Source organism: Camellia sinensis, chromosome 12, assembly GCF_055761805.1.
Source record: "Camellia sinensis isolate YWXY chromosome 12, ASM5576180v1, whole genome shotgun sequence".
NCBI lineage: Eukaryota > Viridiplantae > Streptophyta > Magnoliopsida > Ericales > Theaceae > Camellia > Camellia sinensis.
The window spans coordinates 26,393,074-26,454,021 of record NC_138972.1 but is presented as its reverse complement, the minus strand read 5'-3'; the positions used below and the strand labels follow the sequence as shown (position 1 = coordinate 26,454,021).

Here is a 60,948-nt window from a genome sequence, read left to right as displayed (position 1 = left end):
CCAGTTCCAAAAAATTTAGGCCTAGGCCCAAGTCCAATCCTAGGGTTAATCAGACCTCGGGCCAGGGTTTGGACCTGGTCTTGGGCTTAGCTTGCAAGTGATGTTGGGCGTCAGACAGTTTGGGCCTCAAGTTGGGCTGTTCAGGCTAGGTCAAGCCCAAAAAAGCATGGACCAAGCCCTAGACTGGGGGGTCGGGTTGTGTCGAATATCGGGCCGGCAGACCATTTTTACACTCATTCCCTTCCCCCCTCTCCTTATTTATTTTACTTTTGCTTTAATTTTAATTTTTAATTGTTTTTTTTTGCTTTTATTTATTTATTTGCAAAAGTTAGTGATTAATTGTTAGATTAACACCATGGAGAACTCACACCCTCTCCTTGATTAGATTAATGGTTTAACCAATGACTTGGTATAAATACAACCAAATACCATTAATCTTATCTTCCCATCTTTCAATTTTCTTTTGTCAAGTGATTTTTTAAGTTAAAATATGATGTGAAAAACTTAAAGTATTTGGAAAATTAAAGCACTTCAATTTTTTTTTTTTTAGAATAAATGTGTAAAAGAAATGAAAAAGAATTTTAAATTTTTTTATATGATTTTTTAACTTTTTTATTTTTTTAAATATGTTTTTAACTATTTTAACACAAAACAATTTGTTTTCAATCACAAAAGCATTGCAAACATTACTTGGCTGATTTATAGTTAAAAGGTATGCACAATAAAATTACAAGAAAATTTATAGTTGTGGGCCCTGCTAGAGTAAAGAAAATTCTACATTATTAAATGTACAGATTTGGTTTTTCCCAAATCAGTAATGATACATCCCTTTAATTTGGGAGTTCTAAAAGAGCACTAATAATGTGAGAAATAAAAAAAAAAGAAAAAAAAAAAGCAAAATCAAATCATCACATCACATGAGACCTACACACCAATTAAAACTATTAAAACTCTTAATTTAGAGTTCCCAATCTTTTTTTCTTCCCCAAATACATAAGAATGTTTTGTTAATGATTTATAGTGGTGTTTGATTATCACGTGTATTGGTTGCCTTTTTTTTATTTTATTTTTTTATTTGAGTGTAGTGGTCGTCTTTGTTTTTAAATTTAGTGATGCTAGATTATGATATAGTGGTGATAGTTGTGAAACACATAAATGGACACATTAATTTTCAAATATTTAAGGGTTAGAATTAGAGATTCTTATGGTGTGATTATTTTTTTTTAAAGGGTGTGTACACTAGTCATTTCTTGAATTTTTAGATGTTTAGGTCCAAATTAACATAATGTTTTTACAAGAAAAATGATATGTCGCCATAATTTTTATATAAAATTTACTCTCAAAATGATGTAACAATGATAAAAATTACACCCATATAGCATTACTTATTTTGTTTTTATTGCAATATTTGAGTACAATTTTTTATTTTTATTTTTTATATAGCACTACTTGTTCTATAATATGAAAAAAGTATCTATATAATATTATTTTCTTTTCTATTTTTTGTTTTGCAAATATACATCTATTTTAATATTGATTGGGAAAATTATTGCATATTTAATGATATTCTTTTTTTAATTTTTTTTATAATTATAAAAACGTATATTTTAATATATTTACGTACAATATTTTCGCTATTTCCTTCCCCTCTCTTCTCATTTATTTTACTTTTTCTTCCATCTTCAACCCTTCTTTTTTCATTGTTTTTCTGCTTTTATTTTTTATTTTCTTATTAGCAAAAATTAGTAATTAGTTATTAGATTAACATCTAAGGGAGTTGAACTCACACCTTTTACTTTTTCTTCCATCTTCAACCCTTCTTTTTTCATCGTTTTTCTGCTTTTATTTTTTATTTTCTAATTAGCAAAAATTAGTAATTAGTTATTAGATTAACATCTAAGGGAGTTGAACTCACACCTTCTCCTAACAAACACTAAAGTCTTGCCTCCTATTATACTCCTAAGAGTGTAACTCAAAATTTCTCCTTAAGAGAGACATAGTGACCAAAGGACTAGCCACGCAAGTGGTTTAACATAGTGACTACATTGGTACAAATACAATCAAATACCATTACTCGTCTTCCCATCTTTTAATTTTCTTTTGGGAAGTGATTTATTTTTAGTAAATTTTTTATTAAAATATGAAGTGAAAAATGAAAGTGTTTTTAAATGACTCTAATTTTTATTTTATTTTTTATGGAAAATATGCAAAAAAATAAAAAATGAGTTTTTGTTTTTTATATGAGTTTTAAGCTTTTTGATTTTTGAATAAGTTTTTAACTATTTTAATACCAAACTTCTCCCCGATCACAAAGCATTGCAAATATCATTTCGTTCGTTTATAGTTTAAAGCTATGCACAATAAAATTACAAGAAAATCTATAGCCGTGCCCCTGGTTAGAGTAAAGAAAAATCTTGCCGTCCTTGTTTGTCATCCTCTAAAAAAATTAAAAAGTCAAAAAGTTACTATCTTATTTAAGTCATATCATCTTATTTAAGTCATATCACCTCTCTATCACATCACTCCAAACCCAACCCATACCCAACTCGTATTTTATAAAAAGTCAAAAAGTACATTTATTTAGAATATCCCAAAAGTGTACTGTTTTGATTTCCCCCAAATATTTAGGTTGTATTCGGTTGATAAATTTTAGTAAGGATTTGAAAAGAAAAAGAAAAAGTTGTGTGAAATGTCGATAAAATGTAACTATATTTTATTCGTATTTTACATACTTTTTCCCTTTCATTTGCTAAATCTCCAACCAAATTTATTAACCAAAATAATATTAGGAATGTTTGGTTAATGATTTATAGTTGTGTTTGATTATCACGAATAGTGGTGGTTGTTATTTTTTGTTTTTTTTTGTTTTTAGAATTGTGTATAGTAGTTGTCTTGGTTTAGAAATTTTGTGATCCTAGATTATGATATAGTAGTTATGGTTATGAAACAAATAAATGGCGAACATTAATTTTTACAGCTAGAGGGTGGGTCTAGCAGAAAGCTGAGGAGTTCGCAACAACTAAATCACGATCTTCGGACGAGCTCATGTTGACATAAGGCTGCCTATTTTCAATGCTGGGAGTGAAGCAAGAAAAATCTCTCATTTGAGGCCTTTCACGGCCATAATAATATCAACAAGCCTGAAACTCTAGTTAATAAATCAAAAGAGGGATGAACCGGATTTGGGTTAGTACAAATGTTTCAGGGTCAATACTAAGATAATAAGAAGAGAAAATCTCTTTACGCTTTACTAATATAGTTATATAGGTTTTCTTGCTTTCTTCGCATGCTTTCGGGGTCGTGTTCGTGTCGTGATATTTTGAATGTGTCAAAATTATCTTAATAATAACCTAACTCATGTATTATTTCGTGTTATTGTGTTATGTCATTTCTAATTTGTATCTGATTTGCATAGTATTAATGTGTCATGTAAAAATATTTTACCATAAGCTAAAAATATCGAGTGTACAAAAAATATAAAAAAAAAATTCTTCACAACTTAATTTTTATGAAACTAGATATATTGAATGAAATTATTCATAAGAATATTTGATTTCAATTCAATTTGATTTTCTTAATTTACAAAAACAATATCTTATTATTATATCTATATATATATATATATATTTACTAAATTAACTCAAACAGTAGACAAATAAATTTTCAATTGAAAACAAAAACAAAACCTTTATTAGCTTTCAAATCCTATTTTACATGTTTTTTTCTTAATTAGATGGGAGTTATATAAGAGATTAAAAAATGTCATAACACCCTTTAATTGAAATAATATTAAATATGTAACTAATTTTTCATTATAGCAATTATTCGTGTCAGCTTTGTTCTATACAAATTTGACAGTAATCCAACCTATTTAATATTCGTGCTAACGAGTTGTGCCATATACATATTCATGTAGATTTGAATTGTATTATCATATCAAAAATTCCTGCCTTAATCATGTAGTGCAGCTTAATTTTAATGAAGTGTTCATGCCTTTTTGGGGAGAGAGAGAGTGTGTGCGCACGCGCGCGCACTGTGAACACATTAAACATCTATTAGCAATATTATTCCATATATGCACATTGAAATCCAATAATACAAGCATATGCTTTGTGTAGTTTCCCACTAAAAATAAATGTACGCATACAATTTCCACAAGACGAGGAGGTAAACCTTTTCCTACCACCTCTAGTTCATTTCCATGTCTCACTAAAATTAATTTCATACATACAAAACAATTTGTATAAGAATACCATCAAACCTAGTAAATCCTCTCTGCAGTAGATACAGGATGCAGGAAAACGACAATAACAGTTATATTATCTTTGCTTCCACGTTCAGCAGCCTCGGTTGCCAATCTCTTTGAGCACATCCCCGGCTCTTTCACTGTGTCCTTTATTATGCAAACAATCTCTGCGTTGCTCATAACATCCCAGAGCCATCGCTAGCCATAACCTGACAGTCGAACACATATTGTTACTCTGTCTATAAAAATGTGATATGCTAACAAGTCACAACCATCCGTCATAAATAAAGCAAAATTTTGAAAATGGTCTGATTACAAATGAAACATACATCATAAGCATTTGAATTAAATAAGAATTATTGGGAAAAGCATAAAGGTCGCAAAATTATCTAGGGTTTTACTTCCCACCCCCCTTTTCAGCCACTGTAATTTTTTTCAAAAGATCATTTTTTAGAGATCACTAAACTAAATAATATAACTCCAAGTTCAGAAATATGAGAAGCATGTGAAGGGAGGTGTTAACAGTTGATATTGGTAATATGACAAGAAGGTTGAATATGAAGAGATAATAAAAATAGAAAAGAGAGAAGAAAGAACACAAAAAGTTAATGTGGTTCAGTCAATCTTGGCCTACGTCCACACATACAAAGCCCTATGGGCTACATCTTTTATTCACACTAGTTAATCCTCTTGATTACATGGTACACCATATATATAGTGGGAGATACAATCAAATCCCTTCAATTATGGATCTTCATATATTCTGATATCTTTAACACTATAATATTATCTCAAACTTAACCAGTCCCAAATATACTAGAGAGGTTATCTTCCTAATATTAGGTATGGACTGTATCACTTTACATGTAGTTCTATGGAAGTTCAATCGTCAGAACACTCTCTCATTCTAGGCTTACTCCACACCCTCCTTGTTCTGTCTTATTTCAATGCTTTGAAACCATGAGGTGTGAATGGGGAGGGAAGAGATAGGGCAAGGTCGCTAGAATTTTTTTATTTTTAGAACCGAAAAACAAAGGCATAAACCATAATCGTTCAAATTGTGGTATACGATCTCTTTTGAATAAGTTTGATCTGAGTGCCTACCTGTGTTATGCACTAACAAACGAAAAGCATAATACAAATTAGAATAATTACAAGTCTGCCAAGATAATTTTTTTTTTTTTTTTGATAACTCAGCATCTGGCCCACTAGACCAACTACTCCAGAAGACCAATCCCACCATCCACTAGTGGGGGGTCGGGCAAAGTCCCATATGAACTGGTCTCGAGAAATTGTTTGCACTTAGTAGATTTTGAAGGGAGCACACCCTAGGCTCAGGTCTTGACCACTAGGCCAACCCCTTGGGGTTAGTCTGCCAAGATACTTGTATTCTATTTTTAACTGTAAACATAACAAAAGAATAAAGGTTGAATTCAAGAAGCTTCAAAATGCTTCAAATGAAAGAGAAATTAGACCTATAGTTTAGTTTTGATATTGTCTATGATGCTTTTGTTGGTTGTGTTTTACAATGATATATGTTTGATATTTCACAATACAAAATTAGTGAGTGGCTAGCAAATGATAAACTTGTACTTTGAATTGTCAATATCCTTTGGTGTTAGGTATTGGATAGCTTAATGAAATATGAGAATGTAACATGATTTTGTCATTAGTATTTGATGAATAATTCATTACAAAAGGAGTACAAGTGTTTTAAAAGTTTTACATTTTTCCTGCTGTAATGATTGAGATTAAAAAGCTCCAAAATAAGTCTTTGATATTTGTTTTATGATTAAATGTTCATTCTCTAAATTATTTTGGAGTTAGAAAGGGTTTTGGATGAGTTTGAGATGCTTAACACGTGAAAATCTTAAAAACATTGAAGGTCTTGAGTCGACCCTGAACTCCAATTGTCGTGCAGATAAAAGGATCAGTCAACTCCTTGACAAAATAAATCGAATCCCTTAAGAAAAGTTCTGAGAGCTTCAGATTTCACCTAGATTCAAAATAAGTTGACTCCTTCTTCGCAAAATTTAAATTCTAAAATATGCAACAGCTACTTCGTTTCAACTGCTAGAGACGCATTTACTGCACTGGAACGACCAAAATGAGATGAAGGGCAATAAAAACAAGATTTTTACATGTCTACAAACATGGGATGAAGGATTAAATGTAATACCCATCAAGATCTTCCAAGTTTTGAGCTTCAACTTCCATATTCTTTTGCATTTGAGCTCTGTTGTTTAAATTCAACTCCTTAAGAGTTTATTGTTCTAAAACCTTGTGTTACTTCTTTTCCACATCATTCGTAAAAAGGTTTTTAAACTATTGGTATTAATGGAGTGTTTGTGGGAAACACTTGGAGAAAATCTTGTTCTGTAAGGCTACAGATTTCAAACTTCAATAATATATCTCAGGATTATTCTATTGTCTTGCTAATAACATTTCCAAGTACGGGACCTCCTAAATTGGGGGCCTACAAATTTCAAATTGCAAGAACATGAATTGTGCTATGATCATCCAGGCACTACAGAAAATTGTGTTTGGTAATGGCATATAGAACAAATGCTTTTAAAGTGATTAAAGCAGATGCAACTGCAGTTATTGAAAATTTTTGATTTCCCTAGAAACTGTACATAAAAGTCTATTTAGAAGCCACAAATCCATTTATTAGTTTGTCGTAGCACACAAATAACAAACCCTAGATAACAGAAGATTATCAGATCAAAGGATCTTACCAAGTATTCATCTTCTACATACAGTATGGTCTCAGTTATCTCAGGTTCTGTAGTCACAACAGGCTTCATATCATCGTCACCAATAGACCACGTAACCTGTAAAAAATATGTGATTAATAAACTTCAAATTCAACCACAAATTAGTGATTATTGCTTTCACATCATGTTGAATACTGGAAGCACGGGCAAAGAGTGGGGCCGGGCAGGGACCATGTGTTCCTGTTTACCCACCCTCTTCTTGTTTCTTTATTTTTTAAATCTAGTTTACAGAAACCTCATTAAATAGAAACCAACCTTTTGTTTCCAATTCATTATTTAGAATTTAAAAAATAAAATAAATAAAATATCAGCTATTAGCTCAGTGCTATCTCTTAATACCCAAAAAGATAAGGTGCAAGGTTCAGGCCCTCCCAAGACATGAAGGAAAAATAAAAATAAAGGAATATATAACTTTAACAAATTAAAGAAAAAATGTTTGCCTACTGTAGGTGTGCTTTGTTGATGGACATGCTAGCAAGTTTGGTTGAGAACTATGAATCTTCCTATACTCAACCTATTGTTGTATTTAATTTTAGCTACACCACACAGAGAACCAAAATCAATGTTTTAGGGTAAATCATATTAATATACATACATACATATATATACACATATGTAGGTTTAGAGAAAAGAAACAGTTAGGGAATGAGTTAGACTTCATTCCCTTTTATATTGATAATTCTGATCAATTTCCTATTCTATCAATTTCCTATTCTAACAACATATATATTTTTAGGGTAAATTACAGTAAACCCCCCTCAACTATGACCCATTGTCAAGTTAAAAATCAATGTTTAAAAATTCAACACTCAACCCGCTTATAGTTTTGTTTTGTAACTCTAAACCTCTTCTGTCATCACACCTCTTCTGTCATCACACCGGTAGTCATTTGGCATAAATGTATCATACTGTAATTAAAAATTTATGACTAAAAAAGCCTTATTATATATACATACATCGTATATATATACACAACCAGCAACTCTACATGGCCAGAAATGCCAAGCCATAACCAGAAACTCTCATGGCTAATACCAACTAGAGAACCCTTATTAGCCAAGCCATTATGATTTGATAAAAAAGTTCCACAGCAAAAGAATTGAGGGTTTTGATGGTGATACGTTGATTAGGTGGGGGGATTTTAGTGGACATATGTTGAATTAATATAGGGCTTTTAGTGTATTGGGGTGTTTGATCAGTGGGAGGGAGGCTGTGGGGAAGGGGTTTCGGCTTGGTGGGAATCGAAAGGGGAGGTGGTGAGTGGTGGGGGAAATAAGGTGGTGGTGCAGAGATGGGAGGAGGGAGGAACAATGAAGGAGATGCCATTGGTTAAAGAAAGAAAAAAAAAGGAGTTGGTGTAGGCTGGAAGAGGGGTTGCATGTGGCAAGTGAGATGAAGAGAGGTGGGCCATTGTCTTCAACCACCGTTGTTGCCATTGCCATTGCCATTGCCGTAAGCTGTTGTAGCCATTGCCAACCCCTCATCTCTCTCTCTCTCTCTCTCTCTCCCTCTCTTCAATGAGTTCAAAACCCCAAGCCCTTAAACAACACCCCCATCTCCATTGCCACCCCCAAACTTCACTCCCTTTGTTGATCATTAGGTCCTGCAAAAATATGGGATTGTTGTGGTGATTCACAGTGGCTGACTTTACTCCCTTTGTCAAATGAATTTGTTGTGTTTGTTAATCGGAATTGTGGAGACACTGTGGAATTAAGGGTTTGGGATTGAATTGATTTGATTAGGGTTTGGAAGAAATTAGGTAGTGGTTGAAGAAGATAATGGTAGTCTGGTAGCAATACAATTGAAGGGTAAAAGGGTAACTTAATAATTTCTGTTAACAGTGTTAATGACTTTTGCAATTCATATACTTCAAGGGGGGTAAGTGTTGCCTTTAAAACATTAAGGGGGCAACTCAAAAATAGGTCATAGTTGAGGGGGGTTTAATGTAATTTACCCTATTTTTTTACTGTACTGTTGTGAGCTGATTGTAAAGTGTAATGTATATACCTGAAAGTTGTACCTGTACTATTTCTTTTGTGTAATGTAATGGGATTTGAGTAGGGAGGAAAGAGAGTTCGGTGTGTGCTACTTTTATACACTAGGATTATAAACACACACAATATGAAGCAAGTCTGGTTATTGAAATCTAAATCATTTGCTTTGCTATTCGTTTCCATTTTTGTTGTTGAACCCTTGAACACTAAATTAGGCTTTAAAACATACATCAATCACCCTACTCTTTTGAATCAGTCCACATCTAATATGAACTTTTTTTTTTGGGTGAATAATCTAATATGAACTTACAATAGAAGATCTCACTATTTTAACTTAATAATCTTAACTAGCCTTTAACCCTTAACCACCATGCCTTAGATTTCTAATATGAAATTGGGGTGGGGTGTGACAACCTGCCACTGATTTGCCCCAAAAATCCTAACCTCAAGGAGCAACCACTCCTATTCACCAGTCTCTAGACCTCCAAAAGCCTATGCGCCCTCTGAGAGGTTGAGACTGCCCAAAAGACCTCTCTTCAGGAATTAAGAAGCTTCTTTTGAGCCAACAAAGGAACTTCAAATCCCAACATCAGGGATCCTTGCAGAGATCTAACCTTTTTCGCGACCCACATCTTCTTGCGATCAACCTCGTCAACAACCACATCGAATGCTTTCAGCCCAACTTGCATAATGTTCCTCTTCATGGTGACAACTGATGAACCCTCCATACAACTACCAGCCGATGCAGGACACAATGAGCTTCCTCGCTACGCTCAGAAGTTGGAGTAGGATGCGAAGACCAACTCCTTACCTTTTATATTTTCTCTCATGTTTTAGTGATCATAAGTATTTTTGGTAATCATAATGCTCAAGATATCCCTAGATATAGGTTGTAGTGGTGGTCCATGTGTCTTAACACTTGGTGCAAAAAGAATTTGACGAAACAAATAAGTTTATATTATATACTTCCTCACAATAGACAACCATATTAGAAGACAATAGTCTACACATTTTTCTAGAATATCATTAAGCAAAGGATAAGAAGAAAACCTGGAGAGCAGTAGGCCCAACCCTCCACGTGTCAACTTGCCATTTGACCTGTCCCCCTTCACTGATAATATGTTCTCTCTCCTCGGGACAACTTGCAACATGATCCTACAGCATCAAGTTGAATTAGTTGGAGAACAATTTAACCCATTTGGGTAAGCAAAGGAGACAATTTTTAATAAAATAAGTTTAAAAAGGTCCATGTTTTATTCTAATAGAATGTTTCAACTACACAGTCATTTAGTTGATAAATCAAGTCCGATCTCACCTTACTTAGAGCATAAGCACTGCCAGCTCGGCATAGCATTGCCCTGCAATCGCCAGCATTAGCAACAAAAAGCTTGTTTCTGACTATAAGAGCCACAATGGCTGTGCAACCAGGATGCCAGTCTTTCTGAATAACTCCCTTAAATTTACGATGGGAATCCAATTCATTCCTGAATGCAACATCTGTCTTGACAAATGCTTCTAGTAATCTATAGATTCATATATAGATTATAGAATGTAAAGAGCCCACAAGAATAATAGAATGGAAGAAACCTTTTTATGGAACCAAGACTTTGCAAAAATCCTAGTAGAGCTCGAGCAGAAAACTCAGCAGCTGCTGCACCTGCATTTGATCTTGCCATTTTTATTGTAATCTAGAGCAACTAATGCACGACACATAGGTTATGTTTGGAAACAACCAAAAAGAATTATAAAAAAAAAGAAAAAAAAAAGGAATTCTTCAAGAATTTAAACATTTATTTCTTAAAACTAATTTCCAAAACAATTCCATTTTGTAATAGTTGGGCTTTGTAATGCTCATTATGTCATTCTGGTTTCATTAAGAAACACTTCAAGTGATGCCCAAGCAATTGTTTATTAATTAATATTGTGATCACCCACATGAGCTTTAGTTCTCATTAAAATCCACTGTTGCTTGAGTTTGGTACCAAATACACCAATAGGATGAAAATAAGTAGCTCTTAATTTATGACGCACCTCGATGACCATCAAAGATTCCAAACACATGGATATCCTTCTCACCGCACATTGGGGCATAAGAAAGTGAGTGTCCTCCATTGTCTCCCTTCTCCCACAAGTACCGAAGGATCCCCAAAACAACACTGGATGGTATCACTACAAGAAAAGTGGGCTTATGAGACGGAACTTTTTGCGACGACACAACTTCCCGTCTCAAAAAATGTGAATTTTTGAGACGACACAACTTGCCGTCGCAACAAATGTGACTTTTTGCGACGGCACTACTTGCCGTCTCAAAAAATGTGACTTTCTGAGACGGCATAATTTGCCGTCGCAAAAAATGTGACTTTTGGAGACGGCACAACTTCCCGTCTAAAAAAATGTGACTTTTTGAGACGGCACAACTTGCCGTCGCAAAAAAAAGAGTATTTCTGACGACAGAAACTGCTGTCGCAAAAAAAAAAAAGGTACCAGTTGCAGTCGCAAAAAAAAAAAAGAAAACAGAAGAGTTTTTTGCGATTGTAATACGTACCGTTGCAAAAAAAATAAAAAATAAAAAATATATATATATATATTGACTTAGATTTCAAATCGGAAGTCCCGTGCTAGTTCCGTAAGTTTCCACAACTTCTATTGGTCCTTCCTGAGGTGTTTGATGCGTTTCCTAGGCCTTTCCGTGACTGTTACACCATTTTGGCTCCCCATGTCCTATTTTTAAGCTTAAGTGTGAAAAAAGTGACTTTTCCGACATAGTTTTCAAACCGGGAGCCCCAAGCTAGTTCGGTGAGTTCCCACAACTTACATTGGTCGCTCTCGAGGTGTGAGGTGTTCCTCGGGCCTTCTCGTGACTGTTACACAATTTTGGCCCTCGATGGCCTATTTTCAGGATTAAGTGTGAAAAAAAGTGCATTTTTTGGCTTCGTTTTCAAGTCGGGAGTCCCGTTGAAGTTCCGTAAGTTTCCACAACTTACAATGGTCTCTCCTGAGGTGTTTGAGGTATTCCTCGGACATTCTCGTGATTGCTACATTGTTTTCAAACCGGAAGTCCCGTGCTAGTTCTGTAAGTTTTCACTACTTAAATTGGTCCCTCCCAAGGTGTTCAACGCGTTCATTGGGCCTTCTCGTGACTGTTACACGATTTTGGCACCCGATGGCCTATTTTCAAGCTTGAGTATGAAAAAAGTGTCTTTCTCGACTTAATTTTAAAACCGGAAGTCTCGTGCAAGTTCCATAAGTTTCCACAACTTACATTGGTGCCTCCCGAGTTGTTTGATGTGTTCCTTGGGCCTTGTCGTGACTGTTACACGATTTTGGCCCGCGATGGCCTATTTTCACAATTAAGTTTGAGAAAATTGCCTTTTTGGATTTATTTTTCAAACCGGGCGTCCCGTGCAAGTTCCTTTGAGGTGTTCCCCGGGCCTTATTATGACTGTTACACGATTTTAGCCTCCGATGGCCTATTTTCAACCTTAAGTGTGAAAAAATTGCATTTTTTGACTTAGTTTTCAAACCGGAATCTCGTGCCAGTTCCATCAGTTTTCACAACTTACATTGGTCCTTCCCAAGGTGTTTGAGGTATTCCCTGGGCCTTCTCGTGACTGTGACACGATTTTGGCCCCTAATGGACTATTTTCAAGCTTAAGTATGAAAAAGGTGTCTTTTTTGTCTTAGTTTTCAAACCGGGAGTCCCGTGCTAGTTCTGTAAGTTTCCACAACTTACATTGGTCCCCCTTGAGGTATTTGAGGTGTTCCCCACACCTACTCGAGACTGTTACACGATTTTAGCTCCCGATGGCCTATTTTCAAGCTTAAGTGTGAAAAAAATGCATCTTTTGACTTAGTTTTGAAACCGGGAGTCCCGTGCTAGTTTCGTAAGTTTTCACAACTTACATTAGTCCCTTCCGAGGTGTTTGATGTGTTTCCTGTGCCTACTCATGACTGTTACATGATGTTGGCCCCTGATGGCCAATTTTCAAGCTTAAATGCGAGAAAAGTGGCTTTTTGGACTTAGTTTTCAAACCGGAAGTTCCGGGGTAATTCCGTAAGTTTCCAAAACTAATATTGGTCCCTCCCGAGGTGTTTGAGGTGTTCCCCGAGCCTTCTCGTGACTGTTAATCGATTTTGGCCATCGATGGCCTATTTTCAACCTTAAGTGTGAAAAAAGTGCTTGTTTTGGTTTAGTTTTCAAATCGGGGAATCCCGTGGCAGTTTCATAAGTTTCCACAACTTACATTGGTCTCTCCCGTGGTGTTTGAGGTGTTCCCGGGACGTCTCCTGACTGTTAATCGATTTCGTTCCTCGATGGCCTATTTTCAAGGTTAAGTGTGAAAAAAAGTATCTTTTTCGACTCAGTTTTCAAACCGGGAGTCCTGCGCCTGTTCTTTAAGTTTTCAAAACTTACTTTAGTCCCTCTCGAGGCGTCAGAGGTGTTACACGGGCCTTCTCGTGACTGTTACAAAAATTTGGCCCCCGATGGCCTATTTTCAAGCTTTAAGTGAAAAACATGCATTTTCTTACTTAGCTTTCAAACTAGGAGTCCCATGCTTGTTCTGTAACTTTCCACAACTTACATTGGTCCCTCTAGAGGTGTTTGAGGTGTTCCCCGGAAAGTCTCGTGCCTGTTATACGATTTTGGCCCCCGATGGCCTATTTTCAAGCTTAAGTGTGAAAAAAGTGACTTTTTTGACTTAGTTTTCAAATCGGAAGTGTCGTGCCAGTTCCGTAAATTTCCACAACTTACATTGGTCCGTCCTAAGGTGTTTGATGTGTTCCCTGGGCCATCTCGTGACTGTTACACGATTTTGGCCCCCGATGCCTATTTTCAAGCTTAAGTGTGAAAAAAGTGCCTTTTTCGACTTAGTTTTCAAACCGGTAGTCCTGTGCTAGTTCTGTAAGTTTCCACAACTTACATTGGTCCCCCTGGAGGTGTTCAAGGTATTCTCTGGGCTTTCTCGTTATTGTTACACAACTTTGGCACCCAATGGCCTATTTTCATGATTAAGTGGGAAACAGTGCATTTTTTAACTTAATTTTCAAACCAGGAGTCCCGTGCAAGTTCCGTAAGCTTTCACAACTTGCATTAGTCCATCCCGAGGTGTTTGCGGTGTTCCCCGGGCCTTCTCGTGATAGTTACACGATTTTGGCCCCCGATGGCCTATTTACAAGCTTAAATGTGAAAAAATTGAATTTTTTGATATAGTTTTCAAACCAGGAGTCCCGTACTAGTTCCGTAAGTTTTCTCAACTTACATCGGTCCCTCCCGAGGTGCTTGAGGTGTTCCACGGGCCTACTCGTGACTGTTACACGATTTTGGTCCCCAATGGCCTATTTTGTAGCGTAAGTGTGAGAAAAATGTCTTTTTCAAATTAATTTTCAAACCGGAAGTCCCGTGCTAGTTCCGTAAGTTTCCACAACTTACATTGGTCCCTCCCAAGTTGTTTGATGTGTTCCATGGGCCTTCTCGTGACTATTACACGATTTTGGCCCCCTGATGGCCAATTTCCAAGCTTAAGTGTGAGAAGCGTGCCTTTTTCGGCATAGTTTTCAAACCGGCAGTCCCGTGCTAGTTCTGTAAGTTTCAATAACATACATTGATCCCTCCCAAGGTGTTCCCCTGGTGTTCGTTCCGCGATTTTGGCCCCCTGATGGCCTATTTTCGAACTTAAGTTTGAAAAAAGTGTCTTTTTCCACTTAGTTTTCAAACCGGGACTCCCGTGCTAGTTCTGTAAATTTCTACCACTTATATTCGTCCCTCTTGAGGTGTTTGAGGGGGTTCGTTAGGGTTCTCGTGACTGTTACACAATTTTGGCCCCTGATGGCCTATTTTCAAGAGTAAGTGTGAAAAAATTGCAATTTTTTACTTAGTTTTGAAACGAGGAGTCCCGTGCAGGTTCCGTAAATTTTCACAACCTGCATTGGTCCCCCCCGAGGTGTTTGAGGTGTTGCTTGGGCCTTCTCGTGACTGTTACACGAATTTGGCCACTGATGGTCTATTTTCAAGCCTAAGTGTGAAAAAAAGTGCATTTTTTTGACTTAGATTTCAAACCGGAAGTCCCATGCTAGTTCCGTAAGTTTCCACAACTTCTATTGGTCCTTCCTGAGGTGTTTGATGCGTTTCCTGGGCCTTCCCGTGACTGTTACACGATTTTGGCTCCCCATGTCCTATTTTTAAGCTTAAGTGTGAAAAAAGTGACTTTTCTGACATAGTTTTCAAACCGAGAGCCCCATGCTAGTTCGGTGAGTTCCCACAACTTACATTGGTCGCTCTCGAGGTGTGAGGTGTTCCCCGGGCCTTCTCGTGATTGTTACACAATTTTGGCCCTCGATGGCCTATTTTCAGGATTAAGTGTGAAAAAAAGTGCATTTTTTGGCTTCGTTTTCAAGTCGGGAGTCCCGTTGAAGTTCCGTAAGTTTCCACAACTTACAATGGTCTCTCATGAGGTGTTTGAGGTATTCCTCGGACATTCTCGTGATTGCCACATTATTTTCAAACCGGAAGTCCCGTGCTAGTTCTGTAAGTTTTCACAACTTACATTGGTCCCTCCCAAGGTGTTCAAGGCGTTCATTGGGCCTTCTCGTGACTGTTACACGATTTTGGCACCCGATGGCCTATTTTCAAGCTTAAGTATGAAAAAAGTGTCTTTCTCGACTTAGTTTTCAAACCGGAAGTCTCGTGCTAGTTCCATAAGTTTCCACAACTTACATTGGTGCCTCCCGAGTTGTTTGATGTGTTCCTTGGGCCTTGTCGTGACTGTTACACGATTTTGGCCCGCGATGCCCTATTTTCACAATTAAGGTTGAGAAAATTGCCTTTTTGGACTTATTTTTCAAATTGGGAGTCCCGTGCTAGTTCCTTTGAGGTGTTCCCCGGGCCTTCTCATGATTGTTACACGATTTTAGCCTCCGATGGCCTATTTTCAACCTTAAGTGTGAAAAAATGGCATTTTTTGACTTAGTTTTCAAACCGGAATCTCGTGCCAGTTCCATCAGTTTTCACAACTTACATTGGTCCTTCCCAAGGTGTTTGAGGTATTCCCTGGGCTTTCTCGTGACTGTGACACGATTTTGGCCCCTAATGGACTATTTTCAAGCTTAAGTGTGAAAAATGTGCCTTTTTTGTCTTAGTTTTCAAACCGGGAGTCCCGTGCTAGTTCTGTAAGTTTCCACAACATACATTGGTCCCTCTTGAGGTATTTGAGGTGTTCCCCACACCTACTCGAGACTGTTATACGATTTTGGCTCCCGATGGCCTATTCTTAAGCTTAAGTGTGAAAAAAATGCATCTTTTGACTTAGTTTTGAAACCGGAAGTCCCGTGCTAGTTTCGTAAGTTTCCACAACTTACATTGGTCCCTTCCGAGGTGTTTGATGTGTTTGATGTGTTTCCTGTGCCTTCTCATTACTGTTACATGATGTTGGCCCCTGATGGCCAATTTTCAAGCTTAAATGCGAGAAAAGTGGCTTTTTGGACTTAGTTTTCAAACCGGAAGTTCCGGGTTAATTCCGTAAGTTTCCAAAACTTGTATTGGTCCCTCCCGAGGTGTTTGAGGTGTTTGGCTTATTTTTAACCTTAAGTGTGAAAAAAGTGCATTTTTTGACTTAGTTTTCAAACCGGGAGTCCGGTGCCAGTTCCGTAAGTTTACACAACTTACATTGGTCCCTACCGAGGTGTTTGACGTGTTCCCTACGCCTTCTCGTGACTGTTAGTCGATTTTGGCCATCGATGGCCTATTTTCACCCTTAAGTGTGAAAAAAGTGCTTGTTTTGGTTTAGTTTTCAAATCGGGGAGTCCCGTGGCAGTTTCATAAGTTTCCACAACTTACATTGGTCTCTCCCGAGGTATTTGAGGTGTTCCCCGGGACTTCTCCTGACTGTTAATCGATTTCGTTCCCCGATGGCCTATTTTCAAGGTTAAGTGTGAAAAAAAGTGTCTTTTTCGACTCAGTTTTCAAACCGGGAGTCCTGCGCCTGTTCTGTAAGTTTTCAAAACTTACATTAGTCCCTCTCGAGGCGTTTGAGGTGTTCCCCGGGCCTTCTCGTGACTGTTACAAAAATTTGGCCCCCGATGGCCTATTTTCAAGCTTTAAGTGAAAAACATGCATTTTTTGACCTAATTTTCAAACTGAGAGTCCCATGCAGGTTCCGTAAATTTTCACAACCTGCATTGGTCCCCCCCGAGGTGTTTGAGGTGTTGCTTGGGCCTTCTCGTGACTGTTACACGAATTTGGCCACTGATGGTCTATTTTCAAGCCTAAGTGTGAAAAAAAATGCATTTTTTTGACTTAGATTTCAAACCGGAAGTCCCGTGCTAGTTTCGAAAGTTTTCACAACTTCTATTGGTCCTTCTCGAGGTGTTTGATGCGTTTCCTGGGCCTTCCCGTGACTGTTACACGATTTTGGCTCCCCATGTCCTATTTTTAAGCTTAAGTGTGAAAAAAGTGACTTTTCCGACATAGTTTTCAAACCGGAAGCCCCATGCTAGTTCGGTGAGTTCCCACAACTTACATTGGTCGCTCTCGAGGTGTGAGGTGTTCCCCGGGCCTTCTCGTGACTGTTACACAATTTTGGCCCTCGATGGCCTATTTTCAGGATTAAGTGTGAAAAAAAGTGCATTTTTTGGCTTCGTTTTCAAGTCGGGAGTCCCGTTGAAGTTCCGTAAGTTTCCACAACTTACAATGGTCTCTCCTGAGGTGTTTGAGGTATTCCTCGAACATTCTCGTGATTGCTACATTGTTTTCAAACCGGAAGTCCCGTGCTAGTTCTGTAAGTTTTCACAACTTACATTGGTCCCTCCCAAGGTGTTCAAGGCGTTCATTGGGCCTTCTCGTGACTGTTACACGATTTTGGCACCCGATGGCCTATTTCAAGCTTGAGTATGAAAAAAGTGTCTTTCTCGACTTAGTTTTCAAACCGGAAGTGTCGTGCTAGTTCAATAAGTTTCCACAACTTACATTGGTGCCTCCCGAGTTGTTTGATGTGTTCCTTGGGCCTTGTCGTGACTGTTACACGATTCTGGCCCGCGATGGCCTATTTTCACAATTAAGTTTGAGAAAATTGCCTTTTTGGATTTATTTTTCAAATCGGGAGTCCCGTTCTAGTTCCTTTGAGGTGTTCCCCGGGCCTTCTCATTTTAGCCTCCGATGGCCTATTTTCAACCTTAAGTGTGAAAAAATTGCATTTTTTGACTTAGTTTTCAAACCGGAATCTCGTGCCAGTTCCATAAGTTTCCACAACTTACATTGGTCCTTCCAAAGGTGTTTGAGGTATTCCCTGGGCCTTCTCGTGACATGCACACGATTTTGGCCCTTAATGAACTATTTTCAAGCTTAAGTGTGAAAAATGTGTCTTTTTTGTCTTAGTTTTCAAACCTCCCGTGCTAGTTCTGTAAGTTTTCACAACTTACATTGGTCCCTCTTGAGATATTTGAGGTGTTCCCCACACCTACTCGAGACTGTTACACGATTTTGGCTCCCGATGGCCTATTTTCAAGCTTAAGTGTGAAAAAAATGCATCTTTTGACTTAGTTTTGAAACCGGGAGTCCCGTGCTAGTTTCGTAAGTTTCCACAACTTACATTGGTCCCTTTCGAGGTGTTTGATGTGTTTCCTGTGCCTTCTCATGACTGTTACATGATGTTGGCCCCTAATGGCCAATTTTCAAGCTTAAATGCGAGAAAAGTGGCTTTTTGGACTTAGTTTTCAAACCGGAAGTTCCAGGATAATTCCGTAAGTTTCCAAAACTTATATTGGTCCCTCCCAAGGTGTTTGAGGTGTTTGGCTTTTTTTAACCTTAAGTGTAAAAAAAGTGCATTTTTGGACTTAGTTTTCAAACCGGGAGTCCTGTGCCAGTTCCGTTAGTTTGCACAACTTACATTGGTCCCTACCGAGGTGTTTGACGTGTTCCCTACGCCTTCTCGTGACTGTTAGTCGATTTTGGCCATCGATGGCCTATTTTTAACCTTAAGTGTGAAAAAAGTGCTTGTTTCGGTTAAGTTTTCAAATCGGGGAGTCCCGTGGCAGTTTCATAAGTTTCCACAACTGACATTGGTCTCTCCCGAGGTGTTTGAGGTGTTCTCCGGGACTTCTCCTGACTGTTAATCGATTTCGTTCCCCGATGGCCTATTCGCAAGGTCAAGTGTGAAAAAAAGTGTCTTTTTCGACTCAGTTTTCACACCAGGAGTCCTACGCCTGTTCTGTAAGTTTTCAAAACTTACATTAGTCCCTCTCGAGGCGTCTGAGGTGTTCCCCGGGCCTTCTCGTGACTGTTACAAAAATTTGGCCCCCGATGGCCTATTTTCAAGCTTTAAGTGAAAAACATGCATTTTTTGACTTAGTTTTCAAACTGGGAGTCTCATGCTTGTTCTGTAACTTTCCACAACTTACATTGGTCCCTCTAGAGGTGTTTGAGGTGTTCCCCGGAAAGTCTCGCGCCTGTTATACGATTTTTGCCCCCGATGGCCTATTTTCAAGCTTAAGTGTGAAAAAAGTGACTTTTTCGACTTAGTTTTCAAACCAGAAGTGTCGTGCTAGTTTCGTAAATTTTCACAACTTACATTGGTCCGTCCTACGGTGTTTGATGTGTTCCTTGGGCCATCTCGTGACTGTTACACGATTTTGGCCCCCGATGCCTATTTTCAAGCTTAAGTGTGAAAAAAGTGCCTTTTTCGACTTAGTTTTCAAACCGGTAGTCATGTGCTAGTTCTGTAAGTTTCCACAACGTACATTGGTCCCCCTGGAGGTGTTCAAGGTAATCTCTGGGCTTTCACGTGATTGTTAAACAACTTTGGCGCCCAATGGCCTATTTTCATGATTAAGTGGGAAACAGTGCATTTTTAGACTTAATTTTCAAACCAGGAGTCCCGTGCAAGTTCCGTAAGCTTTCACACCTTGCATTAGTCCATCCCGAGGTGTTTGCTGTGTTCCCCGGGCCTTCTCGTGATAGTTACCCGATTTTGGCCCCCGATGGTCTATTTATAAGCTTAAATGTGAAAAAAGTGCATTTTTTGATATAGTTTTCAAACCAGGAGTCCCGTACTAGTTCCCTAAGTTTTCTCAACTTACATCGGTCCCTCCCGAGGTGTTTGAGGTGTTTCACGGGCCTACTCGTGACTGTTACACGATTTTGGTCCCCGATGGCCTATTTTGTAGCTTAAATGTGAGAAAAATGTCTTTTAAAAATTAGTTTTCAAACTGGAAGTCCCGAGCTAGTTCCGTAAGTTTCCACAACTTACATTGGTCCCTCCCAAGTTGTTTGATGTGTTCCATGGGCCTTCTCGTGACTATTACACGATTTTGGCCCCCCGATGGCCAATTTTCAAGCTAAGTGTGAGAAACGTGCCTTTTTCGGCTTAGTTTTCAAGCCGGCAGTCCCGTGCTAGTTCTGTAAGTTTCAATAACATCCATTAATCCCTCCCAAGGTGTTCCCCGCGTGCTCTACTGAATGCTACACGATTTTGGCCCCCGATGGCTTATTTTTAACCTTAAGTGTGAAAAAAGTGCATTTTTTGACTTAGTTTTCAAACCGGGAGTCCTGTGCCAGTTCCGTAAGTTTGCACAACTTACATTGGTCCCTACCGAGGTGTTTGACGTGTTCCCCACGCCTTCTCGTGACCGTTACGCGATTTTGGCCCCCTGATGGCCTATTTTCGAACTTAAGTTTGAAAAAAATGTCTTTTTCCACTGAGTTTTCAAACCGGGACTCCTGTGCTAGTTCTGTAAATTTCTACCACTTATATTCGTCCCTCTTGAGGTGTTTGAGGGGTTTCGCTAGGGTTCTCGTGACTGTTACACAATTTTGGCCCCTGATGGCCTATTTTCAAGATTAAGTGTGAAAAAAGTGCAATTTTTGACTTAGTTTTGAAACGAGGAGCCCCGTGCAAATTCCGTAAATTTTCACAACCTGCATTGGTCCCCCCCGAGGTGTTTGAGGTGTTGCTTGGGCCTTCTCGTGACTGTTATACGAATTTGGCCATTGATGGTCTATTTTCAAGCCTAAGTGTGAAAAAAAATGCATTTTTTTGACTTAGATTTCAAATCGGAAGTCCCGTGCTAGTTCCGAAAGTTTCCACAACTTCTATTGGTCCTTCCCGAGGTGTTTGATACGTTTCCTGGGCCATCCCGTGACTGTTACACGATTTTGGCTCCCCATGTCCTATTTTTATGAAAAAAGTGACTTTTCCGACATAGTTTTCAAACCGGGAGCCCCATGCTAGTTCGGTGAGTTCCCACAACTTACATTGATCACTCTCGAGGTGTGAGGTGTTCCCCGGGCCTTCTCGTGACTGTTACACAATTTTGGCCCTCGATGGCCTATTTTCAGGATTAAGTGTGAAAAAAATTGCATTTTTTGGCTTCGTTTTCAAGTCGGGAGTCCCGTTGAAGTTCCGTAAGTTTCCACAACTTACAATGGTCTCTCCTGAGGTGTTTGAGGTATTCCTCGGACATTCTCGTGATTGCTACATTGTTTTCAAACCGGAAGTCCCGTGCTAGTTCTGTAAGTTTTCACAACTTACATTGGTCCCTCCCAAGGTGTTCAAGGCGAACTTGGGCCTTCTCGTGACTGTTACACGATTTTGGCACCCGATGGCCTATTTTCAAGCTTAAGTATGAAAAAAGTGTCTTTCTCGACTTAGTTTTCAAACCGGAAGTCTCGTGCAAGTTCCATAAGTTTCCACAACTTACATTGGTGCCTCCCGAGTTGTTTGATGTGTTCCTTGGGCCTTGTCGTGACTGTTACACGATTCTGGCCCGCGATGGCCTATTTTCACAATTAAGTTTGAGAAAATTGCCTTTTTGGACTTATTTTTCAAATCGGGAGTCCCGTGCTAGTTCCTTTGAGGTGTTCCCCGGGCCTTCTCATGACTGTTACACGATTTTAGCCTCCGATGACCTATTTTCAACCTTAAGTGTGAAAAAATTGCACTTTTTGACTTAGTTTTCAAACCGGAATCTCGTGTCAGTTCCATCAGTTTTCACAACTTACATTGGTCCTTCCCAAGGTGTTTGAGGTATTCCCTGGGCCTTCTCGTGACTGTCACACGATTTTGGCCCCTAAGGGACTATTTTCAAGCTTAAGTGTGAAAAAGGTGTCTTTTTTATCTTAGTTTTCAAACCGGAAGTCCCATGCTAGTTCTGTAAGTTTCCACAACTTACATTGGGCCCTCTAGAGGTATTTGAGGTGTTCCCCACACCTACTCGAGACTGTTACACGATTTTGGCACCCGATAGGCTATTTTCAAGCTTAAGTGTGAAAAAAATGCATCTTTTGACTTAGTTTTGAAACCGGGAGTCCCGTGCTAGTTTCGTAAGTTTCCACAACTTACATTGGTCCCTTCCGAGGTGTTTGATGTGTTTCCTGTTCCTTCTCATGACTGTTACATGATGTTGGCCCCTGATGGCCAATTTTCAAGCTTAAATGCGAGAAAAGTGGCTTTTGGACTTAATTTTCAAACCGGAAGTTCCGGGGTAATTCCGTAAGTTTCCAAAACTTATATTGGTCCCTCCTGAGGTTTTTGAGGTGTTCCGCGAGCCTTCTCGTGACTGTTGGTCGATTTTGGCCATCGACGGCCTATTTTCAACCTTAAGTGGGAAAAAAGTGCTTGTTTTGGTTTAGTTTTCAAATCGGGGAGTCCCGTGGCAGTTTCATAAGTTTCCACAACTTACATTGGTTCCTCTTGAGGTGTTTGAGGTGTTCCCCGGGACTTCTCCTGACTGTTAATCGATTTCGTTCCCCGATGGCCTATTTTCAAGGTTAAGTGTGAAAAAAAGTGTCTTTTTCGACTCAGTTTTCAAACCGGGAGTCCTGCGCCTGTTCTGTAAGTTTTCAAAACTCACATTAGTCCCTCTCGAGGCGTTTAAGGTGTTCCCCGGGCCTTCTCGTGACTGTTACAAAAATTTGGCCCCCGATGGCCTATTTTCAATCTTTAAGTGAAAAACATGCATTTTTTGACTTAGTTTTCAAACTGGGAGTCCCATGCTTGTTCTGTAATTTTCCACAACTTACATTGGTCCCTATAGAGGTGTTTGAGGTGTTCTCCGGAAAGTCTCGCGCCTGTTATACGATTTTTGCCCCCGATGGCCTATTTTCAAGCTTAAGTGTGAAAAAAGTGGCTTTTTCGACTTAGTTTTCAAACCAGAAGTGTCGTGCTAGTTCCGTAAATTTTCACAACTTACATTGGTCCGTCCTAAGGTGTTTGATGTGTTCCCTGGGCCATCTCGTGACTGTTACACGATTTTGGCCCCCGATGCCTATTTTCAAGCTTAAGTGTGAAAAAAGTACCTTTTTCGACTTAGTTTTCAAACCGGTAGTCATGTGCTAGTTCTGTAAGTTTCCACAACGTACATTGGTCCCCCTGGAGGTGTTCAAGGTATTCTCTAGGCTTTCCCGTGATTGTTACACAACTTTGGCGCCCAATGGCCTATTTTCATGATTAAGTGGGAAACAGTGCATTTTTAGACTTAATTTTCAAACCAGGAGTCCCGTGCAAGTTCCGTAAGCTTTCACACCTTGCATTAGTCCATCCCGAGGTGTTTGCTGTGTTCCCCGGACCTTCTCGTGATAGTTACCCGATTTTGGCCCCTGATGGCCTATTTACAAGCTTAAATGTGAAAAAAGTGCATTTTTTGATATAGTTTTCAAACCAGGAGTCCCGTACTAGTTACGTAAGTTTTCTCAACTTACATCGGTCCTTCCCGAGGTGTTTGAGGTGTTCCACGGGCCTACGCGTGACTGTTACACAATTTTGGTCCCCGATGGCCTATTTTGTAGCTTAAGTGTGAGAAAAATGTCTTTTAAAAATTAGTTTTCAAACTGGAAGTCCCATGCTAGTTCCGTAAGTTTCCACAACTTACATTGGTCCCTCCCAAGTTGTTTGATGTGTTCCATGGGCCTTCTCGTGACTATTACACGATTTTGGCCCCTTGATGGCCAATTTTCAAGCTTAAGTGTGAGAAACGTGCCTTTTTCGGCTTAGTTTTCAAGCCGGCAGTCCCGTGCTAATTCTGTAAGTTTCAATAACATACATTCATCCCTCCCAAGGTGTTCCTTGCGTGTTCTATTGAATGCTACACGATTTTGGCCCCGATGGCTTATTTTTAACCTTAAGTGTGAAAAAATTACATTTTTTGACTTAGTTTTCAAACCGGGAGTCCTGTGCCAGTTCCGTAAGTTTGCACAACTTACATTGGTCCCTACCGAGGTGTTTGACGTGTTCCCCACGCCTTCTCGTGACCGTTACGCGATTTTGGCCCCCTGATGGCCTATTTTCGAACTTAAGTTTGAAAAAAGTGTCTTTTTCCGCCTAGTTTTCAAACCGGGACTCCTGTGCTAGTTCTGTAAATTTCTACCATTTATATTCGTCCCTCTTGAGGTGTTTGAGGGGTTTCGCTAGGGTTCTCGTGACTGTTACACAATTTTGGCCTTTGGTGGCCTATTTTCAAGATTAAGTGTGAAAAAAGTGCAATTTTTGACTTAGTTTTGAAACGAGGAGTCCCGTGCAGGTTCCGTAAATTTTCACAACCTGCATTGGTCCCCCCCGAGGTGTTTGAGGTGTTGCTTGGGCCTTCTCGTGACTGTTACACGAATTTGGCCACTGATGGTCTATTTTCAAGCCTAAGTGTGAAAAAAAATGCATTTTTTTGACTTAGATTTCAAACCGGAAGTCCCGTGCTAGTTTCGAAAGTTTTCACAACTTCTATTGGTCCTTCTCGAGGTGTTTGATGCGTTTCCTGGGCCTTCCCGTGACTGTTACACGATTTTGGCTCCCCATGTCCTATTTTTAAGCTTAAGTGTGAAAAAAGTGACTTTTCCGACATAGTTTTCAAACCGGAAGCCCCATGCTAGTTCGGTGAGTTCCCACAACTTACATTGGTCGCTCTCGAGGTGTGAGGTGTTCCCCGGGCCTTCTCGTGACTGTTACACAATTTTGGCCCTCGATGGCCTATTTTCAGGATTAAGTGTGAAAAAAAGTGCATTTTTTGGCTTCGTTTTCAAGTCGGGAGTCCCGTTGAAGTTCCGTAAGTTTCCACAACTTACAATGGTCTCTCCTGAGGTGTTTGAGGTATTCCTCGAACATTCTCGTGATTGCTACATTGTTTTCAAACCGGAAGTCCCGTGCTAGTTCTGTAAGTTTTCACAACTTACATTGGTCCCTCCCAAGGTGTTCAAGGCGTTCATTGGGCCTTCTCGTGACTGTTACACGATTTTGGCACCCGATGGCCTATTTCAAGCTTGAGTATGAAAAAAGTGTCTTTCTCGACTTAGTTTTCAAACCGGAAGTGTCGTGCTAGTTCAATAAGTTTCCACAACTTACATTGGTGCCTCCCGAGTTGTTTGATGTGTTCCTTGGGCCTTGTCGTGACTGTTACACGATTCTGGCCCGCGATGGCCTATTTTCACAATTAAGTTTGAGAAAATTGCCTTTTTGGATTTATTTTTCAAATCGGGAGTCCCGTTCTAGTTCCTTTGAGGTGTTCCCCGGGCCTTCTCATGACTGTTACACGATTTTAGCCTCCGATGGCCTATTTTCAACCTTAAGTGTGAAAAAATTGCATTTTTTGACTTAGTTTTCAAACCGGAATCTCGTGCCAGTTCCATAAGTTTCCACAACTTACATTGGTCCTTCCAAAGGTGTTTGAGGTATTCCCTGGGCCTTCTCGTGACATGCACACGATTTTGGCCCTTAATGAACTATTTTCAAGCTTAAGTGTGAAAAATGTGTCTTTTTTGTCTTAGTTTTCAAACCTCCCGTGCTAGTTCTGTAAGTTTTCACAACTTACATTGGTCCCTCTTGAGATATTTGAGGTGTTCCCCACACCTACTCGAGACTGTTACACGATTTTGGCTCCCGATGGCCTATTTTCAAGCTTAAGTGTGAAAAAAATGCATCTTTTGACTTAGTTTTGAAACCGGGAGTCCCGTGCTAGTTTCGTAAGTTTCCACAACTTACATTGGTCCCTTTCGAGGTGTTTGATGTGTTTCCTGTGCCTTCTCATGACTGTTACATGATGTTGGCCCCTAATGGCCAATTTTCAAGCTTAAATGCGAGAAAAGTGGCTTTTTGGACTTAGTTTTCAAACCGGAAGTTCCAGGATAATTCCGTAAGTTTCCAAAACTTATATTGGTCCCTCCCAAGGTGTTTGAGGTGTTTGGCTTTTTTTAACCTTAAGTGTAAAAAAAGTGCATTTTTGGACTTAGTTTTCAAACCGGGAGTCCTGTGCCAGTTCCGTTAGTTTGCACAACTTACATTGGTCCCTACCGAGGTGTTTGACGTGTTCCCTACGCCTTCTCGTGACTGTTAGTCGATTTTGGCCATCGATGGCCTATTTTTAACCTTAAGTGTGAAAAAAGTGCTTGTTTCGGTTAAGTTTTCAAATCGGGGAGTCCCGTGGCAGTTTCATAAGTTTCCACAACTGACATTGGTCTCTCCCGAGGTGTTTGAGGTGTTCTCCGGGACTTCTCCTGACTGTTAATCGATTTCGTTCCCCGATGGCCTATTCGCAAGGTCAAGTGTGAAAAAAAGTGTCTTTTTCGACTCAGTTTTCACACCAGGAGTCCTACGCCTGTTCTGTAAGTTTTCAAAACTTACATTAGTCCCTCTCGAGGCGTCTGAGGTGTTCCCCGGGCCTTCTCGTGACTGTTACAAAAATTTGGCCCCCGATGGCCTATTTTCAAGCTTTAAGTGAAAAACATGCATTTTTTGACTTAGTTTTCAAACTGGGAGTCTCATGCTTGTTCTGTAACTTTCCACAACTTACATTGGTCCCTCTAGAGGTGTTTGAGGTGTTCCCCGGAAAGTCTCGCGCCTGTTATACGATTTTTGCCCCCGATGGCCTATTTTCAAGCTTAAGTGTGAAAAAAGTGACTTTTTCGACTTAGTTTTCAAACCAGAAGTGTCGTGCTAGTTTCGTAAATTTTCACAACTTACATTGGTCCGTCCTACGGTGTTTGATGTGTTCCTTGGGCCATCTCGTGACTGTTACACGATTTTGGCCCCCGATGCCTATTTTCAAGCTTAAGTGTGAAAAAAGTGCCTTTTTCGACTTAGTTTTCAAACCGGTAGTCATGTGCTAGTTCTGTAAGTTTTCACAACGTACATTGGTCCCCCTGGAGGTGTTCAAGGTAATCTCTAGGCTTTCTCGTGATTGTTAAACAACTTTGGCGCCCAATGGCCTATTTTCATGATTAAGTGGGAAACAGTGCATTTTTAGACTTAATTTTCAAACCAGGAGTCCCGTACAAGTTCCGTAAGCTTTCACACCTTGCATTAGTCCATCCCGAGGTGTTTGCCGTGTTCCCTGGGCCTTCTCGTGATAGTTACCCGATTTTGGCCCCCGATAGTCTATTTATAAGCTTAAATGTGAAAAAAGTGCATTTTTTGATATAGTTTTCAAACCAGGAGTCCCGTACTAGTTCCCTAAGTTTTCTCAACTTACATCGGTCCCTCCCGAGATGTTTGAGGTGTTTCACGGGCCTACTCGTGACTGTTACACGATTTTGGTCCCCGATGGCCTATTTTGTAGCTTAAATGTGAGAAAAATGTCTTTTAAAAATTAGTTTTCAAACTGGAAGTCCCGTGCTAGTTCCGTAAGTTTTCACAACTTACATTGGTCCCTCTCAAGTTGTTTGATGTGTTCCATGGGCCTTCTCGTGACTATTACACGATTTTGGCCCCCTGATGGCCAATTTCCAAGCTTAAGTGTGAGAAACGTGCCTTTTTCGGCTTAGTTTTCAAACCGGCAGTCCCGTGCTAGTTCTGTAAGTTTCAATAACATACATTAATCCCTCCCAAGGTGTTCCCCGCGTGCTCTACTGAATGCTACACGATTTTGGCTCCCGATGGCTTATTTTTAACCTTAAGTGTGAAAAAAGTGCATTTTTTGACTTAGTTTTCAAACCGGGAGTCCTGTGCCAGTTCCGTAAGTTTGCACAACTTACATTGGTCCCTACCGAGGTGTTTGACGTGTTCCCCACGCCTTCTCCTGACCGTTACGCGATTTTGGCCCCCTGATGGCCTATTTTCGAACTTAAGTTTGAAAAAAGTGTCTTTTTCCACTTAGTTTTCAAACCGGGACTCCCGTGTTAGTTCTGTAAATTTCTACCACTTATATTCGTCCCTCTTGAGGTGTTTGAGGGGTTTCGCTAGGGTTCTCGTGACTATCACACAATTTTGGCCCCTGATGGCCTATTTTCAAGATTAAGGCCTCGTTTGGGAACAGGCTAATTTAGTAACTTTTTGGCTATTTTGCTAAAATATGAGCTAAAAAAAACTAGTATGTTTGGGATGATTTTTTGACTTTTTACGAAAAGATGTGCAAAAAGTAGAGAGAAAAGAGAATCTTTGACTTTTTGGTATGGGTTGTTGGCTTTTTGGCTAATTTAGTAACTTTTTGGCTTTTTGGCTAAAAGCGAGGGTTCCCAAACGAGGCCTAAGTGTGAAAAAAGTGCAATTTTTGACTTAGTTTTGAAACGAGGAGTCCCGTGCAAGTTCCGTAAATTTTCACAACCTGCATTGGTCCCCCCCGAGGTGTTTGAGGTGTTGCTTGGGCCTTCTCGTGACTGTTACACGAATTTGGCCACTGATGGTCTATTTTCAAGCCTAAGTGTGAAAAAAAATGCATTTTTTTGAGTTAGATTTCAAATCGGAAGTCCCGTGCTAGTTCCAAAAGTTTCCACAACTTCTATTGGTCCTTCCCGAGATGTTTGATGCGTTTCCTGGGCCTTCCCGTGACTGCTACACGATTTTGGCTCCCCATGTCCTATTTTTAAGCTTAAGTGTGAAAAAAGTGACTTTTCCGACATAGTTTTCAAACCGGGAGCCCCATGCTAGTTCGGTGAGTTCCCACAACTTACATTGATCACTCTCGAGGTGTGAGGTGTTCCCCGGGCCTTCTCGTGACTGTTACACAATTTTGGCCCTCGATGGCCTATTTTCAGGATTAAGTGTGAAAAAAATTGCATTTTTTGGCTTCGTTTTCAAGTCGGGAGTCCCGTTGAAGTTCCGTAAGTTTCCACAACTTACAATGGTCTCTCCTGAGGTGTTTGAGGTATTCCTCGGACATTCTCGTGATTGCTATATTGTTTTCAAACCGGAAGTCCCGTGTTAGTTCTGTAAGTTTTCACAACTTACATTGGTCCCTCCCAAGGTGTTCAAGGCGTTCATTGGGCCTTCTCGTGACTGTTACACGATTTTGGCACCCGATGGCCTATTTTCAAGCTTGAGTATGAAAAAAGTGTCTTTCTCGACTTAGTTTTCAAACCGGAAGTCTCGTGCTAGTTCCATAAGTTTCCACAACTTACATTGGTGCCTCCCGAGTTGTTTGATGTGTTCCTTGGGCCTTGTCGTGACTGTTACACGATTCTGGCCCGCGATGGCCTATTTTCACAATTAAGTTTGAGAAAATTGCCTTTTTGGACTTATTTTTCAAATCGGGAGTCCCGTGCTAGTTCCTTTGAGGTATTCCCCGGGCCTTCTCATGACTGTTACACGATTTTAGCCTCCGATGGCCTATTTTCAACCTTAAGTGTGAAAAAATTACATTTTTTGACTTAGTTTTCAAACCGGAATTTCGTGCCAATTCCATAAGTTTCCACAACTTACATTGGTCCTTCCCAAAGTGTTTGAGGTTTTCCCTGGGCCTTCTCGTGACTGTTACACGATTTTGGCCCCTAATTGACTATTTTCAAGCTTCAGTGTGAAAAATGTGTCTTTTTTGTCTTAGTTTTCAAACCGGGAGTCCCGTGCTAGTTCCGTAAGTTTTCACAACTTCTATTGGTCCTTCGCAAGGTGTTTGAGGTATTCCCTGGAAAATCTCCATAAGTCGGCTGCATGGCATATGCTATACCGTACAAAATGTTGGATGACAATAAAAAGCAAATGTAAAAATGAGGATATAGACACAGACACAGACAGGAGGGGGGCACAAAAATAAGAAATGACTACATTTCTCTAAAGCTACAAGTAGCACGAAGCATAGACAATATGAGGTGCTACATTTCTCTAGAGCTACAAGTAGCATGAAGCATAGACAATATGAGGTGAAGGAGCAGAGGATGGTTTAAGAGTAGCAACGAAGGCAGAAAATATTGTCAAGAAGGAATAACAGAAACTAAGTTATAGGTGCCTCAAAGACAAAAGAAAAACACCCACAAAAAAAAAAAAAAAAAAAAATGAGAATTGAGACCATGAGAAAGGACAGTTATTCTAAAATTGAAAAATATATATATGTATATATATATATGTGTGTGTGTGTACACTAAGAACAACCATACGCAAGAGGAACCATGTTGCCAAGTAACCATGATTAGTCTGAGTTCAGTACATTGGAGTATAAGAAACATCTGAACTATCAATAATACCAAAATGCTAGAAACACTTAAAAAAAAAATACCAACAGAGCGCTTGTACATAGGTCACTTGGTATGGGATTCACCAAATATTTTGTCTAGTTGGTACGCTTGTTAGTTGTCCTAACATTTTTGTCAATAATTAAGTGATAGAGATTATATGCTATAAACCATGGAACTATTCATTGAAAATAAACCAAATATTACAAATAGCATGTGGAATACTTAATATAAGAACAGCCCTTCAGACCTCCAAATGACACGCTGCTTCCATATTGTCAATTGGAACAATTTAAAATTTTCCAAGTCAAACCACACTAGAACCAAGATAACTCCATTTGTGGCATTTGGTTAAAGTGGATCTACTTCAAATTAAACAAAAAGTTAGCTTTTTTCATAAAAACATCAAATCATGCCTCTTAGCTTATTGGTTGTTTTGGGCCCACTGATACTTGCATTGAATTTATCAACAACAAAAAAAGAATTTATCAACAAAAAAAAATTAAAAAAAAAACTTGCATTGTAGTATATTAACTTTAAAACTTGGCCCAATTGTAGCACTTTTTAAACAACCTTTGCCTAACACATTCCCAGCTGATTTTGTCGGTGTACCTAAATAAGCACCTTCAAATAGGTCTAGCAAACCCCAAACGGACCCTCAAAGACAGTTCTAGATAAAAAAATTCAAGTTTTGATACTTGTTGCCTACTTATCTAATACCTGTGAACTCACATAACCCAACCATCTAAATAAGGGGAACCAACAGGTCAGTTATTCCCCTGAATCTTTCTATATACCAAATCCACATCGTTAATTTTCTTAAAGCATCAGATAGTTCTAGAATATAGCAAAAAGCAAACAATCATACATTGATAAAGAAAAAAACCATTTTGTAATGTAGTTCTGGTGTTTAAATTTGTAGCACATTTCTGATAACTTCAATTGTAAGGCATCTGTATTACATAAGGCTGCAATCTTGAATTTTACTTCTGCCTAAGAATTGCAAACTAGTTTCAATTGGTGTAGTAAAGCTTATCTAAAGGACCATCTAAAGTTGTGAAGAAAAGATTTTGTCACATGACATATATGAAACTACATCAATCATCCTCAATACAAATTATCGTGACAAACATATACACATATTCCATTAATTGGGACTGAAGTGGGTGTACTTTAAAGGGGACGATTGGTTTAGTGGTTTTAAATTCAGGCCTAATAACCTTGAAGTAGTGAGTGTGAATACAAGGCAGCTACTTTGTACATAATGATTAAAGGTCAGCTCTGTACCTAGAACCCCATTAATAGGAACTAAACTATGTGTATTTCTATATATAAATATATATATATATATACCTTTATTGATCACTTCATTATAAGATCAAAATCAAAACTCAAGAGAATTGCTTACCTCTTCTAACCCCAATTTGATCCAAGAATGGCCCAGATTGCCTAACTAAATATGCCAAAAGTTCTGGTACATCGAGCGGTGGAACTTCCTACATCAGATATATAAGAAAAGTAGAAGAAAAGAAAACATTCAGCATAGTGTATTATAGATTGTAGGAAACTAGAATCATCAATATATCCAATCTATGACAAATGTCAATCAATCCTAAGGAACAAACATACTACACCACCACATATGAAATTTTGACTATGCCTATTGGTCTATAATTAAACCTAGGCCTGAGGTTTAGGCATCTACGTACGTGAGATGTTAGAATGTGATAAATACTGCAACATGAAACACATATCAAGGACACAATGGCATGTCAATATCCATTACAAAATGGTGTTGAACACAACCACCTTGATAAAAGAAGAAGACGAAGAAGAAAAATGGCATTCATGTCCAATACAAACACCATATTGCAAAAAAATTTGTTTTCCCTGAAGAATGAAACACAATGCTAGCCTTTCAGTCTGCACAACTACAGCAACATGAACTCCAACAGGACATGACCCTCCCAATTAATGAGTACAACCACATATCATCCAACTAACAACTCAAACATAGGATGTAGGAAAAGGATTACAATAAACGTTGGAATCATAAGATTCATATTATTGACGGCTGAGAAAACAACTTCCAGTCAACAGTGCTTATATGACTATTACGTCATTGTTGAAACAACTCTCCATTTTTTAGAAAATAAATAAATATAGATATATATATTAAATAAAATTCAATATTTTATCTCATTTTCTTCCCCTAGTGCCTTCAGAAAGAAAATATAGATTATAGACTCAAAAAAAAAAAGTTCTAAAAAAATTAACACATTAACGAATGATACATGAAGAGGAGTAGTTCAATACTAACCTTTGAATCAGTTGGGTCCTTGCAGATTGCTTTCTGCAAAATAAATAATTGGGTAACAGATTAATAACGAACATATGAATCCAGCTTGCAATTCTAACGTAAAATGAAAAATAAGTAGATATGCATCAATTACTAACAAAGATAATGATCAGGAAATTCTATCATCTAGAAACAAGTTTATACATTATTACCAAGCATTCACTTCCTATATTGGAATGAATCAAAACACATGTTATAGTTAGCAGCAACATTCGCACTAATCTTATGTTTATGGCCTTCCTTTTAATGAAAAAATGTTTATGCCTTAGGACATAACTAGTTCCTTGCATACCTTCAATGGACATGGTATGCCACTTGATGCATAAATATTTGATCCCAAATAATAGCCAGCCTCGAAAGAACATAACAAGAGTACAAGACTGACAATGTATGAAACTTAATAGTCAAACTACTGCATTTACTGCCATGCCAAAAAATCTCAATTCAAATTATAATGGATCTACAATGTTGACTTTCAGAAAACAACTAGTTGTGTCTCTCAAAAACGGAAGGAGTGATAAGAGTAGTAAAAACATTTTTACGCAGTTTGAACAGGGTGACAAGAGAAGTAAAAACATTTTTACGTAGTTTAATTTAAACAGGAAGATCCAACCTTGTGAGATCATTCCCTGTTGAATAAACCATGTTGGGAACTTTTAGAGATGCATACTTAGGTGATATACGTCCCAATGTCCCGTATTACCTTGCATGGACCAAGGATGGAAGAATAAACAGCAATCTACAACTTTAAGAAGATCATTTTTTATTGAAAATCGTAAAAGGCAATGAGTCTCATGAAGAGCCAACAAAAAATATACATAGTTTTGTAAATAAGAAAAATCCAAAAGAGCTTCAACAGGGTGCAAACCCCTACATGCAGAGAAGCAAAAATGACACACAAAAAATATCTTTAGAATTGACCAAAAAAGTCCAATGATTGCAGCAAACCCCTATAGGCCACACAGATAAACTGCTTAAAAGAAGGGAAAAAATGCTTCTATGGTCACAAACACCTCACTCCTTGAAATGAAGTCCTATACCTCTCCTTCCATAGACAACAAAAGAGGCATTAAGGACACACTTCTTAAACTACATCCTCACTTGCTCACTCTAGACCAGCAACTGGAGTCCAACAACTCTTAACACAAACTTTGGCATAAAACACGCCATCTGACAGAGGCAAAATGTAGCACGGACACGGACACGACACGGACACTCCATTCTTACATTGTGCTAATCTAACATGTATCGCCCTTAATACCAGCCATGCTTCGCTGTGGAAAAAATCATCGCAGCCACTCTATGCGAACATTTACTCTGGTGAAAGTTTCCTGCAGTTGAAATGCAAAATGTCATGCTTTTTGGTAACTATCCAGTGCCATTCCTAGGGATCAAAATCTACGTATAAATCTACGTATATCCCATGATCTACATACATCCCAAATTTTAGTTGACTTGTATAAATCTTTCTTAGCCATCTTTTGGTCAAACGACTATTGCAGTAACATTTCAAATCAAAAATTAATTTGACAATGCTAAAGATCTAGTGATTCAGATAAAGTGCTAATGCTTCACACTTAAAATGTTGTTTGGCACTTGAATAAGGTCTAGAGGAGATTTAGCCCTCAAAATGGAAAAGAATTTGCTTAGGATTGATAACATAACATGACAGAGATTATGAATTGTTCATTTTATTCAATTAAACCAGTACAAATTTGCTTTATGCCAATCAATTCTGCAATCAATATAATAATCAATTAGACACACAAAAGGATTCCCTTTTTCTTTTCTTTTTTGCTTCTTCCTGTCGAAAATCAAAATGGACAAAAACCACAGGACCCCGTAGCCAACCAATTCACCATTAGTAAGGGAAAAAAAAAAGAAAGAAACAACCCAACCCTAACCCAATTCATATGCCTTAGGTGTTGAATCCTAAAACTTGTTAGCGTGTTTCTTATACCACTAGAAATCGGTGATGTTTGTTCCTGAATGGTTGGTAGAGTATCAAGCATCCATGATATTCTGTGAATTCACCACAAATTAAACGCGATCCACCATTGACTAGGAAATCACCAAAACAAACTTGAAATGTATTAAAGTGATGTAAAACGCATATTAATCTATTGATAGTGCAAGCGAATATGGATGCTTCTCTTATTTGACAAATTTATTTTGGTTACAACTAGTTTAATTCTCCTCCCATACGAAATTGCTGGTCCATTTTAACTATTCCAAACATCCCAAAAAAATCATCTATGTTTTTTTTATTTATTCTTTCTTTCAATTTGTAGGGAAAAAAATACATTATTTATTGACCCTACTAAAATGCATGAATGCTGAAAATTGACAAACAGTTGGGGATGGAACGAGTATTTATAAATGAGATGACTTGAAGACCAATCCCATCCAAAATCCAAGTTAAAACCACCTTAGACTTTGCAAAATCGTTGGCCACTGCTCGAGCCATGAAAATCCCTAGAGATTGGGTGTCTGCTTCCACTTGAGATCTCAGTTTTTTAATAGATTGGGTGTCTGCTTCCACTTGAGATCTCAGTTTTTTAATAGATGGAAACAAAGTTGATTGAAAACTCACAATTTTCATGCAATGGAAGATTTTTTCTTTCAAGCTTGTCCCTTAGCTATCCTTCAAGTCAAAAGTTTTCCTATAAAAAATTGGATATGTTGTGGCTAATATTTTCCTTTATACTTTTGTTTGGATTTGACTTGCTTTCATATGTATTTTTTCTTCTATGATTTTGCTAAGCAGTCAAGTCACACAAGGAGGGTTCTTTCCATTCTAGTTGCTCCCAATATGTATTATTATTTCTTCTATGATTTTGCTAAGTAGACACAAAGGAGGAATAAAATGATTGATATTTGCTCCCAATAGGTATTATTTCTTCAATTGTGATTTTGAAGGTTGGAACTAGTCCTCCTATGCATTTATACATCAACTTCTCAGCACACCAAAATCCCATCCAATCAATTTCCATTTGATTCAAATTCTTGTTAGCCCTCCAACACATAGGAGAATATAATGATTGATGTTGGCCCTCCAGTACTACTAAATCAATGACAGCCTAAGTTTTCTAATCCAAGATTAAATAGTCTGAGAATTCAACATGACCAGCCTTAAGACAACCAACTTTATTTTGTTCATGTTGTACCTCAAGGGGGAATAATGAAGGAGAATTTTCCTCTTCCCGGTAGATAAAATCCAGAACGAGACACAAGAAGAAATTCCGGGCAAAAATTACATAAGAGGGAAAAAGGCCAAACTATACATCAACCCATAAGCTAAATTCTTCCGGCAAATCAATCAAGAAACAAAAGAAAGAGATTCCTAATAGTATTTATCAAGAGAGAGAGAGAGAGAGAGAGAGATTCCTAACAGTAATCTACGTTACACGGACTCGGGTGCGGATATCAGGTACGGGTGTGCATCTAAGGGTCGGACACTTTAAAATTAAAAATTAAAAATTAAAAATACGTGGATACGGATCCAAATTAGGATACGGATATGGAGATACGTTAAATAGTTATTTTTAAATATATTTATTATATGAAGATGAGTTTAAAAAGTTTAAGGAATAACAAATTTTATTAAAAAAAATAACAAATAAATAATGAATAAAAATTATAAACATTATTTTAGACATAAAATAAATTATATTATATATGATAAAATAAATTATTTTAATTTTAGACATAAAAGTTATGTTATTTATGATATATTATATTATATAATATTTTTTTGAATAAATAATATTATATTATATTAATATAATTTATATTATATATAATTCAAATTATATTAAAAAGAAAAGTCAGAGACCTATAGAAATAAAAATTGTGTTAGCTTCGCAGAGACGACGGAAGGGGAAGACCTAGAAAATTGGTTGGTAGAGCAATGACTTCGCAGAGACGACGAAAGGGGAAGACGACGAAGAGAGTCCGAGATCGAGATCAAAGGGGAAGACGACGAAGCACAGTACATCGACTTCGCAGATCAATCGATGATCTGCAACCGATTGAAGTCGAAGGCCAGGTTCTCCCCTTGCTCTCTTCTCTTTCGATTCTTCTGCCGTATCCGTTTCTAAGAAGCCGTATCCCGCACCCGTACCCGTGTTGTCTCGACACAGGTACCTTCGAAATTCCAAAGAGTCCATGTAACATAGGTAGAGGGAAAGAAACTTGAGGCAACAGAAGATGGGCAACCCACAAACACTCATCCACAGGAGCCGAAATACATAAAGAGAGGCTAGGACAACCCTCACAAGGGTCGACTAGGCCAGAGGAGCCTTCGGCTGAAGTCGAAACAGCTCTGTGGGACCTTGGCTGGTTCCCACAGAGACTCAGAGGCAACAAAAGATGGGCAACCCACAAACACTCATCTACAGGAGCCAAAATACATAAAGAGAGGCTAGGACAACCCTCACGAGGATCAACTAGGCCAGAGGGGCATTCGGCTGAAGTCGAAACAGCTATATGGGACCTTGGTTGGTTCCGACAGAGACTCAGGGACCAGCGATACAGGATGGGTGGTGATAGGTGATGGCTGGTTGATGGTAGCGGTTGTGTGAGTGACGGTTTTTAGGGTTTTGGCTACCATATAATTTAAGAGAATACAAAGCTTGAGTGATGATTTATCACCTTTTATATTAATCAATCAACTATTACAAAAGGAAGCCCTAAGGCAATGATTAAGGAATCACCTTTTATATTGATTGATTGACTGACTGATTAAGGAATCACAATCAATCAATCACAATCACAATCTAATCTAAATAAGGAAATATTCTAACAGCTTCTGCTACTATAACACCCATCTCAAATCATAACAATTGTTCACTTTGAGCTAGGCCCTCAAGGGTTTAAAGCATGTTGTTACTTGGAAGGAATATGAACTCATTTATATAGCCCAGGAACTTCTCCTACCTAGACGATGTGGGATGGAATGTGATGTACAATAATGAAAGTGAATTCACTTATATAGCATACTTAACCTAAAATAATAACCATACAAAAATTCTTTGACAAGGAGGAGTAATGCCCTTGGACTACTGCACGTACTTGAGTCAATAAAGGTGAACACTTTTGCAAGTGTCCCAACAATTGTTGGGCAAGAATGGACATAAGAGCATAGTCAACAAGTATTCATTATTGTCTAAACATCTATTCAACACCAAAATTGCCAAGTGAAAGAAATGTCCTCAATATCATTACCTTCCATTTGGGCAAGTGTACTAATGAAGTTTTACCAGTAAATACACTAGCTCATAGTTGTCAAATCGAGATTCGTATCGTGAATCGAAATGACCTCGTACCGAATCGCGAATCGAATCGAATCGTGAATCGTAAAGATTCGGTCACTTTTTCTAAATTACTTAAAAATATATATCTACACATTTAGATGTTAAATGTATCTTATGAATATAAAATATTTAGACTTAAATCAACAAAATTGTTATTTTGAAAGATAATCACGTAATTTAATAGGTAAGAAGTTAACAAAGATTCCTATATAAAATCACAATCTTACCTTTTTTTTTTATTTTTTAGATATTTTTTATCAACCATTCTTAATAAAGATAAAAACCAAATAGACAAACTATTAATTTCTAAAGTAACAATAGTTAACAATGATATTGATATTTGGACAATAAGCATATATACTTTTCTAAGTAAGAGTGAGCAAATAATAAGAAAGGATTATTTAGGATATTTTATTTTAAAGCCTAAAACATTTTAAAAGGTATAACTGACCTCACATATGTAATATTCAATTTAATAAAATAATAATAGATAATTCATAGTATAACTTTAATCTTAAACATCTTTAGAAGATATATTACAATTTTTTGAAGGGGAAAAAAATGAGAAGAAATGTTAAAAATATGTTAGGTCTGATTGAATCTGATTGAATCTGATTGAATCCTATAAAAAAATTCCATGATCACTAAAATAACAACAAATCATATATATATGTTGATTATTTTGGTATTAAATGTTATTAGAAGTTGTATTATGTCATTTTCACTAAAAAGATGGAAAAAATGAGTCGAAAATATGTGGAACACAATAATTTTAAAAATTGCATGAATCGTAAAAAGTGAATCGAATCGTGAATCGATTGTGAATCGTGCGATTCACTAGAGATTCACTTCCAAAATAGATTCACTCATAGATTCGTATCGATTTTGCAAAAATTGCGTATCGAATCGTGAATCGAATCGCGAATCGTAAGATTCTGATAACAGAGCACTAGCTATGTACTAAACGGAGAGGAGGGAAAGATGAATTGAGCACTCACAATACCCATAATTACTGTAAAATCCAATGACAAATTAGCAGACGTTAATCAAGTTTTTGAATATTCTACTGAAATCAAACCTTCAAGTAGCAAGGCAAGACATTGTTGATTGCCTAAATTTCAGTTTTCCCATCCTTTCTGGATAGTTCCTAGCATCCTAAATTTCTAGATGAAATAAATGAACATTCACCTTAAACATGCTTTCATATTATGCCAGCCAAACCACATGTTATGAGTATACTTGAAACAATGGCATTTGGATCTTGTATGCACAGCGACATGCAAATTGTCTTATTATTGACTATATTGACACTTACGATATTTAACTCGCAAAGACAACAATTCTATCAGAAACTTTATTAGTCACATTACTCTCTGGATAGTTTCTGATCCAACTGAAGATGAAGCAATTTCCATGTGTCTTTTCAATAAAGTAGGTATATAAGAACAACATGCAATCATTTATTTATCTGAGCTGCGAACTCCCGTCTCTGTTATTTGTTCATAGCATGTAATGGACCTCTCTAATAATAACTAAAACAAACATGCAATGTATAACAAGTATTGCAGGCATGCACAGAGTGATCTTGTAAGCTCTGTGTAAACTGAAGTCTAAATGCTTCATTAGCATGTTTTTGAACAGATACTTCATTAGCCTGTTTACTAATGCCAAAATTAAGGACATTTTGCATCATCGATACTAAATGTACGTCCTGGACAAAACAAATATATAAAGGGAAGGAAGTGTCAATCATAACATATGTATCAGTAATATAGTAAGTTAGAGCTTCTCGGAGCAACAATGAACTCACCTAACATTGTTTGGGGTAAGCTCATTGAGTGTTGATTCAATAATGGTTGGGCTGAATTTAGGGGGCAAGGATGACCCCACTAGCCAATCATTAGGAGGATACAACTGCAAAATAATTTCAAACGAACAGTTGATGTCAGCAAAGCAAGTGACTGCTGAAGAAACAACAATCACTCAGACTGAGTTTGAACAGGATGAAGATGGGGAAAGAGAACAAAAATTCAACTATTTAATTTCATGTATTTGTTTAGCAGGAGAAGGGTGGAAAATACAACAAAGTTAAATATCTTATACAACCCACACCAGAATGGCAACTTTGCTTCTAGATTCTTACAAAAAAATACAGTCACTTTTTTCTCTCATTAAAGTAGCCAACTATTGTAACTTTCTCATAAAAAATTAAACTAAATGCAAATGAGAAAATAAATTTTCCTTTCACCTTTTCTTTCACTTCACTATCTATCACTTTTGTTTTCCATCATATTTTTTACTTAATCAAATGGACCCTCAAGATTCTCATTGAAAAGTTGAAGTGCAAAGCAAGAAGCCAAAGAAAGAGAAGCAGAGAAAAGCTAAACTTCTTAACTACATCTTGTAAAAAAAATAAATAAAAAGTGAAAAAAAAAAAAAAAAAGAAGAAGAAGAAGAAGAGAGAATCAAAAACTACACTCCAGTCTATCAAAGAAACGTCTCCAGGAAATATCGAATTAGTAGTGGCTTATCTCCAAAAACCGGCTTTGTATGAATTTTACTTGTCAAAACAAGTCTAAGTTGAGATTGAGCCTAGCTCCTATGCTACTGAACCAAGCTCAAGCTCCTTGTACTTGGCCGGCTTCATCTCATTTACAGTCTAGATGAAGTGGGAACCTTCACCTTCATCTAGCACAAGTTAGCATAATAAACTAACTCAGCTTGCTTAATATTCAATGATCCAAACTCATCAAGGCAAGTGGTGGGTTGCTCTTAAATTATCCTCCAACAATGCTTCACTGCAAAAAGTAGCATCAATCTTTTCCTACTTAAATGGTACAAATAAAATTCCACATAAAGACTTAAATATATAAATAAAACCATCAAAGCAATCATGGCTTACTAAGCCAAACCAAGCCTTAGCAAGCTCATCAAATAAATTGAATTCTACACCATTTATAAGTGAGCTTGACTTGTGAACTGAAGCTTGTACCCTATACAGCTTTCTGTAAAGAATGCACCTCGGACAGTAAAAAACAATAAACATCAGGAAAAGAAGAAATTATACCATTCAAAACCAATCAACCACCTCTGAATTCAAATGACAAAACTTTTTTTTTTTTTTTTTTTGATCAGCAAAAATAGAATTTATTGAATAGATCAAAAAAGAGGCAAGGATGAGGCATCCTCTACAAGTAAGAAAACACAGAAAGAAAATGCATCTCCACAAAACAAAAAATAAAATCCAGAAACAACTCCTAATCCAATAACCACTTGCATATTCATGCCACTGTCATCCATCTAAGAATAATCATGGGGAGAATTTGGCTAACCATGGGCCAAGCAACTTTTCAACCCCCAGTTAGCAGATAAGTGGGATCTCAAGGATGAAAAGTTCAAAGGATAAATTATTTATCAAAAAAAAGTTCAAAGGACAAATCAAAAGATGCGCAGCTTATTCATTATTTCATCCTCTTGGAAAGAAGATTAAAAAAAGAAGACTATCAAGACATAGCACAAGGATGGTAACTGAGACTGGTACAACATCCAAAAAAATGAACATTCTGTCGACAAAAGAATTTGAAGAGGGTTGCACATGCTACTTTTATAAGTATGGTGGGAACCGTATGTTAAAAATGAAATTGCAATTGTCATTTCCTTTTTCCATTGTTATAAAATCCTGTTTTCTCATAAAGTTTGTACAAGAGACTATCAGGTTTGAAAGAATTTTGGTCATCATTGAAAAGAATATACAAAATAAAAATAAAGAAGATAATCCAAATTCTTAATTAAAAATCGACACAAAAATAAGAAGAAAAACATCTCCACAAAGGTAAATAGCCTAAAATTGCAATGCTTTCTAATGCAATATCATGCACAAGGATCAAAATTTTGTTGCAGCACGACATTTAAAAAGACTCCGAAAAAGGAATATCTAGTAAACATGCCACAAATGCAATGGAAATAGCAAAAAAAACTTTGAAAGACAGGTGAACACTTGAAGCACAGAAGAAGATTTATTAATGCATATTAAAATAATTTCCAACAGCGCTATTACAGCAAAAGCACACTTAGGACAGTTTCAAAGCTGATATTCTTTTGTACTATAAAATAATCATAGACAAAATATAACGTTGTCATATGAACTCAACATTTTAACACAAGTAAAACAATTTAAAATAAAGGTCATAGCAATTAGAAACTAATATTCCAAAAGATCTTCCAATTATTCTGATATTGGTTCACCTCTTCTCCTTATCTACTTATTCTCGAAGAAATTCGAGAATTTTTTATGCATGTGCTTTTGGGTTCTAAAAACTCAACAATAAGGCTAAAAGAATAATAACCTTTTGTTCTTTTTAGACTATATTGCTGTCGACAATAAATTCAAAATAATAATAATAATAACCATCCCAAACATTTTACGAGCAGTTTTCAGTTTTTTATGAAAAGTTTATTTTTATGAATATCAGCATTTTGGTTTTGCAACCAAGCTTTATTGTACTAGAAAGAAAAGACATTCAGCTAATTCCATGCAAAGAGAATTTTCATTTCTGTACAGATAAAATAGATTCAAAGAAACTTTGATGTCAAATGCGTTGTCTAATTCCCCTGCTAAAATGAATATAGAGACCATCACTCTGGTCCACTATTGCCATATATGACCAAGCTTTGAAACCATACTGTTTAAAGTCTCATTTTCAAAAGAGATGCCTACAAAATTAGGGCCACCATTATACAGAAGCTCCAACAACTCAAGGAACTAGACTATCTAAACCAGTAAAGATCATGTTATTGCCCATAAACTACGCATGATACGAACATGCCGACACAGGAAATTTCCAAAATATCAAGACATAACACAATAGTAATCCAAAAAAGGGCTCAATATCAAATGTTTCGACTCCAAAATAAAAACTACACCTCCATTAACGATTCTCCTGTTGTGCTCCTAGATGCATCACCAAAAACAAATCACTAAAGACTCCGGCCCATTTCTTTCTTCTTCCCTTTTTTTTTTTTTGACAAGTAAATATATTAGAAAGGTGCCAAAAAAAAGAGCACAGTCACCACTTTACACCGGCTATGTTTGATTTCGGTTTGGATTAGGCAGATAAGATACCCCCGAATGTGTAAGCCAGGCAAAGGCATTTTAGTCATTCACATGCAAAAGAGTTATCCCCAGTTTAACTGTCCCACCCCTAGGACAAAATAATCCCTCATATGTAGGTAAAGGGGTCACGCGGGATTAGCTATTCTGAGCAACTTTTGCAGTACCAAATGTGGGATTATTTACGAAACAACACAAGGATGAGGGAGGAGTCACAAGTCACTACATCTTAGTTGCCAACTTCATATGCAAATGGAAATACAGCATGAGTTACGTCAGACAGATCAGTAACAAAGGCACATACGCTTCCACAGTCCACCATTAACAATTTCCCACTAATAAAAGCCAACATAACTTGATCATTCATTTAAGAATGGAAGTCAATGGCTTTCATGGATGAAATAAATAGACTTGGTTATCAAAAAGAGGACAAAACATGTTCTTCTCATGCAATATATATATATATATCTCGAGCTTTTTTTCTCTTGCTAAAAAAATAAAAGAACAGAATTCGATGTACATCATGTACTAAACAAGCTCTTAAATACTTAACACTGATAATTAAACAGCCAAGACATAGATAAAAGATACTTGCAAACTGCCTTCAGACACAAAGAAAGAAAGAAAGAAAAAAAAATTCAATGAAAAGGAAACCACAGTGCAATCAATTTCAGAGTCAGGAATTTACGAGATTACTAGAATGTTCTACGAGAATTTCACACAAATTCTACAGATACAAGTTGAGAATTCAAACAACTAAATTTGGCACAATTAATATGTATATATGTAAATATATAGCACATATTATGTATGTTAAATTACTAACCCCGTCAATTGTGTCAATTAATATGTATATATGTAAATCTCTGTTATCAGAATCTTACGATTCGCGATTCGATTCACGATTCGATACGCAATTTTTGCAAAATCGATACGAATCTATGAGTGAATCTATTTTGGAAGTGAATCTCTAGTGAATCGCACGATTCACAATCGATTCACGATTCGATTCACTTTTTACGATTCATGCAATTTTTAAAATTATTGTGTTCCACATATTTTCGACTCATTTTTTCCATCTTTTTAGTGAAAATGACATAATACAACTTCTAATAACATTTAATACCAAAATAATCAACATATATATATGATTTGTTGTTATTTTAGTGATCATGGAATTTTTTTATAGGATTCAATCAGATTCAATCAGATTCAATCAGACCTAACATATTTTTAACATTTCTTCTCATTTTTTTCCCCTTCAAAAAATTGTAATATATCTTCTAAAGATGTTTAAGATTAAAGTTATACTATGAATTATCTATTATTATTTTATTAAATTGAATATTACATATGTGAGGTCAGTTATACCTTTTAAAATGTTTTAGGCTTTAAAATAAAATATCCTAAATAATCCTTTCTTATTATTTGCTCACTCTTACTTAGAAAAGTATATATGCTTATTGTCCAAATATCAATATCATTGTTAACTATTGTTACTTTAGAAATTAATAGTTTGTCTATTTGGTTTTTATCTTTATTAAGAATGGTTGATAAAAAATATCTAAAAAATAAAAAAAAAAGGTAAGATTGTGATTTTATATAGGAATCTTTGTTAACTTCTTACCTATTAAATTACGTGATTATCTTTCAAAATAACAATTTTGTTGATTTAAGTCTAAATATTTTATATTCATAAGATACATTTAACATCTAAATGTGTAGATATATATTTTTAAGTAATTTAGAAAAAGTGACCGAATCTTTACGATTCACGATTCGATTCGATTCGCGATTCGGTACGAGGTCATTTCGATTCACGATACGAATCTCGATTTGACAACTATGATGTAAATATATAGCACATATTTATTGATAAGGATGGGGGCCTATTAAACTACTGCCATCAACATCAAATTGCAAAATTAACACCAACTTATATTTACATATGTATCCACCGAAATTTTCCATTATTAGGGTGAGCAAGTTTGATTATTGTGCCATGTCAAGTTTTGATACATTTTTTTTTTGAAACATGATTTAATTTTTATTTTTAAATAGATCCGGCTGTATAAATAAATAATGTAACAAAAGGACATAATGTTGAGATTAGGATTTATGGAAACTAGTACTAAGTACATAAGGTTGAGATTAGGGTTTCAAGGAAATGGATTCCCCAAAATCAAATTATGAAAGGTTGGTCCCCCTAATGCAATCCTTGAAGTCTGCAACTTTTCCTCAAGTCACAAAAGAGATAATCATAGTAAACCAAAAGCATTTTAGATTCTCAAAAACCTATACCCCAAGCCCATTAAACTAAAATAATCAACCCAAACAAACTTTTTAATCCCAACTAAAAAAAATCTCAACTCTAAAAAGCCAATTAAAATTTTTTTTTGCCAAACCACAACATAATATAGATATAATATTTATTGGTGGGCCAGTTTTCTAATTGAATCTTTGTGTAATGGGTGCAAGCCACACACCCATTAAACTGAAAGACTAAAATCTTTATTATCTGCTTGGTTTGTATGATATTTGGTAGCTTACCTAACTTAGTGTGATTTGATTGTTTCCATCATGTAAACAAAAATTGGATGTAAAACACAGAAAATTTTCTATTGTTGATAGATTAACCTTTGGGGCTTTGTCATTGAAAAGATGAATATTATCAGAATTTGATATGGAAAAACAAAACCATGGTGTATTAATTTGTTAATCTACTCTCAGAAAGACACTGCAGCGTGGGGATCAAAGGGCTGAACCTGTCAAACTTTGAGCAGTCAATGGCACCAACAACAAGTGTAATTCAAGATTTCCGGTATATATATGAACTATCGTTTTTATTCCGTTTTTATTATGTCCATGTTATCTTAGGTTAACAACAATGTGATTTGGGATTGCAGGATTCAAAACAAAGGTGAAAAAGATACTTGCAAACTGCAATCAATTTCAGACACAAAGAAACAAAGAAAAAAAAAAAAAATCAATGAAAAGGAAACCACAGTGCAATCAATTTCAGAGTAGGGAATTTACGAGATTACCAGAATGTTCTACGAGAATTTCACACAAATTCTACAGATACAAGTTGAGAATTCAAACAACTAAATTTGGCACAATTAATATGTATATATGTAAATATATAGCACATATTATGTATGTAAAATTACTAACCCTGTCAATTGTGGCGAAAATGGACGTGTTCTTGAAATCCCCCGTGACCTCCCAATCCCCAGCCGTCGAATCAGTGCAGACGACATCCGGGTCGGGTGGATGCCGCCACAGCAGGAAGAAGCGATTTCCTCCCAATCGTTTTTTTAAATTTTTTTCCCCCTAAACGTCTCTCTCTCCCCTCCCCCATTCCCCCCTCTCTCTCCCCCCTCTCTGTTTCTCTCTCTAGGGTTTCCCTGCCCTCCCATGGCTTCTCACCTCTCTTCTCTGTGCAGGTTTCTCTTCAAATCTCTCCTTCTTCGAAGCCGTTTTGGGAATCTTCAACGTTTATGGAGTGAGAGACATGGTGAATTCACATAATTTGACGGGGGACGATGCTGGATCTATCGTTGGGGAGAAGAGAACGGAGAGGACGTTGAATTGGGGGTTCCGTTGCCGAAGAAGGCGAGGGATGGAGGCGGATTGGTTGGGAATGTGAAGAAAGTGGAGGAGGAGGTGGACGACTGTCCATTCCAGAGAGAGAGAGAAACCCTAACCAAAACTTTTGACAGAGCGATAGTGGGTTCGGGATGTGAGCTTAATCGCAAATGAGAGAGGAGGATAAAAAGATATAGCCGTTGTTGGGTACCAAACACCCACCTCAAAATTCTAATAAAAATCCTCATAACCAAATTCTTTTGAAATTGTAATTCTAATAAAAAAAAAAAATCAAAATTCAAAATTCTTTTTTAAATATGTAACCAAACACACAACTTAAAATTTAATTTAAAATTCTTTTCAAAACTTGTAACTAAACTCTTTTTAAAATTTTATTTAAAGAAAAATTTTAAAAAATATTTTTTTATTTTATGTTTTAAGATAATGATTTTATTTTTTAAAATATTTATTTTTTTTAATTTAAAAAAAAAATTGGATGGCCATATATATCTAAACCATAACAAATTATTTGGCCAATACTTAAAAAAATAAGGGCAAATTACAAACACCCTCTCGAGGTTTGCTGAAAATACAAATTCCCCCTGAGGTTTGAGAAATTACATCCTGCCTCCTGAAGTTTATATTTCCATAACAAATTGCCCCCTGAGGTTTTTATTTTCATACAAATTTCTCCCTAATTTGATATGCAAATTTGACCTTCAGGGAGCAATTTGTAATTTCTCAAACCTTAGGGAGAATCTGTATTTTCACCAAACCTCGAGGGGTGTTTATAATTTGCCCAAAAAATAACAAAAAATATTTTTCAATAAAATAAAAAAATAAAAATATATATTTTGATTAAAAAGTTTTTGAATTGAGTTTTTGGTTTTGAGTTATATATTTGGTTATGAGTTTTAAAAATAGTTTTTGAATTGAATTTGGAGTTATGTGTTTGCTTATGATTTGAGTGTGGAGTTGTGTTTTGAATTTAAAAAATTTACAAAAATGAAATAAAATATTTAAAATGAAAAATAAATTTTTCTTAAACGTTTTTAAATATTTAAAAGAAATAAATTCGAAAAATTTCAAAATACAACTCAAAATTCAAAAATTTAAAACTCAAAATACAACTTAAAACTCTTTTCAAAACCCAAAATTCTTTTCAAAATTCAAAAACTCAAAAATATTTTCAAAACTCATAACCAAACACCACCCTCAAAATTTTAATAAAAATTCTGATAACCAAATTCTTTTGAAATTGTAATTCTAATAAAAAAAAATTTAAATTCTTTTTCAAATGTGTAACCAAACACACGACTCAAAATTTAATTCAAAATTCTTTTCAAAACTCGTAACTAAACTTTATTTAAAATTTTATTTAAAGAAAAATTTTTAAAAATATTTTTTTATTTTATGTTTTAAAATAATGATTTTATTTTTAAAAATATTTAATTTTTTTTTAATTTTAAAAAAATTTGGATAGCCATATATATCTAAACCATAACAAATTATTTGGCCAATACTTAAAAAAATAAAGGCAAATTACAAACACCCTCTCGAGGTTTGGTGAAAATACAGATTCCCCCTGAGGCTTGAGAAATTACATCCCGCCCCCTGAGGTTTATATTTCCATTACAAATTGCCCCCTAAGATTTTTATTTTCATACAGATTCCCCCCTAATTTGTTATGCAAATTTAACCTTCAGGGGGCAATTTGTAATTTCTCAAACCTTAGGGGAGAATCTGTATTTTTACCAAACCTCGAGGGGGATGTTTGTAATTTGCCCAAAAAATAACAAAAAATTTAAATATCATATAAACAATCTCTAATAGAATGAATAAATTTTTTTCTAGAAAAATAATAGAGAATAAAAGATGAGAAAAGAATGAAGTATATATCTTTTATACTAAGATGCTATTTTATTTATAAAATAATGCATACATATATATATATTTAGAAGTACTATGGAAAATAAAATTTTCACAGAGACAGAAGGATCATGACCCCTTATAATCTTCTCCTAGTTTTATCCCAGCACACATACACTCACCTAATTCTTTTAATAAAAAAAAAAATTATCTTCATATTTTTAAATTTATTTTAATTTATTAAAATATATTTAATATTTAATATACAAATTCTATTTTTATAAAATTGATATTGTTCTAAAAATATATTTAAAATTTTAAAATGCAACTAATATTTCACATATTTAATAAAAATTTAAATTAATAATCTAAAATATATAAAAATTTATAGAATTAAAATAATTTGTATGACTTAAGTTAATATAAATAATAAATTACTTTTCTAATTAATATATATATATATATTGGTAGGAGAAAACGTTTAGAATAATACAAATGTAAATAAAAATATATTAATTCAAACCACGCAAATAATAACTCAAACCAAAATAATAATATAATAAAAAAAATAGGGGCCATGTTTGATCCCACACACAAAGTAAGACTTGCACCCACACAAACTAAACTCACACTTCACATAGACTAGACTTGTATCCCTACACATATTAGACTTGCACCCCACACCTTACATAGATTAAACTCGTGTCCTACAAAGATTAGACTTGTATCCCTACACAGATTCAACTTGCACCCCTCACAAATTAAACTTGCACTTCACACTAACTAAACTTTCACCTCTACACAGATTCAACATACACGCCAACACAGACTAGACTTGCACTACTACACAGATTTGACTTGCACACTCTACGCATACTGAATATGCATCCCTACATAGACTAAGGTCTCGTTTGGCAAGTGGTGATTTTAGTCAAAAAGCCGAAAAGTCACTAAAAAAATCAAAAAACCAACAACTTATACCAAAAGTCAAAGATTCTCTTTTTCTCTCTACTTATTGCACATCTTTTCATAAAAAAAATAAGAATTCATCCCAAACATAGTAGTTTTTTTATATCATATTTTAGCCAAAAAGTCAAAAAATTACTAAAAAAACATGTTCCCAAACGAGGCTTAAACATGCACCCCACACAGATTAGATTTGCACCCTTACACAAATTCAACTTGCATCCTTTATAGATTTAATTGCACCTTACACAGACTAAGCTTGCACTCCCATATAGATTTGACTTGCACGCTAACACAGACTAGACTTGCACAACTACAAAGATTTGACTTGCACACCACATAGACTAAACTTGCACCCTCACATAGATTCGACTTGCATGCTAATACAGACTAGACTTGCACCACTACATAGGTTTAACTTGGACACCACACATACTAAACTTGCACCTACACATAATGAACATGTACCCCCACACATAATGGACTTGCAACCTACAAAGTACTTTAAAACATATATATATACATCTGAGTTATTTATAAATGAAAAAGATATTGCAAAAATATTTCTAATATTTTATATTATTTTTTAAAAAATAATTTTTAAATAAAAATTATTATTTTATCTGCGAAGAAAAAACGTAGAGACTAATAAAAATATTAACTCAAATTCTACAATTAATATAAAAATATTATTCAAACATACAAATATTATTTTCGTTAAAAAAAAAAATAGAATCATATGAAAATGAAAACGATATCTTTTATCAAGCTACTTTTAATTTAAAAAATAAAAAAATAAAAGACAAAATTTAAAAATTCAACCAAACAGTTTACATTTCAAACTTAAAACTAGTTTTAAAAAAAATTAATCGCACAGCATATTTCAATTTTAGAAATAGTTATAAAAATAGTAAAAATTAGTCACAGGAAAAAAAAAAATTCACATAATATTGTAGACACCCCATTTTGACTTGCCCTAAGACATGGGCGCTTTCTTTTGATTACCCGATGATGACAATCAGAATGTGTTTCTTACAAAATTATTAGTAAGAGAGCTTGGAATTTGAGCTTTATTCCTAACCCTAAGCCTATATCGGCCAAGTGCTTAAGCCCTGTGGGACACCCGGAGTGAAATTGGACCAAACCAGAGCGAAATAAGACCGAACTGGAGCAAAAATGGACAAAATCCACCCTAGCTGGTCAACCGGTAACACCATCGCAAGCACGACCAATGTGATCGCGGGTGTAACTTGCCTTACTACGGTCGCGACCTATTCACATTGGGCGAATTTTTTTTACTGTGTGGGGCACTTTGTGATGTTATTTCTTACCTATTTTGCACCAAACGCATGCTTACTCATCCTCCATTGACTAGTGCTTGAGCCAACGACGATAATGCTCCATTTTAGTGCCACATTAGATCCATTATCTTCTCTAAATGATCCACTTTGTCTTCCACCATTGCTCGACTAGCATTGCCTATATAATGAGAGCTATAGTCTTAAGTTTGGGAGATGAATTAGAAGAGAAGTGTAGAGAGAATACTAAATTTGAGTTAGAATTTGAGAGAAAAAAAAAATCCTTGAAAGCAAGAGAGTTGTCTTTCCAAATTAGTGAAGTTATAAAGCCTCTATACATCTCATATTTCCTTGCAAACACCACTCAAGAACCAAGTCCTAAAGCTTTGACCAAAGTGAGAGTAGTCTTGCTAAGTTGAAGAAGATTAAACAGTGATCATACACTTGTCCAAAACATTATTCTAAGCTCAAATTCCAAGCTCTTGAATTGAGGATTGAGGTTAAAATTCACAACATTGAGGGTGATCAAGATGAAATTTGGAAATCGAGAAGTTCAATCTTTCTCTGGAAGGTGAATTTCAAGTCTTTCATTTTCTTTATATTTTCTATTTCATAATTATTTTCTTACTTTCGATTTCATAGTATTTTGTTGTAATATAATTGGAAGTGGTTAGTTTAGTTCATATTTATTTTCTTACTTCATATTTTAAAGCGTTTTGTTGTGTAATCCAAGTGGTTAGTTTAGCTCATATTTATTTTTTTACTTTTTATTTCATAGTGTTTTGTTGTAATCCAAGTAGTTAGTTTAGCTCATATTTATTTTCTTGCTCTTGTTTCATATTGTTTTGTTGTAATCTAACTGGAAGCGGTTAGTTTTCAATTCTTTCATTTTCTTACACTTTCAATCTTATAGTCATTTTCTTGTTTTAAGTTGTATATTAGTTTTGTTGTAAGCTAACCGGAAGTGGTTAGTTGAGTTGCCTACATATTTCTTGTTTGTTCTTTTCTCGGTATTGCAACAAGACAGGTTTTGCTAAGCCTAGGCTAGACGGTTAACTTCTTTTTGATAAAACGGCGTAATCTTCTGATGTTGACCGATTTTCGGTGGTTTCAAGACGCATGAAACTTCTATTTTGTTTTTTTTTTATTTGAGTGTTTTGTGAGGTTTTTATTTTGTTGTAATATTTTTCTCCTCCCTCTCTAATTTGGTTTGTAATTATTCTTTCAAGTGTTGTAATAATTATTCTACGCTACCTCATATTCTTAAGATGATTCACATGTTATATTTTAGAAGTCAAATCTTTAGTTACATTTCATGAGTGAATTGCATTAGAATTGCGTATATAAGATCATGCATAGTTTTCTAATGTTGTTTTGTAGCTGTTTGCAGGACGTCGGTAAATATGTAAGTTTTTCATGCTTTAGCATCCCGCTTGTGTGTGTTTTGTTTACTATGTTTAAGCATGTTACCATATGGCTACTTGCTTACTTGATATAATTGTATGAATGCTGATGGATGAGGTTATGTCGCTTAATTTGGAATGATGTTGATTTTCATGATTGTAAACTCAATTTCTTTTAGTTGTACATCTTCAAAACTCTTTCAAAACATATGAAATCACGTTGTTCCAAATGAATGGCATAGTCTATATTTGTATGCTTCACATAGTAACTTTTAAGATTTATTTAATAATCAGAATATAAACATATAAAGTTAATAAAACTCATATCATCGTTTAGTAGAGGCTGATCTTTAATCGGGTGAGCGGGGGTGCTCAATTAATAACCTTCCTCTCTCATACCTAAGGTTCTGAGCGAAGCATCTTTAGTTACGAGGAACAATGACCTTGGCACGAGTCACTGGTTTTCTAATTTTTCCAAAATGACTCTAAGATCTGGTGATGCAGTCCATTTCTGGCAATGGTTTTGCAATAAAATAGATTTTCTATAAAAGTTGTCAAATCTAGACTCTCATCTATGTTTCACATTGCACTCGTGAGACTAGATCAAATAAATAGAGGGCCCGAACTGTTTAACACCCATGGGTACCCCTCGGGCATGTGACAATTTTTGGTGACTCCGTTAGGGATATTAAGAAACCTTGACTCGACCTCTATGAAATGAATTTTATTTTCAATTATATATTCATTGCATTGCATGCAATGGTGAACTTAAAGTTCCTGTGTTGCCCAAATTTTGGTGGGAGTGCAGGCAAACTTTTCGTGACACTATACCTATCTCTACGTTACTTTAGAGCCCTTGTGTTATAACTTTTTGAGATCTGTCAAAAAGGTAGTTCTACTATCTAAGGTTCTCAGATTTCGATGAGAGGCTATATTGACTCTTCTGATTTCCTGGGATCTTCATTGGTTATTACCCAAAGGACTCTTTCGTAGCGTCACCATGACATTAACCCCTAGAGTAGAGCCAACCTTATGCATATAGTGAGTTATAGTACCTTCCAAAATTAGGACAGGATGCTCTCCTATTTATAGGATTTATGATATTGCATGTTTGAATAGTGAAGCCTTAGATCAATTCAAAGCTAGGAGAGGGTAACCCTAGCCCCCATAGGGGTGTTTGTTCTCTTTCCTGCTATGTGTTATGTACAATGTATAGGGATTCTCAGATTTAGATGAATGGTTCAGACATTTCAGTTTGTGGGGTTTGAGTTCATTTTTTCAGTGTGATTTAGTAGTAATCAATTAAACCAGCATGCTGCTGAAATTTGATTGGGGGTTCTGTTTTATTTTTGCAAGGTAGTTGGGCACCATAGTTTCAGAACAGTCAAATATACCCAAGTTCTGTGGACTCGTGTTGGTAGACTTTGTAAGACTACAGATTTGGTTTAAAGATAGCCAGTGTTATTTTCTTTGCCACCGATCACACGAAGCAGAAGAACAAAAGCCGCATCAATTGTTTAGAGTACCTCTTCTTCACCAGCTAGATCATCTTTACTTAGCTTATCGGCATCATTGATGGCTCAAGTTCTGGAAAATATAGTGGACATATGTTGTTGGCCCTTCAACGAAGTTTGGCGTAATCTTCCCCGGGCCTTCTCGTGACTGTTACAGGATTTCGGCCCCCAATGGCTTATTTTCAAGCTTAAGTGTAAAAAAAGTGCCTTTTTCGACTTACTTTTCAAACCGGGAGTTCTGTGCTGGTTCTGAAAGTTTCCACAAGTTACATTGGTCCCTCTCAAGGTGTTTAAGGTATTCCCCTTGCCTTCTCGTGACTGTTACACATTTTTTGCCCCCGATGGCCTATTTTCAATCTGAAGTGCGATAAAAGTGTATTTTTTGACTTAGTTTTCAAACCGGGAGTCTCGTGCTAATTTCGTAAGTTTCCACAACTTACATTGGTCCCTCCCAAGGTGTTTGATTACTTCCCGGGGCTTTCCCATGACTGTTACACGATTTTGGCCCCCCGATGGCCTATTTTCAAGTTGAAGTGTAAGAAAAGTGCCTTGTTGGATTTAGTCTTCAAACCGGGAGTCTCGTGTTAGTTCCGTAAGTTTCCACAACTTACATTGGTCCCTCCTGAGGTGTTTGAGGTGTTTCCTGGGACTTCTCGTGACTGTTACACGATTTTGGCCCCCAGTGGCCTATTTTCAAGCTTAAGTGTGAACAAAGTGCATTTTCGACATAGTTTTCAAACCAGAAGTCCCGTGTTAGTTCCGTAAGTTTCAATAACTTACATTGGTCCCTCCAGAGATGTTTGATGTGTTCCTGGGGCCTTCTCGTGGCTGTTATACGATTTTGGCCCCCAATGACCTATTTTCAACCTTAAGTGTGAGAAAAGTGGCTTTTTGGACTTACTTTTCAGACCGGGAGTCCCGTGGTAGTTCTGTAAATTTTCACAACTTACATCGGTCCCTCCTAAGGTGTCTATGTCACGACCCCAAACCGAACCTAGTAGTTTGGTGCCGTGAAGGCCAGTAATCCGAGATTACCTAAGGCCAACTTTCAAATTCACACACAAACTGAGTATAAATATATGGGGCTCACAAGTGCGGAAGCAATAATTTAAAATACAAGTGGTCCATGAGAGCAGTGCATGAGTTAAATGGAATGGCATGCATCTTTACACAGCTTTACAACTTGAATACAATTAAAGTAAGGTTCAAAATACATATTACGTTTTAACGACAGGCTTCACAAGTCGACATAAACGAAATCCACGAACTACAAGTCAAGGGACATGGTCTGCCAGATTGCCGACATCCTCGTTGCCGACATAACATACACACAAAACACACATTTTGATCAAAAAGCTTCTCAAGCCGACGTGTACGAAATACAATTATTACAAGTCGAGAAGCATGATTTTCAAGACTGCCGACATAATTACAAGTCAAGCCGGCATGACAAAAATCCAAAACAAGCTCGCGAATCACATCTAGGCGTCACCGTCTTCTTGCTCATCACCTACATATATATAGAGAGGGTGAGCTTGGATACTCAGTGAATGGTATAAATAATAAAGGGGTTTGCATGAATAATAACCGAAGTCCTTTCAAAACAATACAAGTCAAAACTTTATATAACAAGGGATGGACCTCGTCCATCTAACAGATCTTCGAAGCTTCAAGGGATGCTTACTAGCATCAACATATTACAAATGATAACATTCCGGCAAACATATCCACGCGGTAAACCGTCAGTGGCAAAACAAGACAAAGCAAGGGAGACATCTCAAACAAGGGTGCTACAAAAGTTTAGAGTCCTCTAGCACAAGGGACATATGTTACAAAGGCCCGTAGCCTTTTAACACGAGAGTGCTGCGAAAGTTGAGAATCCTCCAGCACAAGGGACTTTCAAAATGAGATGCGCTGCGAAAGTTTAGAGTCCTCCAGCACAAGGGACTTTTCGAGAAGATCATCAAAACAAGATCATGCTTGATATACCAAACATGAACAATTATTCATGCTTAACAAATACTTTCAAAACAAAGCAAAGCAAAGTCTTTATCAAAACATATAACATAGCTTTATTAAAAATACCACTCACTTGGTTCTTCAAACATCGGGGTCAAGGCAAGTCCAAGTCCTACAAGCACATGGCAAAGTCTATTGAAGGCATTACTCAAAACAAGTCTAGTATGCACGTAAATGACCTTGGCATTCTTCAAAAACTAAGTCAAATCAAATCAAAACACCGTTTCTTATTTCTGGGAGACATGCTGGGCAACTACCAGGTCTAGGCCGAGGTCCCACACCTCCTTGCCGAGGTGTGGCCCCGATGGCCACACTCAAAAGCGAAGTCGGGGAAAATCTGGGTTTCCCTCTTGATAAACATGAAGAACATGAGCATGAAAAACATGAACATGCGGAAGATGAATGCAAAGATCAAAACTTGCTATGAATTCAAAAACATGGACCTAGGCACCCATACTCAAGGATCTTATCAAAACAAACACAAAAACATGAGCCTAAATGCAAACTTTCGGATCAAACGAGGCTTTTCTCGAAGAACACATGAAAACCATTTTCTCTTTCTAAAACCATCTTTAAATCAATGCATGACGTGTCGAACAGGTTTGATCGTGCAATGCAGCTAGATGGTCAATAAGAACAACAAGAGTAGGTTAAGATTATAACCTCAAAACTCAAATCTAACGGCTCAAGCTCCAACGATCAAGCTTGGAAGTTCACTCTCTCTTGCTCAAACTTCTCATTCTCCTTCCTAGAGTTTCTCTCTCTAAAAGGCAAGATTTGATACAAAATGATATGTTTCTCATGACAATCACTGACTTAATCCCTCTGCCGGGACACGTGGCATCGACTGATTGGCTCTACTCAAAAAGGTGACTGACTAAGAAGACAAGACCATGACAAAGTGTATTCAACAAGCTAGGCGGCAAGAGAATTCCGGCGAGTAACGACATCGGCTAACAACAAGACTCTGGCAAGCAAGTGGCAAGGACATCGGCTTGGAAGGACAACACTTGACTTAGCTGTGCCACACGTTGGCCTAGATGTGCCACACCTTGGTCTAGGTCATACCATTCCAGGAACAAATTTGCTAGTGCAAGGATCAAGGGCCTAGAACGAATAGATATTAACATCTCGGCCTAGATAATGAACATCTCGGCCTAGGCGACGCGCACCTCGGCCTAGATGGTGACATCTCGGCCAATATGCCAGGGTGAAAATGGAGGTCAACCAGAGGGGTTCCAAGATAGTTCTAAGTAACAAAGGTCTCAAAGGTGTCTAGGCTTAAGATGACCTCGGCAACACACCAAGCAAGAACAAAGCATGCAAGCAATCATTCAAGCAAAACAAGACAAGATTTGCAAATGCACATATCAAAACAAGATCATCCATAAACGTATGCAAGTATGACTAAGTTAAAATGAGGGTTGTTACATCCTACCCCCCTTAAAGAAATTTGGTCCCCAAACTTGAGTTACCTTGTTCCAAAAACAATTCTGGATGTTGGACTTTCATTTCCTCCTCCGTTTCCCATGTAGCACCCTCACCGTAATGCTCCTTCCATTCAACTTTCACCATTGGTATCGACTTGCTTCTCAACTGTTTCACCTGCCTATCGACAATCCGTATCGGCTTCTCTTCGTAGCCTAAATCTTCATTAATTACAATTCCGAAATAGTCGATCACATGTAGCGAATCTCGAATATACTTCCTCAACATCGAAACATGAAATGCATTATGGACTTGGCTCAATCCTGGCGGCAAAGCAAGTCTGTAGGCAGCGAGGTTAACCTTCTCAAGAATCTCAAAAGGCCCGATGTAACGGGGTGCTAACTTACCCTTCTTCCCAAATCTTGTAACTCCTTTCATCGGCGAAATCATTAGGAACACGTGGTCCCCGACTTCAAATTCCAACTCTCTTCTTCTCTGGTCGGTATAACTCTTCTATCGACTCTGTGCGGTTTTGATTCTTTGCTGAACGAGCTTAATCTTCTCGGTTGTTACTTTAATTAACTCGGGACCTTGTAGAGCTTTGTCTCCTACCTCGGTCCAACATATCGGTGACCTGCATTTTCTTCCATACAGTGCCTCATATGGCGCCATACCAATGCTAGCTTGATAGCTGTTGTTGTAGGTAAATTCCACCAAAGGCAAATGTGCTCCCCAACCTCCTTAGAGGTCCAATACACATAGTCTAAGCATATCTTCAAGTGTCTGAATCGTCCTCTCTGTTTGCCCATCAGTCTGGGGATGAAAAGTTGTGCTAAACCTCAACTCGACTCCAAAAGCTCTTTGTAGGCTTTGCCAAAATCTGGAAACCAACTTCGGATCTCGGTCTGACACAATTAACATCGGCACTCCATGAAGTCTAACAATCTCATTCACATACAACAAAGCAAGTTTATCAGCGTTGAAGGTGGTCTTAACAGGCAAGAAGTGTGCTGACTTAATTAGTCTATCCACGATAACCCAAATCGAATCCATACCCTTTTGTGTTTTTGGCAAACCAACCACAAAGTTCATGGAGATGTGCTCCCATTTCCACTCAGGAATCGGTAAAGGTTGAAGAAGTCCTGCTGGCCTTTGATGTTCTGCTTTCACTTGTTGACAATACAGACACTGGGACACGAACTCGGCTATCTCTCCTTTCATATTTGGCCACCAAAATGTCTGCTTCACATCCTGGTACATCTTGGTGTTCCCGGGGTGAATAGCAAACTTGGAACCATGAGTTTCTTGCAAAATTTTCCTTTTTAACTCTGGGATGTCGGCCACACACAACCTCCCCTCAAACTTAAGCACTTGATTTTCTATGGTGTATCCTGGTCTCGGCTTTGTGATAATCTCATCGGCTACCCTCTTGAAGAATTCATCCTCCATCTGCCTTGTCTTTATTTCCTCAACAATAGTCGGCTCCACTAAGATCGCGGTTAGGCATGCCAAATTTCCAACCATCTTTCTGCTCAAAGCGTCGGCCACGGTGTTAGCTTTACCTGGATGATATTGGATCTGCATATCGTAATCTTTCAACAACTCAAGCCATCTTCTCTGCCTCATATTCAATTCCTTCTGAGTGAACAAGTACTTCAAGCTTTTATGATCTGTGAAAACCTAACAAGAAGCTCCATACAAGTAGTGGCGCCAAATCTTCAAAGCAAATACCACGGCTACTAATTCTAAATCATGGGTGGGATAGTTCTTTTCATGTGGCTTCAACTGACGAGATGCATATGCTATAACCCTACCTTTTTGCATTAATACACAACCCAGACCCTTATGCGAAACATCACTATAAACATGAAACTCTTCATTACCAGATGGTAGTACAAGAACTGGTGCTGCGACTAGCCTTGTCTTCAACTCCTGGAAGGCTGCTTCCCTATCCTTAGTCCATTCGTAAGCCGCTCCCTTCTTAGTCAGTTGTGTCAACAGAATTGCAATCCTTGAGAAATCCTTCACGAACTTTCTGTAATAACCTGCCAATCCCAAAAAACTACAAACCTCGGACACATTAGTCGGCCTCGGCCAATTTACAACGGCTTCAATTTTACTAGGATCAACCGAAATACCATCTTCATCAATCACATGACCCAAAAATGAAATAGTGGTAAGCCAAAACTCACACTTGTTAAATTTAGCATACAATTTCCGATCCCTCAAAGTCTGTAAGGTAAGTCTCAAATGATCTTCGTGTTCAGCTTTGCACTTAGAGTAGATTAATATATCATCGATGAAGACGACCACAAACTCATCTAGATAAGATTTAAAGACTCTGTTCATCAAATCCATAAATGCTGCAGGGGCATTGGTCACTCCAAAAGGCATTACTAAAAACTCGTAGTGGCCATACCTCGTCCGAAAAGCGGTCTTCTCAACATCCTCGGCTTTGACTTTAAGCTGATGGTAGCCCGACCTAAGGTCAATTTTGGAAAATACTCGTGCTCCTTGCAACTGATCAAACAAATCATCTATCCTCGTCAACGGGTACTTATTCTTGATGGTTACCTTATTCAGTTCTCGGTAATCAATACAAAGACGAAGTGTACCATCCTTCTTCTTAACAAATAAGACGAGTGCTCCCCAGGGTGAAGTGCTCGGCCTAATAAAACCCTTATCTAGCAACTCTTGCAGTTGAAGTTTCAATTCTTTAAGCTCGGCAGGGGCCATCCTATAGGGTGTCTTAGAGATGGGCTGGGTTCCCGATATGATGTCAACAGTAAACTCTACCTCTCTATCGACTAAGTGACCAGGCAAATCATTTGGAAACACGTCGGGGAATTCATTAACCACTGGGACGTCGGCTAACTCAACACTTCCATTCAAATTACTTAATATGCTACACAGATAACCTTGACACCCTTTTTGGATCAATCTATAGGCTTTCATAGATGAAATTAAGTAAGGTGGGGATACTACGCCTTTTCCCTGAAACGTGACCTCGGCGAGGTTTGGGGGCTTTAACGTGACACTTTTAGAAACACAATTTATGGATGCGTGATTTGTCACTAACCAATCCATCCCCAATATAACATCAAAATGAGTTATGTCCAATGGCATTAAATCAGCTAACAATTCAACATTCTCAATCACAACAACACATGCTCGATAGATGGATGCAATATTCATAGATCTCCCAGATGGAGTAGATACAGGTAACACATAATCAAGGGGTTCTAGTTTCCTATTAATCTTCTCGGCAAACTTAGCAGAAATGAATGAATGCGTAGAACCCGAATCAATCAATACAAATGCATTTTGAGAGCAAATTGGGAGTATACCTAACACCACTGTCTCGGCATTCTGAGTGTCTCCTGGTACCAGTGCAAAAACTCTGCCTTGCCTCATCTGTCCTTTCCCAGCGTTACCTTTCTGCACGGAGCCCGAAGTATTCTCATCTCTCTTACCTTCATCAGCCCTCGTTTTTGGACAGTCCCTCACAAAATGACCTATTTCACCACATTCGTAACAAGCTCCAGACGCCCGACGACAGACCCCGAAATGTGGCTTCCCACAACTGGAACATGTCGGCTTAGTTCCACTTTCCTGCCTTGGGTTGCTTGAACTGCCAACATTCGTTTTCTTCTTGGTGCCAAACTGTGCTCGGCGATTGTCATAACTCGGCCTCTTCTTTTGACTCTCTC

The 60,948-nt window shown here is 37.2% G+C and overlaps 1 long non-coding RNA gene and 1 pseudogene across 2 annotated transcripts; both read right to left on the bottom strand.

The window, feature by feature from the left end:
- Nucleotides 1–4,053: 4,053 nt before the first annotated feature.
- On the bottom strand, nt 4,054–10,693 carry LOC114263163 (protein kinase and PP2C-like domain-containing protein; annotated as a pseudogene). Its single transcript, XR_014345528.1, has 5 exons — nt 10,605–10,693; nt 10,333–10,549; nt 10,068–10,172; nt 6,985–7,080; nt 4,054–4,455 (listed from the first exon to the last, which is right to left on the bottom strand). The product of XR_014345528.1 is annotated as a protein kinase and PP2C-like domain-containing protein (transcript).
- A 355-nt stretch (nt 10,694–11,048) lies between these two features.
- Nucleotides 11,049–46,939, bottom strand: LOC145788933 (uncharacterized). Its single transcript, XR_014346083.1, has 5 exons — nt 46,328–46,939; nt 39,854–39,957; nt 32,690–32,722; nt 31,778–31,865; nt 11,049–11,186 (listed from the first exon to the last, which is right to left on the bottom strand). It is a non-coding gene; the product is annotated as an uncharacterized LOC145788933 (long non-coding RNA).
- Between the last annotated feature and the right edge of the window lie 14,009 nt (nt 46,940–60,948).